Raw genomic sequence first — 72,089 nt, forward strand, 5'->3', positions numbered from 1 at the left:
AGGTTTATAATATCTTGAAATTGAAAGACAACTTAAAATACTTTTTATCCTCTCTATGTATTTAAGCCACCCTAAATGAAAATGAAATTCTCCCCCTTCTAAAAAGAGATTCCCAGAGTCCCTTGAAAACTAACTTCAATATTTTGCTAGTCTTCCCACTACATATGAAATCCCACTGCTATTAATCCTTCCCTAATTAAAAACTGATGCTATCTAAATTGCCACAATTTGGGTGATGCTTTGTATTGTATTCATATTTGCATTCCCATTATTTACCATTGTCCTTAGCATAAAGTGAAAGTGAAAATGAAAGTCGCTCAGTCGTATCCGACTTTTTGGGACTGCATGGACTATCCAGTCCATGGAATTCTCCAGGCCAGAATACTGGAGTGGGTAGCCTTTCCCTTCTCCAGGGGATCTTCCCAACCCAGGGATCAAACCCAGGTTTCCTGCATTGCAGGCAGATTCTTTGCCAGCTGAGCCACAAGGGAAGCCCCCCTTAGCATAAGCAACTATTCAATTACTGTTTATTGATTGAATGAATGAAAAAAACGCATGCATGAATGAATGAGATTCTTGCTTCTCATTTATTCCATTGGTGTGTCTCCTTTTCAGTCAGAAAAATTCTAGTCCTTTAATGTTTCACACAGAATCTGCCTTCTTTTGAACATCTGAACCTTTGATTGGCTCTTTAGTCAATTCTAAGTTTTTCATGTTTCCCTTTGGTTTGAAGCCCAGAATTGGAGATCAGTGAAGTTATCAGGTAAAAATGCTAAAACTCTTCCTCATTTATAGACTGGAGTAAAAAGCTTTAGTTTTAGGAAAAGGTGGCTATTAAAGACTAAGATCTAACTTGTGGGAAGTTTTGGGTCTTAAAATGTTAGAGTTGAAAGTGACTGCAGGAATTATTATCAAGTGTTTTTGGTTTTTTGTCTTTGGTTTGTTGGTTTGTTTGTTTTGATGTAATGATGATAATGCGATGTGCCTAAGGCAAAAATCTTTATCTCATAGAAATACTAATTTACAGATTAAATGTTATGATGTCTAGGGTTTGCTTTAAAAAGAAGTCAGCAGGAAAGGATGTGGGAGATATTAAGGCAGTGTAGATGAAGCAAGATATATGGATAAGTTTTGAAGCTGGGTTAATTGTACTATTCTCTCTACTTTAGTGAATGAGTTTTTCTTTTAATAATACAGAGTTAAGAAAAATGTATGTAGACAAACCTGCTTATTCTGGATGGGAAAAATTAAGACCCAGAGAGGTGAGGAGGCATGTATAACATCACAAAACTAGATACTACAGAACTTAGACCAGAAGGCAAGTCTTCTATCTCCTACTCACATGCTGTTTCCACACTACATATTATTACAGTTCAGTTTGTTGTGCACTCTCTGTAAAACTTATTCATGTCATCTTCATCCTGCTTATGATAATACTGACATGCAAAGACCATTTATAATTCTAGTCTACTTCAACCTAACTTGATTTACTTGATTTTTAATAAGCACAAAGATTTCCCCAGTCCAGGTAACAATCAAAAGAGAAAACAATGTTGATATAACGCTTTGTTTTATAGCATTTTTAGGGACTAAAAACAATGATGGAGAGTGAAACACACAAATATATGTGCATGGATGTCAAATGATGAACAGTCACTAAACATATTTAATGAGCTTTCCTGGTGGCTCAGACAGTAAAGAATCCACCTGCAATGCAGGAGACCTGGATATCTGGACTGGGAAGATCCTCCAGAGAAGGGAATGGCTACCCACTCCACTATTCTTGCCTGGAGAATTCCCATGGACAGAGGAGCCTGGCGGGCTACAGCTCATGGGGATGCAGAGTCAGACACGACTTAGTGACTGAAAAACAACAAACATATTTAAACTTTTAAACAAGAAATTGCACACAGCAACAGAACCTAAATAATGCCCCAGAAGTAACTGCTAATTTAAGTGTATAGCAAAGTGGTGACATGCTTTGATAGGGCTCAGGCCTGCAGAGTCTCTGTGATACATCCATCAGCTTGGCAGCCATCCAAAGCCCAGAGTGGCTTCAAGTCTGGAATATCTCTCCTCAGAATTCCTCTCCTGAGGAATTCACCTGTGCCCAGCAATTTCTGGGTTACATGTTTTTTTCCCATGTTTCTCTCTCTTTAAAAAAAAAAAAAAGACATCTCTTTCTTGGAGGAAAGGAATAGGGATTGGTGTAAAGAAGAGAGGAAATGGAGAATTGTGTGTGTGTAGGGATGGGAGGGAGGAAATTGTTGGGGAGTTAACTCATTTAGATGTAGTCCAAAGGTAAATACCATGAAATGGTTAGAAACAAAAAGCCAGAGTGGTGTGGCCCAGAATTTAAGTATGGCAGTAGAAAATCAAAGTCAGGTGACTTACTCCAGGTGTGGAGAAGTCTTTCAGGGACAGCCTGACCAGGAAGCTGTCCTGTTCTGAACCAAGGTAAACCATGTGGAAGATGTAAGATGGGAGATGTAAGTGCCAATAAGGTGCTGGAGGCACTAAGAAGGAATTTCTAAATTAATGCAAATAGCACTCAATCCCTTGTAAGACAGACTCAAAGATATATTGTACAGCACAGAGAATATAGCCAATATTTTGTCATGACTGTAAATGAAAAGTAACCTTTAAAATATATAAAAATTAAAAAATAAGTGAAAACAAAGGAAAAAACCTCTAAAACAGATGCTACTCACTCCTTAAATAGTTTTTGAAACATTTTTGGATTAGGTTTAAAACACTTTAAGTGATTTGTATATTTAGGCAACACACAGATATTTTGCGTATTTTTTCCCAATCAGAATTAATTCTCTTTCCTTATAAGATGTATGTCATCAGAATAAAATTCTTTTTTTTCTCATAACTTTTGATTGTATCCTCTAATTCCCAGGATGATATAAAAGCTTTTAAGAGGTTAATGTTAATTCTGAATTTCAATTTTAAACAAATTTCTCAGTAAGAACCAGACAGACATGAACGCATACTTTCAAGTGAATTGTATATTCATTTAAATTTAAAAACAAAAAAACCCACACCCTGCTCTGCCCCACCTAGTATGTGACTCCAGGTCACCCTTGGAAGGTTGTGTTTTTGAGCTTTTGAATGGATTTGCTTCTGAGGTTAAGAGAAGTGTGTGGCAGATGTTGGGAGGCAGTGGGGACAAGGGGTGGGGTGCAGGGATGAAGGGGCTGCCAGATGTTGAGCAGGAGGGTGGCATGTGAGGATAAAAGCCTGCCAGATGTCTGCAGTGCTGAGTATCAGGGACCTGCTTTCCATGATCTTCGGAAGATGATTTATATCCCTTCAGTAGGATCTCATAAAGGTCTTAGTTCTTCCCCATAAATACTGAGTCCAGGGCTCATATAACTATTTTCTGCATGGTTTCTTGCCTCAGATTATGTCTTTTTAAAAATCCAAGCTGAGGGCTATGTGAATGAAATAAACAATCAACCAATATACTCATTTATAAATAAAAGAGGGTGGGGGAGGGTTTGACATTTAAATCTTTTTCTGAATTATGAAGACAATCACCTTTTATTTTCTATTTATTTTATTTTTCCACTAAGGACTGATTTGCTTTACTCTCTTCCCCACAATGAATTTAATAGATTTATTCATCAAGTTTTCTAAATTTAGATACCAAACTGATGTTTTTCTCCCACTGCTTAATTTTATTCTTAGCAGCACTTACATAAAGCCAGGCAGTGAAAGATATGGCAAAATTACTAACTTGCTGTGACCTGGAATGCACTGATAGAATAAAATAACAATAATGAAGATTGATGTACAAGAGAGACTTAATACTGTGCGCCCCTAATGAAATCTGTTTTATGCTTAGAGTTTTCCCCACAGTGCTCTTGGCTACATGTTTCTCGTGGTCTTTAGGAGCCTATGTTTTCCTGGTGATGCCTGGGATAGGCTCAATTCTTAGGCTAATAGATGGGGCACACAAAAGAAAATATGTGGACCTTATAATTTCCTTGGATTTTGAAAACTTTACTGTTTTCTAGGACTAGATTTGATTATAGCAGGCAAAATTCGTCACTTTAGAAATAATAGTATTTGGGAAGCTGGAGCATGAACAAAAAGACTGGGAAGACTGAAAAGAGAAGCTATTTACATTTGTCCCAGTGGCTTCTCAAACCTCAGAAAGCCAAGGCTTGTCATTTACCATGGAGCACACTTAGCAGTGTTAATCGTTGTTCCTTTAGATTGCACTGACATTCATGCATTCAGTAGATAATTTTCAAGCACCTAGTAGGTGCCATTCTGCTAAGTTCTAGGAATATGTGGTGAAAGAAGTCCTGTGTACGGAGGAAGACAGACATTGACCAGATAATTGCTCACGTAATTATTCACAATGTGAGCAATGAGAGTATGTGATAGTGGGGACTTGGATAGCTGTCATCAGATAACCATGGAATGAATTGCTTCATGATCTGGCAATTTGGTCTCATCTAAGATCACCAGATAGACTATCCACTTGCTTGGGTGAGTCAGCTTCAAGGTGATGGTGGGTAAGCATGTTGTCAGGCTGTACTTTCTTAAGTACCTCCAGGAAAACAAGAAAACTCTTTTAGCCTGTATTCCAGGTTTTTCCAGGGTAATTCCAGAGTTGGAACTATCTTCACATCCAGTCCCTGTGTTTTTTAAAAATAAAATTTCAATTTTAGAATCGTTTTAGATTTATAGAAAAGTTGTGAGGATAGTACGGACAGTGCCCATATACTCCAGAGCCAATTTCTCCTATCATGAACATTTTTACATTAGTATGATACATTTGCCACATTTAGTGAACCAATATTGATACATTACTATTAACGTAAATTCATCTTTTTACTAAGATTTCCTTAGTTTTTATCTATTGTTCTTTCTGCTCTAGAATTGCATCAGGGATACGCATCACATTTATCCATTATGTCTCCTTGGCTTTTTGGTTATGATAGCTTTCCAGACTTCCCTTGTTTTTAATGACTTTGACATCAAAGTCTCTAAAACAGTTTTAGAGAGTACTGTTCAGGCATTCTGCAGGATGCTTCACTAGTGGAATTTGTCTGAAGTTTTTCTTATGATTAATTAGAGTTATGGGTCTTGGGGAGGAGGACTACAGACATAAAGTACCATTCTCATCACATCATACCAAGGGTACATATTATCATCATGACATCACTGTTGATGTTGACCTTGAACATCTGGCTGAGGTAGTGTTTGTTTCTCCATTGTAAGGTTACTCATTTCTCCTTTTTCCATACTGTACATTTTGGAAGAAAGTTACCATGTGGAATCTGAACTTAAGGACTGGGGATTTACACTCCACATTTTTGATGGTGGAGTATCCACATAAACTATTTGGCAGACTTCTGCATGGAAAATTTACCTGTTCTCCCCAACTTATCTCTTTATTAAGTCATTTATTTATATCAGTTATGGACACATGGATATTTATTTTATGCTTTGGTTTATAACCCAGTGCTACTTTATTTTGTTGATCCAGTTGCTCTAGCTCTTTCACTGGACTCTCCTTCAGTTGGCTCTTATGCCCCTTAGACATACACATGCCATAGTGTGTGCACGTGTTTTCTTCTTGTAAATTTTTGGAGTGCTTCATTACTTGTTGGCGCTACAAATGCTCTAGGCTCATCTTGTATGTTTCCAGCTACAGTTACAGACTCAGCCATTTCTCTAAGGAGCCCTGGTTTCTTTTATTGGAGGATGATATTAGAAACCAACATTTGTCTGTGCCTCAGGACTGTTTTTCACACCATAAGTAACTACTGTGGAGTAGTGATTGAACAAAAAATGAGGGGTGAAGAAGGAAGTCTGAGCTTCAGAGACAAGTTTCATATCCATTTCCTGTATTTCCCACTTATTAACAGCAGAGTCCTGGGCAAATAATTTAGCCTCTCAGGATCTCACTTTTCTCATCTATAAAATGGACATAATATTCAATATCATTGATCTTGTATGGTTGTTGTGAGAATTAGAAAAAGAAGTATTTATGATGGGTCTGGCACACAGCATCTGTTCAAAAAGCCATTTATATGGAGTGGTAGGTACATATGGGTGTCACCACCCTGGAGTTGGCTGAACACCAAGGAAAATAAATGTTTAATTGTTTAAATTGCATAAACAAAACCATATTATCCATGAAGGAAATAAAAAGAGGATGTTTTACTTATAATTTTATTACTCTAACATATGTTCCCTTTTAGTCCTTGTCATTATGTAGTTATTTCAAAAATATTTTCATCACATTGCATATAAGAGAAATAATGTTTCACCATAGCATATATAGTAATAATAATATAGCAGCACTGAGTGTCTTGTATGCAACCTTTTACATGAATTATTACAATTTCCATCTTATAGTTGAGGTAACTGAGGCACAGAGGGACTAAACACTTTCCTAAAGGGCACTCAGACAAGGAGAGGGGAAGACAGGGTTTTTTGAACTGAGGTCTATCTGATGCAGAGCTTGAAACCCTTAATTACTATATTTTCTCTTTAATGCAGACACTCATACACACACAGTCACATACACACACACATATGCACATATTCATTTCTTTATTCAACACATACCAAGTGTCTACTAAGCTAAAGGCATTGAATAATGTGGGTAATAAAAAAAGGAATTGTTCATAGTCCCTGTTTTTAAAGGTTCTCAGGATTTTATAGGTGATATTGCACACAATGACTGCAGTGCAATTCTATGTATAAAAACTACTATTTGAGCCACATAGATTTCAGTGTTTGGAAAAAGGAATGATTATATCTGCCCAGTGACACCAGGGACAGTTTGATGGAGGAGGTGACATTTGAACTGGGACTTGAAGGATGATGGACCAAATTTAAATAGGTAGGTTTGTGGAGAGTAAAGGTATTTCAGCCAAATGGGGTAGTAAAAACAAAGCTGCAGAGGCTTGTGATACATTAGATCACTGAACAGAAGTTATTCATTTCACTCCCCTAAACTGCTTGGGGTAAAGCATCCTCCCTAACCCTCAGTGTCTTTGGTCTTGACCTTGTGACTTTCTTAGGCCAATGGAAGTGACATCATGATTGTGAGTACAGGCCGTAAAGGAGGTGTGATAACGTTCCTGCCAGTCCTCCTGGAGCTCCTTCCTTTTGTCTTAAGAGGAGCATGTCTCAGATAACTGCTGCTCTTTCAGCCTGAGACCAAGCATGAAGACTCATGGAAGCAGACCTGAAAGTGACCTGGCCTGAATCCAACTTGGCCCAGATGAGCCCAGCTGAGACCACACAACCTTTGGCAGACATGCATACTCGTGCATGTAAAATAAATGTCAGTTAGGAATCCCTGAGATTTTGGGGGTTGTTTGTTATGCAGCATAATCTCAGCAGAAATGCGATTAGGACAGGCCAGAAAAGACAAATTAGAAGAGAAGGTAATTGTCCAGTTTGGCTGAAGAACATGCATGCATGCCTGTGAAAGAAGAATTTTCACTTACATTGAAAATAATAGTAAAATGACCCATACTGTGTTGGATTTTGGCTGCCAAAATGGCCAGGATGATTTTATAGGGATCTTATATAGGATTTATGAAAAATCTACAAAGTTATGGATTTGGAGTAACAGCACAGACTGCCTTCTGTATTTTTCCTTCCCTCTCCACCCCTTTTGTGCCCTTTGAGCACATATCAAATGAACACCTGGTACATGGGTCTTTTCTTCAATGACTTTATAATCAGTTTAATAAGCAAGATAGATATACAAATAGGGAATACAAGGAGAGTTTTTGTAAACAAGAAAGCAGCAGGATTTAAGATAAAGGACTCCAATACCATTTTAGCTTAGTAACATAAAGGATATATGCTAGCAAGAAGTTAATCATGACAGTGTGATGGATTTGATTCATTCATAAATATCCTCTCCTGCAGACAGGTGATTGCCATGGGTCCCCTACTCTTTCTACTTTTCCATCTTCCAAGAAACATAAGTGCAAATTGCTGATGATTGACAAGCCACCTGGATGCTTAGCCCAAGGTAGAACCTTAGTGAGAGGAAACATACTGTTAAAAAGCAAAAAAAAAAACAAAACAAAGTGTGGAAGATAAAGGATTGAGCGAGTGGGCAGCTCTGCGGGAAGGATCATGATGGGGTGGATTTCTGGGAAAGACCTAGAGTGTAGAACTAACACTAATTTTGGGGCAGAGGATGGGTATAATAGGCTAGAGAGGCCTTTCTTTAATCTCCATTCCTTGTGGACTCAGGTTGGAAAATGTTGTCCAACTTCATATTAAAGAATGTTTCCTCCTGGTTTTGTTGTGCTTTATGGTCAGGCCAACCCGGTAAGGCCACTGGATTATGAACTATGCCACCCCTACCTCTTATATGTAAGTCATCTGTATATCATCATGCCTAAGAGAGTGTCGCCTTTCAGACTTCAGGACATGCCCTTGTATTATGTGTCTCCTTTTATGAGATGAAATTTATCCTTACTTTTCAGCTGATGAATTCGATACCATGGAGTAAATTTACAACTATAATTTCCCTCTGACCTAGAGATGAGGGAAATTTTGTGTCTTTTGTACATCATTCTGAAATGTTTCTAGTACTGCCTCAGTCTTCAGTTAATCAACCCTTCCTCTTTCCAGGGTGGGCTGAACAAATGTAGGGTCCCTAGCTGAGTTCTGACTGAGCACTGCCCTGATCCCCACATTGTTGTGACCACAGGGATTGCAGCCATAAACAAACTCCATAGGAAGTCTTGCCACTAAAGAACTATAAAACATATTCCACCAACATTTGTTGAACACTTGCTATTTGACAGGCATTGTGGTAGGCATAGCAAAGAACACAAAATTAATAAGACATGGTTTTCTCTCCCATGGGGGTTTATAATCAAGTGGAGAAACAGATAGGCACAGAGGCAACACAGGATGAGGGAAGCTGAGTGGAAGAACAAGTTTGATCATGAGCTAAATCCAGAACCACCCCTGCTCTAGGTTCCAAATTGGAATGTAGTGTAAGGGAAATCCTATTCTAGTTACACGGAAAGTCAGAAGCAGACCCAATGGAAGAGACTGATTTAAAACATTATTCTAGCAGGGTGGTCAAAGCTGAGGAACTCTATACTGGTTTGGGGAGAGAAGAACAGGCCCAATTAGATAAAAGGTCGTCTTTTTAAAGCCCCATTTCAGTGTCTTTTCTTCCTAACTTACTAATTTTGTTTCACTTCCCAGAGGCACTGACTAGAAGACTCCTAGAACATTCTTTGCTGTGGGGTGAAGATGGTATGCGGAGAAGGCAATGGCAACCTACTCCACTACTCTTGCCTGGAAAATCCCATGGACGGAGGAGCCTGGTGGGCTGCAGTCCATGCGACTTAGCAGCAGCAGCAGCAGCAGATGGTATGATTTTAGTGGGCCTCAGATCAGAGTCAGGTGGACTTGTATTCTAAGCAACAAAACTCCTGCACTCACAATGAACTGGCTTCCTTTTGGATTGAACAGAAGTGTAGGTAGTCAGCTCTCTCCTCCTTTGTGTAGATACTAGATTCATTTCAGCTTCAGTGACTCTTATGGAGGATCATGGAGATCTGGTGGCAAAACACCTCTTGCTAATAGTTCACTCTTTTTTTTTTTTTTTTTTAAGTAGTACAGTCTTGGAAGACAGGCCTGGGAACTAGGCTTATAGGCTGGGAAAACAAACAGGGATTCAGGCAGCAGCTGTTTTTAATGTGCTTAGAGACTACATATGTTCTACGTAGAGAACACATTGCATTCAGGAAGACCATAAAATATGCATGTGAGCGTAGTAAGAACATGACAGTAAAAATGATGCTGCCAATACAATGGAAACACTTTGTTATGTTGCTAAACCATGTGGCTTCATGTCTCAGAACACAACAGCCAGGCTATACTTTCTAGAGTTGCGATTCATTGTGCTCTAATGCCACAACCTCTATTTTCTCCACATGATTAATATATAACACTAACAGTATTACTAATGGTACCCTCTAACCTCTGGGGGGAATGTCAAGCTCCCTCTACTCCAGATCTATGGAATAGTTTCAGAACAACATAGGTAAGGACAAAATCCTCAGATACAGGCAATTTACCATACTAGCAAGGGGTAAAGTTTTGAGAAAAGAGAGTAAACAGCATCATGATTAAAAACTAAATGAGGTAAGCAATCCTTCAAACTCTCATTCAATGCACCTAAAAATTACTTTTTATTTTAATAAACTTTTACTTTGAAATGGTTTTAATTTTATAGAGAAGCTGCAGAGATAGCAGGGAATTCCCTTATACCCCCTCAACCAGTTTCAGTTTTCCCTCATGTTATGATCTTACAGTATCATGTTACATTTGTCAAAAATAAAAGACTAAATTGGTAAATGACTATTAACTCTAGATTTCATCAGTTTTCCCATTAATGTCTTTTTCTGTTCCAGGATCCAATCTAGGATACTATGTTCCATTTATCTGTCGTGTTTCCTTAGTCTCCTCTGGTCTGTGACGGTTTCTCAGTCTTTCCTAGTTTTTCACCACTTTGAAAGTTTGAGGGGTATCGGCAAGGTATTTTGTAGAATGTAAAAAAAAAAAAATATGCTGTGTTTTAAAATGAGGTCTGATCCTCTCTTGCTTGGTAGAAACTGCTTTCTGTCTTGGAAGGCCAGAGAAGAACCATAGTTGATTCTAGGGGAGAAAAGGGGTGGAAAAGATATAGAGGAGGACACCAGGCCTCCTTCCATTCTGGTCTTCTGCTCGGGGGATGAAGAGCACCTGAGGACCATGGGTGGTCCAGCATACTTGAGGGCAACTCCTGGAGTCAATGGTCTAACCCATTACAAATCAAGAATCACTTGGGGAGTTTCCAAAAATATTCAGAACTCTACCCCAGACCAAATAAATCAGAATTTCTGGAGAGGTGGTCCAGGCCTTGTTTTTTTTTTTTTTTTTTTTTAATTTTTATTAGGATACAGTTGATTTACAATGCTGTGTTAGTTTCATATGTACAGAAAAGTGGATTTGTCATAATATACATATATCCTCTCTTCTCAAGATTCTTTTCCCATGTAGGCCATTACAGAGTATTGAGTAGAGTTCCCTGTGCTACACAGTAGGTCCTTATTAGTTATTATTTTATATATAGTAGTGTGTGCCAATTCCAGTCTTCTAATTGATCCCTCACTGCCTCTTACCCCCGATAATCATGTTTATTTTCTACATCTGTAACTCTATTTCTGTTTTGTAGATAAGTTCATTTGTAACCTTTTAAAAGATTCTACATATAAATGATATCATATATTTGTATTTCTCTGCCTGACTTACTTCACTCAGTATGACAATCTCTAGGTCCATCTGTGTTAACTGCAAATAGTATTATTTTGTCCTTTTTATAGTAGAGCAATATTCCATTGTATATATGTATCACATCTTTACCCATTCCTCTGTTGATGGACATTTATGTTGCTTCCATGTCCTGGCTATTATAAATAGTGCTGCAGTGAACGCTGGGATGCATGTATTTTTTCAGATTATCGTTTTCTTTGGATACATGCGCAGCAGTGGTGGATCATATGGTAGCTGGATCATATGGTAGCTCTATTATTTTTGTTTTTGTGTTTTAAAGGAAATTCCATATTGTTCTTTATAGGGGTTATATCAGTTTACATTCCTACCAACAGGGCAGAAGGGTTCCAGGCCTGGTTATTTTTCAACAGTACACCAGGTGATTCTAATGCACACCCAGGATGGAGAACAGCAGACTTAGCTAGTAATAAAGAACATAATTGCCTAAGTATCCTAGATATAGCCATGGAAATGAAATAAGCCACAGGCATGAAGCTGGTCAAAGATTTGGGATCCTGTAAAAGTGTCTTTATCACAGATTTAACTGACAGTATTATTCTATTTACTTACTTTTCTTAATTAGCTTGACAACTAAATGTCGAGCAGTGAGTTTGTTTCCATAATCATCAGTCTGATGTGAGGCTAAAACAAAAGAGGTTAGGAATCCTGTTCCTCATTGAATATGCTACTTTTAGTTGTCCAGTAACTAGAGCTGACCATTTGGAGATGCAATCTATTGCTCAGGTAAAAACACTGAATTGGGAAACTAGATTTTGGTCTTAGGGCTTTAAAAGTCATTTGACCACTGTCTAGTCAAGTCATTAAATTTCTCTAAAACTTAGAGCACTCACCAGAAAAATGAAAGACTTGAATTAGGTCACCACTTAGGTCTCATTTGGCTGTAAAATTCTAAGTTTCTTATATGTCCCAGTTTGTCACTGACTAAAAGTTCCTCATTAAGTGAGCCACTTAATCTTGCTAGGCTTCATTCCTACCTGTTAAGTGGGAATATGGATACCTCACTCCAGGGTTGTTGTGGGCACGAATTGAGATCGTTTTTTCTGAAGTACTGTACAATTCTAGCTGTAATGTTTTCTGAGAAGGTGGGTGATTCGTCCCTCTCTTGGGGATCCTTTTATCACCACTGTATATATTTCCCATACCACATAAGTGCCTCCCAAGTACTTAATATTTGTGGATTGAGTAAATGGCACAATTTGATCATAAAACTTTAGTCAACATAGCAGTAATATGGCTTCCAATTAAATTCACCTGAGAAGCTTTAAAAATCATGACTCTCCCTTTGCCCTCCAGAACTATCAAATGAGAATCCCTGGATGGGATCCAGTGTCAAGTTTGTTTGCTTGTTTGTTTTGGGGATCTCCAGGTGACACCAACCTGCAGCCAAAGTTGAGAACCACTGCTTGCAAGGGCTGGTTTTTCTTGCTCAGCAAGTTGAATAGATGATGGCTCAAATATTAAAGATTTTCCAATTCTTGAAGAACATGGGCTGTGCCTTTCTTTCTTTCTCTATTTACTGTAACAATTAGCACAGGTACATGGCCTGAACTCAACACAAACTTGTTGAATTTTCAGGATGTAATTTTGAAAAATTCCCAGGTCACCATTTCCTCCCTCAGCTGTTTCGCTCACTATGTGATATGATGTGAAAAGCAAGGGAATCTAAGATTATAATCCCCTTGATTGTATTCTTAGTACAACACAGATTCATTAAAAAAAAAAAAGATTCTTACAATTTAATGAACTTAGTTTGAAAAAGGGTTCCTCCCTCATTTCACTCCCACTTTGCATCTTCTTGTTAGGCTCCATAGTCCTGCAGCTGACTGAAGCCTGGGAATGGGGAGCAAGGTAAGCGTCAGCTGATGGTGGTGGCATTTTCAAGAGCTGGAGTTACTGGGATGGGCCCAGGGCATGTCACTGCTTCCATGCTTTTCATCAACTGACCGAAAGGTACCCGATTTGATCTCCTTAGGTTCCCAATACTTTATCTATTTTCATATGAAAAACATATATTTAGAAAGAGTCTGAGATGCTCCTCTTATTATTAATACAGGTGCTTACTTAGTTCCAGATAAATACAGACACCCTCCTTTTTTGAATGTGTTGTAGCTTTATATGAAGCTAATGGAGCAAGGCAATGCTCAAACGTCAAATTAAACTGCACAGCTCTGTAATCACTCAGACTGACATGGCATAAAAGGATAATTTGTAGTTCATTACATGGAACATTGTTTGTTCAGCTAAATTGATTTCTCAGCTGCCCATGTTTTCTGTTTACTTAGTAAGCGCTCCACTGCACATTTTTATTTGAGAGCTAGGAAATCCCTTTCCCCGAACTTTTTTTTTTTCCTCAATCAGTGAAGTTTTAAAATATAATTTGCTTGAGCTTGTGAACCTCTGAATGACATACAGGTGTACGGTAACAATCACGAGTGTGGATTGATGCACGGAACGTAAAACCGGCTGTGGTTAGAAATCTGGGAAACTCTTCCAAAGGCCGGGATATACCTCGTGGCTTTGTACTTGGAAATGCTTTTGTGGCTGTTTGCTTTTCAACTTAAGAGTGAACTCCCCTCTCAGAAAAGGAGGGAGTGAGAAAGAAATTGGAATAAACACCTAATCCCTTGCTGTTCAAAGTGGAAATTTTCCAACAAAGTTTTCTTAAACACTTCATGTTGTCTGTTAATGCCAAGATAAAGAAAACAGTGGCTGTTTTAGGATTTCCTGTATCTCTGCTCACCAACAGCAGGGTTTAGAAGAAAAGACCAGATGCTGACTTCAAAACTTTCTAAATTTTCTTTCTTTCTAAACTTTCTTATAATCATAACACGAATTTTCTAGGTTGGTGTACCATAGCTATCCGTAGAACGTTCCCTCAGCTGTTTCCACTTCTTTCTGGGGTGTGACCTAGCCACATAGATTTTATTGGTCAAATATAGGCATTCAGATATGGGGTCTTTGACCCCATCAGCATCTGCCTCGTAGTGTGTAGCTCACCCAGGGTTTTACCATTGGCTTGCTCAGCTCTGCTTGATCAATAGGTTAATGCATTGACCTAAATGGCACCTTGGTCTTGTGACAGTCACAAAGAAGAGAGACACCAGTTCTGCAGCAAGTTCAGCTTTGGGCACACGATGAAATATAAATCCGGGTAAGGTGTCAGGCTGGTAGTTCTGCCATAAAAATTCTCAACATAAATTATGTTTTGCTAGTCCTTGGAGGAAGTTAGAAATCTGCTGTTTGAAATTAAATATTTACATTGTCTGTATTAAGTGGAGAAGGTGGGTCCATGTGAAGAGAGGGGAAGTCTTTTGAGGTTGGGCAAAGAAAAGCTTAGTGGCTCAACCTGATTAAGAACTCTTTCAAAATACATGTGTGTAGCTTGGGTTCACACTAGTGGAACTAAAGACTGTATTAAATTCCACCCCAACAAATTCTGAGTTTCTTTCCTTGGCCCATTAGAAGGCTCCTATAACATAAACACAACATACTGGTCAGGCATTTCTCGGTTACTGATATTAACTTAGAAGAAATAGAACCTGCAGGAATGAAATCTGTAGATAATCCCAGAGGCTCACCAGTGCTTTTTGATTTAATCTTATCTAGCAACGTTATCTGATGCTAGACCCAGAGTTGAAGGTATACTCAGAAGAAGAGAATCCAGACTTTTGAATAGAGTATGGACATATACTGGGCAGGCCAATCTCCTATAGGATTTGAATGTGAAGACCAGCCAGAGAGATCTGTGATTACCTGTTTGTATTGGGACCTTGCTCAAGTTAAAACAATGATAGTTAATAAGTGTTCGTGTCATGAACTGAAGCCTACTGTGTGTCTGGCACTAGGCTGTGTGTTTTATGTCTGCAGTTGTGATCCCTTCCCTCCCAACTCTAATAGCAAGTTTCCTTCTCTTCTTTGGCTATTCCCAGTACTCTAGGTTAAAGCAACGGGGTGATTACCAACATAAGACTGTCCTTTATTCCAGAGCACTACCTGCCTCCTGCGTCTGCCTGGAGGCTTGCTCACCTGTACTATATTCTTTATGTGCTGCAACCCTCCTGGGTTCTCTTGGACAGGGCTTGGACCTTCTGGCTCCCTTTTGTCATCCCCTATCTAATTTCTCCTGTTATTGTCTTCCATGAATTTTGACAATTGGATCAAAATTGCTGGTACCCCATCCTCCAAAGCACATTGCTAATGTGGGAATGTGGGTTCAAACATAGCCCAATTCCTAAGCTGTTGCCTATAAAGGCAGAATGTAAGTAATCCTCCCCAACTTGCTCTTGCAGTGTTTTATCAAAGTTCTGCTGTCAAGACTAATTATGTGGAGGTCTTGTTACAACTCCTGGGTTCCTGCTTTCACTAACTCCCCTTGGCTGGCAAAGAGACCTGTAAACTGCTTCTCTAAGGGCGAATCTGGGTCCCATATACCTCTCTCCTCAATCACACACTCGCCTCAGCCCTTTTACATTGGCCCAGGATACAGGGTTAAGATTCTTCCCAGGTGGCCCTCCCTCTGTGCCCTGGAACAATGCCTACCATGTAACAGATGCTCAGTAAATACGTGTTGAATAAATAAAATTCAGCCACTTGTCTAGATTGCTGAAGGGTCCTAATTTTAATGCTTATTCTGCCTTTGTCTTGAGGCTGGGATTCTGCCTTACCTGATCAGGACCTCTGCCTGCTTTATAGTTCTTCATCTGCTATCACTTTTGGAGTTGCTTTCTCTAGCTTATTTTTCTGTGCCCTGTCTTGCTCTGTGTGGCTAAGAGAAGTATGATATCTCACTCTTCGGTTTACAAAGTTGAGTTACAACAGCTTCGCCCTCCAGTTTCTCATTTAAATGTTCTGCCTTTCATCTGTGCTCCAAACTGCTGATTATCTGAACATTTGCTCTTATCATTGCTTCTCACACATAGATAGGTTTTGTCAAGGTCTTGCTCTCACCCTGATGCTGGCCTGAGCCACTAGATCTTGCTTCATATTCCTCAGGAAGAAGCAGTTGAAAGCTAAACCTCAACAGAGCCTGAAGAAGGGAGGTTGATTTTTCATCTCAAGCACAGTTGCCATTGCGGTCATCTGTCAAGGATGTTTGCTGCCACTCTCTGAGGCATTAGTGAATTAGGAAGTATGTTGGTTCCCTTGACCCTTCCTGGTGAAGACCAATAGCTAAATGTATTGAGGTCTATTAAGCAACAAAAGGTAGCTTAAGGTAAAGGAGAAAAGGAAAGATATACCCATTTGAATTCACAGTTCCAAAGAATAGCAAGGGGGGTAAGAAAGCCTTTCTCAGTGATCAATGCAAAGAAATAGAGGAAACAATAGCATGGGAAAGAGTAGAGATCTCTTCAAGAAAATTAGAGATACCAAGGGAACATTTCATGCAAAGATGGGCACAATAAAGGACAGAAATGGCATGGACCTAACAAAAGCAGAAGATATTAAGAGGAGGTGGCAAGAATACACAGAAGAACTGTACAAAAAAGGTCTTCATGACTCAGATAACCATGATGGTGTGATCACTCACCTTAAGCCAGACAGCCTGGAATGTGAAGTCAAGTGGGCCTTAGGAAGCATCACTAAGAACAAAGCTAGTGGAGGTGATGGAATTCCAGTTGAGCTATTTCAAGTCCTAAAAGATGATGCTGTGAAAGGGATGCACCCAATATGCCAGCAAATTGGAAGACTCAGGAGAGGCCACAGGACTGGAAAGGGCAGTTTTCATTCCAATCCTAGAGAAAGGCAATGCCAAAGAATGTTCAATTTATCACACAATTGCACTCATCTCACACACTAGCAAAATAATGCTCAAAATTCTTCAAGCCAGGCTTCAACAGTATGTGAACTGTGAACTTCCAGATGTTCGGGCTAGATTTAGAAAAGGCAGAGGAACCAGAGAGCAAATGGCCAACACCTGTTGGATCATCGAAAAAGCAAGAGAGTTCCAGAAAAACATCTACTTTTGCTTTATTGATTATGCCAAAGCCTTGACTATGTGGATCACAACAAACTGTGGAAAATACTTAAAGAGATGGGAATACCAGACCACTTTACCTGCCTCTTGAGAAATCTGTAGGCAGGTCAAGAGGCAACACTTAGAACTGGACATGGAACAACAGACTGGTTCCAAATTGGGAAAGGAGTATGTCAAGGCTGTATATTGTCATCCTGATTATTTAACTTATATGCAAAGTACATCATGTGAAATGCTGGGCTGGAGGAAGCACAAGCTGGAATCAAGATTGCTGGGAGAAATATCAATAACCTCAGATATGCAGATGACACCACCCTTATGGCAGAAAGTGAAGAAGAACCAAAGAGCCTCTTGATGAAAGTGAAAGAGGAGAGTGAAAAAGCTGACTTAAAGCTCAACATTCAGAAAACTAAGCTCATGGCATCTGGTCCCATCACTTCATGGCATATAGATGGGGGAACAATAGAAACAGTGAAAGACTTTATTTTTTTGGGCTCCAAAACACTGCAGATGGTGACTGCAGCCATGAAATTAAAAGACACTTGGTTCTTGGGAGAAAAACTATGACCAACTTAGACAGCATATTAAAAAGCAGAGATATTACTTTGCCAACAAAGGTTTGTCTAGTCAAAGCTATGGTTTTTCCAGTAGTCATGTATGGATGTGAGAGTTGGACTCTAAAGAAAGCTGAGAATTGATGCTTTTGAACTGTGGTGTTGGAGAAGACTCTTGAGTCCCTTGGACTGCAAGGAAATCTAACCAGTTGATCCTAAAGGAAATCAATCCTGAATATTCATTGGAATGACTGATGCTGAAACTGAAGCTCCAATACTTTGGCCATCTGTTGCAAAGACCCGACTCAATGGAAAAGACCCTGATGCTGGGAAAGATTGAAGGAGGGAGAAGAGGATGACAGATGATGAGATGGTTGGATGGCACCACTGAGTCAATGGACATGAGTTTGAGCAAGCTCCAGGGCTTGGTGATGGGCAGGGAAGCCTGGCGTGCTGCAGTCCATGGGGTTGCAAAGAGGCAGACACAACTGAGCGACTGAACTGAACTGAAGCTAGAAAATCTGATTGTGATGCAAACCAAGGAAAGCAAAATTTACAAGATTCCCAGCCTGAGACAGTCTAGAACTGATATAGGAAAAGAAGTGTCATAGAAGACTCCTAATTAAAAAGGAAATGCCACTCTGATGTCCTAACTATTGTTTGGTTTTTTGATAGTAGGTGTGAGTGCAATAGTGTGAATAATTTGTATATAAATATACTTCAATTACTGGTTTATAGATGATGTATATGAAATGTAGGTGATATTTATATTTTATTTTAATGAAAAGTTATAAAATGAGTAATATTCATTCCAGAACCTAGAATAACTCCTTTGGATTTACTTGGATGATTAGACCAGGAACATATTTTATTTATATATATAAAAATGTCTCTCATCTCTCTGAAAGAACAAAGTGCTAGTTCTGTAGCATTTCAATCTGTCAAGCAAATATATATGAGCATGTTTTTCTTTTGAAAGGCATATTATTATGTAACCAAAAAATCAAAATGAGCTCTTCTAAGTGACTTACATCTGTCAAATAAATAAAATTTGATCCTGTATATATATATCACGTGTTAAACAAATCCATCGTGGGGACAAACTAACTCAGTTATGTAATGCTTTTAAGGACAGAGAATTAGAATAGGTGTTTATATCATAGAACTTGTTTGAAAAGAAATATATTCCATAAGACAGGTAATTCGTACTTAATTTACTCTTTCTGCTATTGATGGGCATATAAGATTATGTGATTATAAACAATGTTTATATTTGTATCCATGTGGAAATATCCTTATAAATTTAATCATTATTCTATTTTCTAGTCTCCTATTTAAATGGAATTAAATAGTTTTCTTTTTAGTCTGGTGGTTTCTACTCTGTATATTACTGTAAGATTCATCCATGTTGTTGTTTGTATCAACACTTCAAGCCCTTTTATTGCTGAGTATATATATCAATATTATAGGATATATCACAATTTATTTTCCATTCATCTGTTCCTGGATATTTAAGCTGTTTCCAAATGACTTGGTTATTAAAATTGTGTGTCTACATGCTTTTACTTCTATTGGATACCTAAGCATGAAAGGGCCAGATTATATACTAGGTTTATGTTGAACTTTTAAAGAAAAAAGTCAAATGGTTTTCCAAAGTGGTTGTAACATTTTACATTCCCACAGTGATAGTTCCTTTTGAACCACATGCTCTCTAGCACTCTGCCAAGTCTCAATTATTTTGGTGGATATGTACTGGTATCACATTGTCATTTTAACTTGCATTTCTCTAATGACTAATGATGTTGAACATCCTCTCAGGTGCTTGTTTTCCATATACATATCTTTTTTGGTGATGTGTCTGTTTGAATCTTTTGCCCATTGTTTTATTCAGTGGTTTGTATTGAGTTATAAGAATTTTTTTTTTTTATATATTCTAGGTACAAGTCTTCTATCAGATATATGTTCCGCAAATATTTCTTCTATTCTGTTGGCTTGTTTTCGCTTCCTCCTCCTTCTTTAATTGTATTTTATGAAGAGCAAAAATTTTAAATTTTGATTAAATCCATTTTACTGATTTTTTTTTTTTTAATGATTTGTGCTTTTGTGTTATAGTTAAGAAGTCTTTGCCAAATCCAAGGTTACTTGCTTTGAAGGTAGAGGAAGAGGGTTTTGATTAAGAATCGAGTATTCTCTACAAGTTGAAGTCCAGAAAATAAATTCACCCCTAGTGCTTCTAAAAAGGAAAACAGCCTTGCCAAACCTTGATTTTTATCCCAGTGAGACACACCTCAGACTTGTAATCTATAGAACTTTAAGATAATAAATTTGTGTGGTTTTAAGCACAAAATTTGTGGCGGTTTGTTACAATGACAACAGAAAACTAAAACAGCATAGTTATTCTAATTTTAGTTTCTGTTTCTGATTTTCCTTACTAGTATGCAGAAATAAAATTAGTTTTATTTATTGGCCTTGTAGCCTTCAACAGTGCTAAGTCTTTTTCACCTTCCATGGAATTTTCTAAATAGATGATCAGGTGATTTTGTATGAATAAAAACATTTTTTTTTTTTTTTTACTTCTTTCCAGTCTGTATGCTTTTTATTTATTTTTCTTGCTTTATTGTACTGGTTAAAACCTCTAGTACAATGCTTACTGGAAGTAGTAATAGTGAACATCTTTATTTTGTTCCTGACCTGAGAAGGAAAGCATTCAGTCTCTCACTATTAAATATGATGTTAGTTGTAGATTTTTCATAGATGCCAAGGACCTACTATATAACACATGGAACTCTGCTCAATGTTATATGGCAGCCTGGAGGGGAGGGCAGTTTGGAAGAGAATGGATACGTGTATATGTAGGGCTGAGTTTGCTGTTCACCTGAAAGCTCCGTGGTAGAGAATCTGCCTGCCAACATAGGAGACATGGGCCCCTGGAGAAGGAAATGGCAACCCACCCCAGTACTCTTGCCTGAAAAATGCCATGGACAGAGGAGCCTCTGTCCATGGGCTACAGTTCATGGGCTTGCAAAAGAGTCAGACATGACTTAGTGACTAAACAACAATTGGCTATATCCCAATACAAAATGAAAAGCTTAAAAAAAAATCAATTTGAGAAATTTCCTTCTATTTTACATTTATTGAGTTTTTATTAGAAATGGATTTTGGATCTTGTCTTTTTTTTTTTTTTTTACCTTTTTGAGATGATCATGTGTTCTTTTATAGACTTGGTGACTGAACAATAAAATGATGAAGTACACTGACATGAAATGGTAAACTAATCTTATATTTCTGGAATAAACCACATTTGGCCATAATATGTTATACCTTTTATTTATCATTGGGTTCAATGTGTTAAGTTTTATAAAGAATTATTGCATTTTATTACTGAGGGGGCTTCCCTGATGACTCAGAGGATGCTGGTTTTTGTCAGGTTTTGATAACAAGGCAAGGCTAACCTCATAGACTGAGTTGGGAAGTATTATCCCCTTCTAAATTTTCTGAAAAAGTTTGTGTAGAATTGATATTACTTCTTATTTAAATGTTTAGTAGAATTCACCAGTGGAGACTTCTGTGCTTGGAGTTTTCTTTGTAAGAAGGCTTTAAACAAGTTTAATTATTTAATAAATTTAAGCCTACTCAAATTGTGTTGCAGTCCTTGGGGTCACAAAGAGTTGGACACAACTGAGCAACTGAACTGAACTAATATTGTCTATTTCTTCTTGAGTGGACTCTGATAGTTTATGTTTTTTAAGCAATTTTCCCATTTCATCAAAGTTGTAGAATTTGTTGACATAAAATATTTATAGCATTTCCTTCTATTACTTTATCATCTATAAGATCTATAGTTATATCATATCTCACATTCTTCTTATTAGAAATTTGTGTCTTTTTCTCTTTCTCTCTTGATCAGTCTGACTAGACTGTTATCAGTTTCATTGCTATTTCAAAATAATCACCTTTTTGCTTCATTGATTTTTTTTTCTGTTTTTAATTTATTTATGCTCTTTTAAAACTATTTCTTTTCTTTTGTCCACTTTGGGTTTAATTTGCTCTTTTTCTCATCTTGTAACATGGAAACTGAAATCACTGTTTTGAAACCTTTCTACTTTTCTAATATGTGTTTTAATGCTATAACATTTCTTCTAAGTACTGCTTTGAGCAAGCAACATGCAACATGAGTCTGAGCAAGCTCTGGGAGTTGGTGATGGACAGGAAGCCTGGCGTGCTGCCTGACGTGTCCATGAGGTCGCAAAGAGGTGGACACGACTGAGCGACTGATCTGACTGACTGAAGTACTGCTTTTGTAGGGCTTCCCTGGTGGTTCAGATGGTAAAGAATCCGCCTGTAATGCAGGAGACCCAGATTCGATTCCTGGGTCAGGAGAGGAGAATGGCTACTCACTCCAGTGTTCTTGCCTGGAGAGAATGAACAGAGGAGCCTGGTGAGCTACAGTCATTGGAGTTGCCAAGAGTCAGATAGGACTGAACAACTAAGCATGCATGCACTGCTTTAGCAGCATCACCCAAATTTTGATATGGCATGTTTTATTTTATTTCAGTTTAAGGTACTTTCTAATTTCCCCTTTGATTTATTTTCAGATCCACTGATTACTCAGAAGTATACTATTCAGGTTTCAAATTTTTGATTTTCTACTTATGTTGTTGATTTTTAATTAAACACCATTTTAGAGAACATACTTATATGTTTTGAACCTTTTAAAATCTATTGATACCTGCTTTGTAGCTCAGAATATGATCCATCTTGGTAAATGTTCTACATGCCCTTGAAAAAAAATATAGTCCATTGTCACTGGTGGGAGTATTCTGCAAATATTAATTAGGTCAAGTTGGTTGATACTGTTTTATTTTATTTTTTAAATTTATTTATTTTAATTGGAGGCTAATTACTTTACAATATTGTTGTGGGTTTTGCAAACATTGACATGAATCAGCAATGGGTATACATGTGTTCCCCATCCTGAACCCCCCTCCCACCTCCCTCCCCATCCCATCCCTCAGGGTCATCCCAGTGCATCAGCCCTGAGCACCTTGTGTCATGCATCGAACCTGGACTGGTGATCTCTTTCACATATGATAATATACACGTTTCAATGCGATTGTCTCAGATCATCCCACCCTCGCCTTCTCCCACAGAGCCCCAAAGACTGTTCTATACGTCTGTGTCTCTTTTGCTGTCTTGCATATAGGGTCATTGTTACCATCTTTCTAAATTCCATATATATGCATTAGTATACTCATTGGAAAAGACTCTGATGCTGGGAGGGATTGGGGGCAGGAGGAGAAGGGGATGACAGAGGATGAGATGGCTGGATGGCATCACTGACTTGATGGGCGTGAGTCTGAGTGAACTCCGGGAGTTGGTGATGGACAGGGAGGCCTGGCTGCTGCGATTCATGGGGTCGCAAAGAGTTGGACACGACTGAGTGACTGAACTGAACTGAGCGGACTGATACTGTATTGGTGTTTTTCATTCTGACTTACTTCACTCTGTATAATAGGCTCCAGTTTCATCCACCTCATTAGAACTGATTCAAATGTATTTTTTTAATGGCTGAGTAATATTCCATTGTGTATATGTACCACAACTTTCTTGTCTATTCATCTGCTGATGGACATCTAGGTTGCTTCCATGTCCTTCCTGGCTATTATAAACAGTGCTACGATGAACACTGGGGTACACGTGTCTCTTTCAATTCTGGTTTCCTTGTGTGTATGCCCAGCAGTGGGATTGCTGGGTCGTATGGCAGTTTTATTTCCAGTTTTTTAAGGAATCTCCACACTGTTCTCCATAGCGGCTGTACTAGTTTGCATTCCCACCAACAGTGTAAGAGGGTTCCCTTTTCTCCACACTCTCTCCAGCATTTATTGCTTGTACACTTTTGGATAGCAGCCATTCTGACTGGAGTGAAATGGTACCTCATTGTGGTTTTGATTTACATTTCTCTGATAATGAGTGATGTTGAGCATCTTTTCATGTGCTTGTTAGCCATCTGTATGTCTTCTTTGGAGAAATGTTTGTTTAGTTCTTTGGCCCATATTTTTATTGGGTCATTTATCTTTTTGGAATTGAACTGCAGGAGTTTCTTGTATATTTTTGAGATTAATTCTTTGTCAGTTGCTTCGTTTGTTATTATTTTCTCCCATTCTGAAGGCTGTCTTTTCACCTTGTTTATAGTTTCCTTTGTTGTGCAAAAGCTATTAAGTTCAATTAGGTCCCATTTGTTTATTTTTGCTTTTATTTCCAATATTCTTGGAGGTGGGTCATAGAGGATCCTGCTGTGATTTATGTCAGAGACTGTTTTGCCTACATTTTCCTCTAGGAGTTTTATAGTTTCTGGTCTTACATTTAGATCTGTAATCCATTTTGAGTTTATTTTTGTGTATGGTGTTAGAAAGTGTTCTAGTTTCATTCTTTTACAAGTGGTTGACCAGTTTTCCCAGCACCACTTGTTAAAGAGATTGTCTTTTCTCCATTGTATATTCTTGCCTCCTTTGTCAAAGATAAGGCGTCCATAGGTGCATGGATTTATCTCTGAGCTTTCTATTTTGTTCCATTGATCTATATTTCTGTCTTTGTACCAGTAGTGTCTTGATGACTGTAGCTTTGTAGTAGAGCCTGAAGTCAGGCAGGTTGATTCCTCCAGTTCCATTCTTCTTTCTCAAGATTGCTTTGGCAATTTGAGATTTTTTATATTTGCATACAAATTGTGAAATTATTTGTTCTAGTTCTGTGAAAATTACCATTGGTAGCTTGATAGGGATTGCATTGAATCTATGGATTGCTTTAGGTAGTATACTCATTTTCACTATATTGATTCTTCCAATCTATGAACATGGTATATTTCTTCATCTATTTGTGTCTTCTTTGATTTCTTTCATCAGTGTTTTATAGTTTTCTATATATAGGTCTTTTTATTTTAGGTATATTTATTCCTAAGTATTTTATTCTTTTCATTGCAATGGTGAATGGGATTGTTTCCTTAATTTCTCTTTCTGTTTTCTCATTGTTAGTGTATAGGAATGCAAGGGATTTCTGTGTGTTAATTTTATATCCTGCAATGTTACTATATTCATTGATTAGTTCTAGTAATTTTCTAGTTGAGTCTTTAGGGTTTTCTGTGTAGAGGATCATGTCATCTGCAAACAGTGAGAGTTTTACTTCTTTTCCAATTTGCATTCCTTTTATTTCTTTTTCTTCTCTGATTGCTGTGGCCAAAACTTCCAAAACTATGTTGAATAGTAGTGGCAAGAGTGGACACTCTTGTCTTGTTCCTGACTTTAGGGGAAATGCTTTCAATTTTTCACCATTGAGGATAATGTTTACTGTGGGTTTGTCATATATAGCTTTTATTATGTTGAGATATGTTCCTTCTATTCCTGCTTTCTGGAGGGTTTTTTTTTTTATCATAAATGGATATTGAATTTTGTCAAAGGCTTTCTCTGCATCTATTGAGATAATCATATGGTTTTTATCTTTCAATTTGTTAATGTGGTGTATTACATTGATTGACTTGCGGATATTAAAGAATCCTTGCATCCCTGGGATAAAGCCCACTTGGTCATGATGTATGATCTTTTTAATATGTTGTTGGATTCTGTTTGCTAGGATTTTTACATCTATGTTCATCAGTGATATTGGCCTGTAGTTTTCTTTTTTTGTGGCATCTTTGTCTGGTTTTGGTATTAGGGTGATGGTGACCTCGTAGAATGAATTTGGAAGTTTACCTTCCTCTGCAATTTTCTGAAAGAGTTTAAGTAGGATAGGTGTTAGCTCTATCTAATATTTTGGTAGAATTCGGTTGTGAAGCCGTCTGGTCCCAGGCTTTTGTTTGCTGGAAGATTTCTGATTACAGTTTCAATTTCCGTGCTTGTGATGGGTCTGTTAAGATTTTCTATTTCTTCCTGGTTCAGTTTTGGAAAGTTATACTTTTCTAAGAATTTGTCCATTTCTTCCAACATGTCCATTTTATTGGCATGTAGTTGCTGATGTAGTCTCTTATGAGCCTTTGTATTTCTGTGTTGTCTGTTGTGATTTCTCCATTTTCATTTCTAATTTTGTTGATTTGATTCTTCTCCTTTTGTTTCTTGATGAGTCTGGCTAATGGTTTGTCAATTTTATTTATCTTCTCAAAGAACCAGCTTTTAGCTTTGTTGAATTTTGCTATGGTCTCTCTTTTTTGCATTTATTTCTGCCCTAGTTTTTATAATTTCTTTCCTTCTACTAGCCCTGGGGTTCTTCATTTCTTCCTTTTCTAGTTGCTCTAGGTGTAGAGTTAGGTTATTTATTTGACTTTTTTTCTTGTTTCTTGAGGTAAGCCTGTATTGCTATGAACCTTCCCCTTAGCACTGGTTTTACAGTGCCCTGTAGGTTTTGGGTTGTGTGTTCATTTTCATTCATTTCTATGCAGATTTTGATTTCTTTTGTGATTCTTCTGTGATTTTTTGGTTATTCAGAAGTGTATTGTTTAGCCTCCATATGTTGGAATTTTTAATAGTTTTTTTTCTCCCTGTAATTGAGATCTAATCTTACTGCATTGTGAATCAGAAAAGATGCTTGGAATGATTTCAATGTTTTTGAATTTACCAAGGCTAGATTTATGGCCTAGGATGTGATCTATCCTGAAGAAAGTTCCGTGTGCACTTGAGAAAAAGTTGAAATTCATTGTTTTGGGGTGAAATGTCCTATAGATATCAATTAGGTCTAACTGGTCCATTGTATCATTTAAAGTTTGTGTTTTCTTTCTAATTTTCTGTTTAGTTGATCTATCCATAGGTGTGTGGGGGGTATTAAAGTCTCCCACTATTATTGTGTTATTGTTAATTTCCCCTTTCATACTTGTGAGCATTTGCCTTACATATTGCGGTGCTCCTATGTTGGGTGCATATATATTTATAATTGTTATATCTTCTTCTTGGAGTGATCCTTTGATCATTATGTAGTGTCCTTCTTTGTCTCTTTTCACAGCCTTTATTTCAAAGTCTATTTTATCTGATATGAGTATTGCTACTCCTGCTTTCTTTTGGTCTTCATTTGTGTGAAATATCTTTTTCCAGCCCTTCAGTTTGTCTGTATGTGTCCCTTGTTTTGAGGTGGGTCTGTTGTAGACAGCATATATAGGGGTTTTATTTTTGTATTCATTCAGTCAGTCTTTGTCTTTTGGTTGGGGCATTCAACTCATTTACATTTAAGGTAGTTATTGATAAGTATGATCCTGTTGCCATTTACTTTGTTGTTTTGGGTTCAAGTTTATACACCTTTTCTATGTTTCCTGTCTAGAGAAGATCCTTTAACATTTGTTGAAGAGCTGGTTTGATGGTGCTGAATTCTCTCAGCTTTTGCTTATCTGTAAGGCTTTTGATTTCTCCTTCATATTTGAATGAGATCCTTGCTGGGTACAGTAATCTAGGTTGTAGGATTTTCCTCTTTCATCACTTTAAGTATTTCCTGCCAATCCCTTCTGGCCTGAAGAGTTTCTATTGAAAGATTAGCTGTTATCCTTATGGGAATCCCCTTGTGTGTTATTTGTTGTTTTTCCCTTGCTGCTTTTAATATTTGTTCTTTGTGTTTGACCCTTGTTAATTTGATTAATATGTGTCTTGGGATGTTTTGCCTTGGGTTTATCTTCTTTGGAACTCTCTGGGTTTCTTGGACTTGGGTGACTATTTCCTTCCCCATTTTAGGGACGTTTTCAACTGTTATCTCCTCAAGTATTTTCTCATGGCCTTTCTTTTTGTCTTCTTCTTCTGGGACTCCTATGATTCGAATGTTGGGGTGTTTCACATTGTCCCAGAGGTCCCTGAGGTTGTCCTCATTTCTTTTAATTCTTTTGTCTTCTCTGCTTCATTTATTTCTACCATTCTATCTTCTCCCTCACTTATCCTATCTTCTGCCTCCATTATTCTACTGTTGGTTCCCTCCAGAGTGGTTTTGATCTCATTTATTGCATTATTAATTATTGGTTGACTCCTTTTTATATCTTCTAGATCCTTGTTGTATCTTGTTATATGTATTTCTTGCATCTTCTCAATCCTTGTCTCCAGACTATTTATCTGTAACTCCATTTTGTTTTCAAGATTTTGTATCACTTTTACTATCATTATTCTGAATTCTTTTTCAGGTAGACTCCCTATCTCTTCCTCTTTTGTTTGGTTTGGTGGGCATTTATCCTGCTGAGTATTTCTCTGCCTTTTCATCTTGTTTAGATTGCTGTGTTTGGGGTGGCCTTTCTGTATTCTGGCAGTTTGTGGTTCCTCTTTATTGTGGAGGTTCCTCTCTGTGGGTGGAGTTGGACGAGTAGCTTGTCAAGGTTTCCTGGTTAGGGAGGCTTGCGTTGGTGTTCTGGTGGTTGGAGCTGGCTTTCTTCTCTCTGGAGTGCAATGAAGTGTCCAGTAGTGAGTTTTGAGATGTCTATGGGTTGGTGTGACTTTAGGCAGCCTGTATATTAAAGTTCAGGGCTATGTTCCTGTGTTGCTGGAGAATTTGTGTGGTATGTCTGGCTCTGGAACTTGTTGGATCTTGGATGGAACTTGGTTTCAGTGTAGGTATGTAGGCTTTTGGATGAGCTCTCATCAATTAATGTTCCCTGGAGTCAGGAGTTCTCTGGTGTTCTCAGGTTTTGAACTTAAGCCTCCTGCCTCTGGTTTTCAGTCTTATTCTTACAGTAGCCTCAAGACTTCTCCATCCATACAGCACCAATGGTAAAACATCTAGGTTAATGGAGAAAAGATTCTCCACAATGAGGGACACCCAGAAAGTTTAGTGGGTTACATGGGGAAGAGAAGAGGGAGGAGGGAGATAGAGGTGACCAGGAGGAGAAGAGGGGGAATCAAAAGGGGAGAGAGCAAGCTAGCCAGTAATCACTTTCCTATGTGCTCTCCACAGCCTGGAACACTCAGAGAGGTTCATGGAGTTACATATAGAAGAGAAGAGGGAGGAAGGGGATAGAGGTGACCAGGAGGAGAAGAGGGGGAGTCAAAAGGAGAGAGACAGATCTAGCCAATAATCAGTTCCCTGAGTGTTCTCCACAGCCTGGAATCCCAAAATAGATTCACAGAGTTTGGTAGAGAAGAGAGAAGGGGGAGGGAGGAGATAGAGGTGACCTAGGGGAGAAAAAGGAGAGTCAAAAGGGGGAGAGGGCAATCAAGCCAGTAATCACAATCCTAAGTAAAAATGGATACTGAAGATTGGATTCTTAAAGGTACAAAATTGATAACAAATACCAAAAAGCAAAGATTAAAAATCTAGAGTAGATGTTAGACTCTAAAAAAATACAATATTAAAAAAAAAAATCACAAAGATTACAAAAACTATATATGAAGTTTGCTTTAAAAATAGGGTCTTTTTTTTTGTAAGGTAATAGTAGGTTATAAAAATGAAAATTAAAGGAGTAATAGAGGACTTAAAAAATTTAAAAAATGATAATAGTAAAAATATATCTAGGATTTCTCTGGAGTTGTTGTGGGCAGTGTGGGGTCAGATAGTTTCTTGTTGCAGCTTATACTTCTGAAGATCTATAGGCCCCTTCCAATGTGGTCGGTGCTAACTACAGGGTTTTAATCTGTTGCACCTGTCACTTCCAAAGTGGTTCCCTCTGTTTATTTTCGCTTCTTCTGTTTGCAAGTCTCTTTGGTGTCTAATTTCCGCCCTGACACAAGGGGGCGAAGGTGGTCACTTATTTAGGCTCACTTGTTCAGTTGTGCCGTGGGGAGGGAGGAATCCTGCCAACAAATATCAGTGGTGTGTGTGGGGAGTGCTTGCAGTGTCTCTACCACACTGGGTTTGCCCCCGCTCACGGTGTGTGTGCTTTCCCAGTTTACATTGCTTAGGCTCCAGGTTGCTCTGTAGGGGAACTGTCTAAAGTGGGCGCTGGGTTGCATGCACTTCCCAGGTCTAAGCTGCTCAGGTTCAGGTTCTTGGGTACTCCACAAAGGAGCAGACTTGGTTGGGCCTGCGTTTTGTGCCCTTCCCAGGTCTGAGCAGCTCAGGTGCCCAGATGCTTGGTGAGCACACTCTCCTTTGGTGTGGTGCATCTTATCACCTCCCCGTCCAAGCCACTTGGTTTCCTGGGTGCACTGTCTCAGATGTGCCATGTGTGTCTTCTCGGGAGCTGATCTCTGGCTGCAACCCTCCCAGCAAATGTCATCTTTTCAGGATCCCAGGAAGGCTTGGTTGGCAACTGGGAGCCTGCTTGCAGTTTGGTATAGGATGCCGTCTCTGGGGCTGAGTTTGCCCCCTTTTGGGCTCTGGCTGCCGCCTGCCTGCCTCCCTGCCTCCGGTGGGGGATGGGCCAGTCCGCTGCTGGCTAGCTCTCTTCTGGTATTCACTCAGTCCTTTGTCCTGTGAGTGCCCGGCAGTGCCTTAGGTTAGGGCTTTTCACGGGAAAGTTCTCTCTCTCTCTCTGGCTATCCCACAGTTTGGGTTGCTATCTCAGGTTAGCTCCCTCAGATTGCCCTCAGGGCTTTCAGTCCTGGTCCTTACCCTAAGCAATGCGGCCTGCGGCTCCCTGTTCAGCCCCGGCTTGCTGGTGGCGGATCTGAGCATCTGGGCTACTTCTCTGCTGGGAATTGCTGTTAGGCACATAATCTGTGGATTTTATTTATTTATTTATTTATTTTTCCTCCCAGTTATGTTGCCCTCTGAGATTCCAAACCTCCCCACAGACCCACCAGTGAGAGGGTTTCCTGGTGTTTGGAAACTTCTCCTCTATAAATTTATGTCTCCCTCCCTGGGATGGATCTCTGTCCCTACCTCTTTTGTCTCACTTTTTATCTTCTGTATTTTGTCCTACCTCCTTTTGAAGACAATGGGCTGATTTTCTGGGTGCCTGGTGTCCTCTGCCAGCATTCAGAAGTTGTTTTGTGGAATTTGCTCAGCATTCAAATGTTCTTTCAATGAATTTGTGGGAGAGAAATTGGTCTCCCCATCCTATTCCTCTGCCATCTTAGGACTGCCTCCCTTGATACTGTTTTAAATCCTTCTAGAATTTCTGTCTACTTCTTTTAATAATCCCAGAGAAAAGTTTTTTTTTCCTTTAATGTCAATGATATATTGTGGATTTATTTATTTATTTCTACATTTTAAACTAAAATATTTAAATAAATTAATTACAAATAATTTATTTTCATTTCTAGTTCAACCAGTTTTTGCTTTATGTATTTTGAAGCTATGTTAGGTGCATAAACATTTGGCACTGGTATGTCCCGCATAGCATATTTACCTCTTTATACTGGTATAGTGACTGACTGCAAATTTCTCAATTAGTATTAGCATGACATATAATTTTCCATTATTTTCTTTCCTTTAATCTATTTGTGCCTTTCTATTTAATGTGAGTTTACTTCAGGCAGGACATAGTTAGATTTTGTTTTTTTATCCAATCTGATGAATGGGAATATAAAACAGTACCCTTGTGAGTTCATAGTCTTATTCTTTTTAATACTTTGGGTGGTTATTTTGCTGGCCCCAGATTTTCTCAAGCATATGCTGATCTGAAGACTCAAGCTGGGGGCAGGGTTGTCTCTGCAGGTTTTCAGTTTTCTTCATGTAGCTTTCTCCTTTCTAGTTCTCTGCCCTGAAAACTCTAGTCAGTTTAGCCTCCTGGACTTTCAACTCCATTTCCTCAACCTTTAAATGCAGGAAGATTGCCAGGCAACAACTTGGCTTCTTCCTGGATTGTGATCTGGAATCCTTTTCTCAAGGCAGTAAGCTGGGACCATTGTTGGTCTTGCCTTTTTAATTTTCCCTCTTTCAGATAATTATTTCTTATACTATCTCATTCCAATGTCCAAAAGTTTTTGTTCCAAATACATTTATTTTTTCAAGCTTTTAGTTATTCTGGGAAGAGGGAAAAATTGGTCCTTATTATTCCATTTTTGCTGAAAGTAGAAGTTTCAAGTGGAACTTGGATATGATTTAAATTTAAAATTTCCTTATTTCTAGTGATATCAAGCACATTTTTGCAGGTTTATTAGATATTTAGTTTTTAATATGATAGACATTTATATATTTTCCAGTTTTATCTATATATTTTTATATTGTAGGAGTTAAGAATATATATTCTGGATATAAAAATCTTAGTCTGTTTTATATTTTTCTTATTTTTTAAATTATGAAAGTATGATAATGCATTTACAGGAGACTTGGAAAATACAGAACAAAGTTACATAAAGTTCCACTATAAATTACAATGTTTTAAAGTAGATAAATTTAAGATTTTTAGTTGGAGTTTCAATATAAAACTCAAAAATTAATAGAATGAACATATAGAAAAGTAGAAGGATATAGTAGACCTGAAAAGCACCATGAACCAATCCAACATAATTAAGATTTATTCAATTTTCACACAACAGTAGGATACAAATTTTCTTCAAGTTCCCATAGACTATAAACTAGGAGAAACTGGAACATATCCAGGGACATAAAACAAGGTGCAAAAATTTCATGATCTAAAGGTGTTGAAATCACACAGAGTCTGTTTTCTTGTCAATGTGGAATTATATTAGAAATCAATATCAACAGATATTTGAAAATAACTCACATATTTTCAAGTGAAATGTGACCTTTACCAAGAAAAATCTTTGATTTAGCCATTGCAAGTCTCAATAAAGTTAGAAGACTGAAAAAACACAGAGGGTGCTTATAGAGAAGAAAGCATTTACATGAGAAATTAATATCAAAGACACTTTAAAAACCTCATGCCCACTTTTAAATGATGGGTGTATCTAAGAAGCCATGAAAGAAAGTGAAAAGTGAAAGTGGCTCCGTCAGGTCTGACTTTTTGTGACCGCATGGACTATACAGTTCATAGAATTCTCCAGGCCAGAATATTGAGTGGGTAGCCTTTCCCTTCTCCAGGGGATCTTCCCAACCCAGGGTTCGAACCAGGTCTCTAGCATTGCAGGCGGATTCTTTACCAGCTAAGCCACAAGGGAAGCCCAAGAATACTGGAGTGGGTAGCCTATGCCTTCTCCAGGGGATCTTCCTGATGCAGGAATTGAACCAGGGTCTCCTGCATTGCAGGTGGATTCTTTACAAACTGAACTATCAGGGAAGTCCTCTAAGAAGTCATGGCAAGGAAAATTAGAAAATATTTGTAACGGAATAAAAATGAAATGAAAATTTACCGGAATTTGTTGCATGCAGCTGAAGCTGCTCAATGCAACTAAATCTTAGTCTGTTTCATATGATGAAATATTTTTTTCCCAGTCTATTATTTGTTTATGATATGGTGATTTAGATGTAAATGTACTGTATATCCTGATATGGAAAGAGCTTCAGGAGTATTTTCAAAAAAAAAAAAAAAGCAAGACGTAAGAAAATCTATATAGTATGGTTGCATTTTGGTAGAAAACTATTATGCATAATATATGTAGTATGTATACTGAACAGAATGTCCACTAGAATGTACGTTCCTTGAGGTCAGGGGAATTCTTTTATTCATTGTTGTATCTCATTGCCTATAACAGTACGTAGAATATAGTTAGCAGTGGGGGTCAATATAACTTGCTAAATGACTGAATTAATAATCTATGATAAGCCACTTTTATGTAAAAGAACTATATAGGGACAAGTTAAATGGAGGAGGTTGCATGCATAGCTATGTATATTCATTTACATATTTAACTGCATAAAACAATGTTTGGGAGAATATATACTAAACTGTTAAAGTGGTTGTCTATAGGGAAGGAACAGAATTGGGTGGAAGGTAAGTGAAAATAGACACTGTTACTTCTGAAATTGGATATTTGTATTATCATGTATTATTAATAAAAATATATCATAAAGAAAATAATTATTATCTCAATTCCGATAAGAGATCTTTAAATTTGAAGATTCTTAGAGATACTAAGGGAACATTTCATGCAGAGATGGGCACAATAAAGGACAAACAGTATGGACCTAACAGAAGCAGAAGATATCAAGAAGAGGTGGCAAGAATACACAGACGAATTTTACGTAAAAGATCTTAATGATCCAGATAACCACAATGGTGTGATCACTCACCTAGAGCCAGATATCCTGGAGTGTGAAGTCACGTGGGCCTTAGGAAGCATCACTATGAACAAAGCTAGTGGAGGTGATGGAATTCCTGAGTTATTTCAAATCCTAAAAGATAAAGCTGTAAAAGTGCTGCACTCAATATGCCAGCAAATTTGGAAGACTCAGCAGTGGCCACAGGACTGGAAAGGGCAGTTTTCATTCCAATCCCAAAGAAAGGCAACGCCAAAGAATGTTCAAACTACAGCACAATTGCAGTCATCTCACACACTAGCAAAATAATGCTCAAAATTCTCCAAGCCAGGCTTCAACAGTATGTGAACCGTGAACTTCCAGATGTTCAAGCTGGATTTAGAAAAGGCAGAGAAAAGGCAAAGCGATGGAACTGAACTGAACTGAGATCAAATTGACAGCATATGTTGGATCATAGAAAAAGCAAGAGAATTCCAGAGAAACATCTACTTTTGCTTCACTGACTATGCTAAAGCCTTTGACTGTGTGGATCACAACAAACTGTGGAAAATTCTTAAACAGATGGGAATTCCAGCCTACTTTACCTGCCTCCTGAGAAATCTGTATGCAGGTCAAGAAGCAACAGTTGTACGTCAAGGCTCTATATTGTCACCCTGCTTATCTAACTTATATGCAGAGTACACCATGTGAAATACTGGGTTCGATGAAGCACAGGCTGGAATAAAGATTGCCAGGAGAAATATCAATAACTTTAGTTATGCAGATGACACCACCCTTATGGCAGAAAGTGAAGAGGAAGTTTGCTCTGGGAGTTGGTGATGGACAGGGAGGCCTGGCATGCTGCAGTCCATGGGGTCGCAAAGAGTCGGACATGACTAAGCAATGGAACTGAACTGAACTGAACACAGTCAAAGGCTTTGGTGTAATCAATAAAGCAGAAGTAGATGTTTTTCTGGAATTCTCTTCCTTTTTCTGTGATCCAACGTATGTTGGCAATTTGGTCTCTAGTTCCTCTGCCTTTTCATGCTAGGGAAGCCAAGCGTGCTGCATTTTGGGGGTCACAAAAAGCATTGGACATTAATGAGCGATAGAAAAACAAATGTCCTATGTCATTAAGCACTATTTTTGCCCAAGAGATTTTAAATGGACACTTATAAAAGAGTCCTTTAAAATTAAAGAAGAAGCAATTCTTAACAAGAAGTGTAAGCCAGACTTGCTATATGACAGAAATAAAATACCAGTGCATGGTGAATAGGAACGCAAATATTTTTTCCTATCATCAGGCTATGGACAAGATTCAGATGGTAGTGTCATAGTGGGTAGATCAATGGGCTCATAGCAAGAATTGTTGAGGAGACATTTAAAGTTACTTAGTAAGGGAACCAACAATCTGATATCCAGGGATGAAACTGAATCAGGAACCAAACAAGAGAAAGATGCAACGAAATGATTTATGGGTCATGAGGCAACTTTAATGATTTTTGTTCACTGGATTTTATTGCCCTGTAGTACCTGTGGCAGTTGTCATATTTGGGATTATTATGAAGGTTACAAGTGTCTCCAATTAGGCAAAACCTACGCTTTTGAGGTAGCTTCACAATCGATATTGTCAAAGAGGAATGTATTATGTTAAGATTTAATTTCATTCAGCAAGAATTTATAGAATGCTTACAGCACACAACGATCTGGAGTAGGCTCTGTCAGGAATACAGAGGCAAATTAAGCATGTACCCTTTTCTCTAATAACAAAATCTTGGAGGTGAATGCCATGAAAGGATTAAAGTGATGAAGATACAGCTAAAATAAAGATACAGATAAAATTACTAAGTAGAGAAGTAACACAATATCAGTGGGAAAGAAAGAGAATGAATGTGAGAGGAACTGAAGAGAGAGAACGGAAAGAGCACAGCAACTGAGTGAATGTAGTGACTGTAAGACAGCTGCCAAGAATCTATTGGATTCACTGAACATCCCAGGTCACTCTCTTGAGAGAGTGACTTTATCAGGACTTGCCTAGTTCCCAGGATTTCTTGGACTACAGAGGGTAAATATAAGACTGTCTACAGCCTCTATGGGCAGTGAAGGAGCCATTTAAGACTACCATGTGAGGATAACTTATATTTTATTTGTTTGTCTCACTGACTAGTCTGTAAGTTTCTCTGCGAAAGGATTCAATAATTATTCCTACATTCTTAGTGTCTTACACAGTGCCTGGTATATAGTAGCCACTCAATTGTTTCTTGAACATAAAAGCAAGAGTTGTTCATTACAAAGAGATAACATGAACAGTAGATGCTTAAGAGATCAAGAAGAGATGGAAAGAATACATGGAAGAACTGTATTATAAAAAAAATCTTAATAACTGTATTATAAAAAAATCTTAATAACCAGATTACTACAATGGTGTGGTTAGTCACCCAGAACCAGTTATTCTGGAGTGTGAAGTCAAGTGGGTCTTAAGAAGCACTGCTGTTAATAATGCTAATGGATGCGATCAAATTCCAGCAGAACTGTTCAAATTCCTAAAGGACGATGGCATCAAAGTTTTGCATTTATTATGTCAGCAAATCTGGAAGACCCAACAGTGGGCACAGGACTGGAAAAATCAATCACTATCCTAATTCCCAAGAAGGGTAGTACCACAGAATGTGCTAACCATCGGACAATTGCACTCATCTCCCATGCTAGTAAGGTCATGCTTAAAATCTTGCATGCTAGGCTTCAGCATTATGTGAACCAAGAATTTCCAGATGTCCAAGCTGGGTTTAGGAAAGGAAGAGGAACTAGAGATCAAATTGCCAACATTTGCTGAATTATAGAAAAAGCAAGGGAATTTCAGAAAAAACATCTCTCTTTCATTGACTTCACTAAAGCCTGTGACTGTGTGGATCATGACAAGCTGTGGAAATCTCTTAGAATGATGGGAATACCAGACCATCTTACCTGTCTTCTGAGAAACCTGTATGTGGGTGAAGAAGCAACAGTTAGAACAACATATGGGACAACCAATTAGTTCAAGATTGAGAAAGGAGTACGACAGGGCGGTTTGCTGTCGCCCTGTTTAACCTATATGTTGAGCACATCATGAGAAATGCTGGGCTGGATCAGTTACAAGTTTGAATCAAGATAGATAGGAGAAACATCAACAACCTCAGATATGTGAATGATAATACTCTAATGGCAGAAAGTGAAGAGGAACTAAAGAACCTCTTAATGAGGGTGATAGAGGAGAGTGAAAAGAGTCGACTTAAGACTAAATATTAAAAAAATGAAGATGATGGCATCTAGCCCCATTACTGTATGAAAAATAGAAGGGGAAAAGGTGAAAGTAATGGCAGATTTCCTCTTCTTGGGCTCCAAAATCACTGCGGATGGAGACTACAGGCATGAAATCAGAATATGATTGTTTCTTGGCAGGAAAGTGATGACAAACCTAGACAGCGTGTTGAAAAGCAGAGACATTACACTGCCAACAAAAGTCTGTGTAGTCAAAACTATGGTCTTCCCAATGGTCATGTACAGTTTTGAGAACTGGACTGTAAAGAAGGCAGAACCCCAAAGAATTGATGCCTTTGAACTGTGGTGCTGGAGAAGACTCCTGAAAACCCTTTGGGCAGCTAGGAAATCAAACCAGTCAATCTTATGGGAAATCAACCCTGAATCAACTGGAAGGAACTATGCTGAAGCTGAAGCTCCAGTATTTTGGTTATCTGATGTGAACAGCCAACTCATTGGAAAAGTCCCTGATGCAGGGAAAAATTGAGGACAGAAGAGGGCATCAGAGGATGAGATGATTGGATGGCATCACCGATGCAATGAACATGAATTTGGGCAAACTTCAGGAGATGGTGAGGGACAGGGAGGCCTGGCATGCTATAGTCCACGGGGTCACAAAGACCTGGACATGAATGGGCAACTGAACAACAATAACAATGTGAACAGAAAGTAAGGACTCAAGCTTCTTTCATTTGTCTAGTAGGACTGAGTCTCTGACTATTGTGATATTCATTATACAGAAGGCAGATACATAAATTCAGCCCCAATACTTGTGTTACTTAGATCCATTGTATTTGTTGATTTATGTAAAATGACTGCCTCTGTGTAACCAGAAAAGGAGATCTTTCCAATGTCAAAACTTATGCTAATTTTTCTGGGGATATAGACATGGTACCTCCTCTCAGACAGTCTGGTGAGAGTTCATCAGGTGTACTAGAAGGGCGCAGAAGAAAATTACAACTCAAGAAGGGCAAGTAGTTTTGCTACCAGCATACTCATGTGTATTATTTAGGATGGTCTAGTAATGTGGCAACAACAACCTCCTCACCTCAGTGGTTCCCAAGGACAGTTTTTTGCTCACACCACATGTCCATTTTGGACTGCCTTGTAGCTTGGCTGCACATTGTCTTCACTCAGGGACCCAAGCTAAATAGATCACCTTTTTTATACCTAGAGCATTGCTGGTCATTGTGGCAGAGGCATACACTGGCTCTTAACTTCTTCCTGGAAGTAACATTCCTCACTTCACACATTTCATCAGCCAAAGCAGGTCACATGGGCATGCCTGAGTTCAATAGGCTAAGTAAGTATAATCATCACACAGGGAAGGGAAGTCTTGATGAACAGAAATACCTTCAACCACATTATTTTTCTGTCCTCAATTTTCTAAACTGTAAGACTCCATGTATTAGAGGAGAATCTTGAGATTTTAAAACATCTCAGGATAACAAGGAATAGGGTATAGGAATAAAGAAGCTGTTCTTAGAGAAAGTGGGACTGTGGGAGAAACTTCAAATAAATATGAGAGGGGATTTTTAATTTAGCCATATACCCAATAAAGTAGTTGGTAAGAATGGTTGTGAAATCACAGAATTTTATTTGTCTGTGCAGATGATATTATCATATGCTTGTCACGACTAGGCTATTACAGTAAAATTTTTAAAAGAAGAAAAATGAAAAGATTTTGATCTAATGTCATCGTTATTTCAGAAAAAAGATAAGAACACATTGTTAAGACTGACAAAGAATTAATTTCTAGTTGCATTGAGAGGAAAAAAATTAGCAGACTAACAAAATTATAACCTTAACATGATTAAACTCATTACACTTGAAATGTCGAGCAGATACTTTGTGTTGGTTTTTTAGTTTGTTTATAGAACTGGAAATGACTTTAGGATGTTAATATTTCATCAAATCAAAATTAATATCATTAGGTTTTGAGAATAAAAATGTAAATGTAATATAAGGGCCACTATATACATGTTAGAATATATGCTTTTTTTTTTTATAAAAAATACAAGTTTATCAAACTTTAAAGTAGTAAAGAGAAGTACAAATGAAGAAAAAATTACTTAATTTAACTTAAATGTTCTAACCTAGTAGAACATTTGGTGAACATTACCTTAGTCAACCCTATATGCATACATAGAGATGGACAGATTAGCAGATAGGCAGGATAATAGATAAACAGACATAGAAATAATTTTATAAGAATGAAATCATACTATATCAACTATTAAAAATGCATTTAATTTCACCTTAACTTACTAGATTTTGAAATGCAGGAATTTTGAAGTTTTGATAAATGATTTTCTCAAGAGATATTATTCTCTTAAGATGCTAAGTTTGAAGATTTTGAAAACCATCAAAACATTAGCAACATTACTTTTAAAGACTGAAATGTACAGCCTATTATACAGAGTGAAGTAAGTCAGAAAGAGAAAAACATATATTGTATATTAAAGCATATATGGAATCTAGAAAAACAGTACTGATGAACCTATTTGCAGGGCAGGAAGAGAGACACAGACAAGGAGAATGGACTGTGGACAGAGCAGGAGAAGGAGAAGGTGGGACAAATTGAGAGAGTAGCATTGAAATATATATGCTGCAAAGTCACTTCAGTCGTGTCCGACTCTGTGCGACCCTATAGACGGCAGCCCATTAGGCTCCTCTGTCCCTGGGATTCTCCAAGCAAGAATACTGGAGTGGGTTGCCATTTCCTTCTCCAATGCCTGAAAGTGAAAAGTGAAAGTGAAGTTGCTCAGTCGCGACCGACTCCTAGCGACCCCATGGACTGCAGCCTACCAGGCTCCTCCTTCCATGGGATTTTCCAGGCAAGAGTACTGGAGTGGGGTGCCATTGCCTTCTCCTGAAATATATATAGTACCATATATAAAACAGATAGCTAGTGCAATGTTGCTCCATAACACAGGGAGCTCAACCCAGTGATCTGTGACAACCTAGAGGGGTGAGATGGGAAGGATAGAAGGGAGGCCTAAGAGGAAGGGGATATATGTATACTTAGGCTGATTCATGTTGTATGGCAGAAACCAACACAACATTGTAAATCAATTATCTTCCCATTAAAAATATTTTATAAAAAGACTGAAATGTTTCCAGCATTTTACAGTACTGATTTCCTGCTATGAAGGATGAAGTCTTTAATAGTCTTGCTCTCCCTTCTACCTCTGTTTTGTTCTGATTTCATTTAATTTTATTCTAATTTCAAACTAAAATTCCAATGTTGTAAGAATAGTACAAGGCATTCCTGCACACTCTTTACCCAGATTTATCATTTTTCAAATGTATTTCCCCATGTTTATTAGTCTTTCTATTTTACCCATAGGCATATTATTTTTTCTAAGCTACACTTAATACATAGCTAAGTATATATTTCTGAAGAGCAAGGAAATTCTCCTATATAATCACAGTGCAATTTTCAAAATTTTAACATTGACATAAAACTGCCTAGTTAGCAGCTCATAATCAAATTTTGTCGGCTGTCTCAATATGATTCTTATAGATCTTTTTGTTTTTAAAAAATATTTATTTATTTGATTGCACCAAACCTTAGTTGTGGCACACAGGATCTTTGGTATTTGTTGATGCACACGGGATCTTCAGTGAACTCTTAGTTGCGGCATGTGGGATCTAGCACAAGATTCAACATAGGATGATGCATTACTTAACTATCATGTCTCTTTATCTCCTTTAATAAGAAGCAATTGTTCAGCCTTTCACTTTTCTTGATCTTGACATTTTTTGGAGTTTAGGCTATTTCATAGAATGTCCCTCAATTTGGATTTGTCTAATGTTTCTTCATGATTCAATTCAGGTCATGTATTTTTGGCAAGAATATCACCGAGGTGATATATCTTTCTCAGGGAAGGCATAAAATATCTATTCCAACACTGGTGATGTTAATTTTGATCATGTAATTAAAGTGGTGTTCACCAGGTTTTTCTTCTCTAAGGTAATGTTTTCCCCTTTTTAATTAACATGTATATAGAGAAGAGATATTCTGTTTAATAGCTTAAGACTCATCAAAATTTTGCCCACCAGTTTTAACACATTAATAATTTTCTATTTCTATCATTCCTTCTGTATTTGTTAATTGTCTTTCTATTACAAAAAAGAATTTTACTTTAGCCATTGTTTACTTATTTTTTCATTGCAGTATGCATTTATGAATTGAATTGTCTCCTCCCAAAGACACAAAATATACACAAAAGATATGCTAAAGTTATGCTAAAGATATGCTAAAGTCATACTCCCAGCACTTGCAAATATGCAGATGAATTTATAAGCTTGGGCCTTAATCCAATATGATGGGTGTCCTTATAAAAAGGGTACATTTGAATACAGATATATGCAGAAGGAAGATAATATGAAGACACATATGGAGAATGCCATGTGAAGATGGAGGATCAGAGCAATGCCTCAACAAACCAAGAAATGACAAAGATATGCTGGAAAAACCATCTGAGGATGTCCTGCTGCTGCTGCTGCTACTAAGCTGCTTCAGTCGTGTCCGACTCTGTGCAACCCCATAGACAGCAGCCCACCAGGCTCTGCCATCTCTGGGATTCTCCAGGCAAGAACACTGGAGTGGGTTGCCATTTCCTTCTCCATTGCATGAAAGTGAAAAGTGAAAGTGAAGTCGTTCAGTCGTGACCGACTCGTAGCGTCCCCATGCAGCCCACCAGGCTCCTCCATCCATGGGATTTTCTAGGCAAGAGTACTGGAGTGGCTTGCCATTGCCTTCTCCGGAGGATGTCCTAGAAAGAGGCAAAGAAAGAGTTCCCTACAGATTTTAGAGGAAGCATAGCCCTGCCTACACCTTGATTTTGGACTTCAAACCTCCAAACCTGTGAAACAACAAATTTCTGTTGTTTTAAGTCACCTAGTTCAAGAAACTTTGTTACAGCAGCCCCAGGAAACTAATATAACATGTGTGGATTTTTCTTTTATTCAAAAGTTATAATCAATTACCATTATTATTTATTTTGATGTACAAATTGCCCCAGATTTTGCCAGAGGGAGCCACTTCAAGCTGGCTCATGAAGCCTCTATATTTCCTTAGTTTTTGGCATAAGAAGGTATTCATGGCTCATTTTATAATTCCCCTGTCCTAGCCCTCCCACCTCCTCCCAGTTCTACAGCTAGGAGATATTTCTTTCTCTTTCTTTTTTCTTTCTCTTTCTTTTTGTCTGTCTCACTCCCTATCTTGGTCTCTCTTATCTCTGTCTATCTGTTTGTCTATTTCTTATCTATCATCTCCATAAGATCAGTTTCAACCCAGTACCTCAGGGTATATTCTTGTTTTCCTGCTTTCATATTTGTAATCCTACAAGGAGAAATCTGGCTCTCATATTTCGAGTAATATATTTACTCATTTGTTCAAGCCTAAAATATGTTTATCTACTTGTATAAACTCACACAAATTAATCTTAGAATTGTTAAGTCATACTACTGAAAAAAGGAATATTGGACTTCAGTATTTGTTTATAGTTTTAATTTTTCTTTTTTTTGTGTGTAAAACTTAAATACATTGAAATACACAAATCCTAAGTATACAATATATTGTTTTGACCAATTCATACACTTATGTACTCCACACCTCTATTAATATACAAAATCTTTCTATCACCTCCAGAAAGTTTCTTTATGTCCATTACCAGTTAATCCCTTTCCTCAAAGCAATATCTTTCCCCATTTTTTTCACCTTTGTATAGTCTTGCCTGTTCCAGAATTTTATATAAATGGGATCATATATCATGTAGTTTTTTGTGTCTGGTTTCTTTCACATAATGTGAATAATGTCTGAGACTTGTGCATGTTGTTATATGTGTTCATGACTTTGCTAAATTGGCTTTAAGCTTTAGTAGTTGCTTGGTAGATTCTTTTTTTTTTTTAATTTAATTTTATTTTAAAACTTTACAATATTGTATTGGTTTTGCCAAATATCGAAATGAATCCGCCACAGGTATACATGTGTTACCCATCCTGAACCCTCCTCCCTCCTTCCTCCCCATACCATCCCTCTGGGTCGTCCCAGTGCACCAGCCCCAAGCTTCCAGTATTGTGCATCGAACCTGGACTGGCGACTCGTTCCATATATGATATACGTATTTCAGTGCCATTCTCCCAAATCATCCCACCCTCTTCCTCTCCCACAGAGTCCAAAAGACTGTTCTATACATCAGTATCTCTTTTGCTGTCTCGTATACAGGGTTATTGTTACCATCTTTCTAAATTCCATATATATGCATTAGTATACTGTATTGGTGTTTTTCTTTCTGGCTTACTTCACTCTGTATAATAGGCTCCAGTTTCATCCACCTCATTAGAACTGATTCAAATGTATTCTTTTTAATGGCTGAGTAATACTCCATTGTGTATATGTACCACAGCTTTCTTATCCATTCATCTGCTGATGGACATCTAGGTTGCTTCCATGTCCTGGCTATTATAAACAGTGCTGCGATGAACATTGGGGTACACGTGTCTCTTTCAATTCTGGTTTCCTCAGTGTGTATGCCCAGCAGTGGGATTGCTGGATCATAAGGCAGTTCTATTTCCAGTTTTTTAAGGAATCTCCACACTGTTCTCCATAGTGGCTGTACTAGTTTGCATTCCCACCAACAGTGTAAGAGGGTTCCCTTTTCTCCACACCCTCTCCAGCATTTATTGCTTGTAGACTTTTGGATCACAGCCATTCTGACTGGTGTGAAATGGTATCTCATGGTAGATTCTTTAGAGTTTTTAACATACAAAACCATGTCATATGTGATTAGAGACAGTTTTACTTTTTCCTTTCCAATCCACATTACTATTATCTATTTTTTCTTGCTTTGTTGCACTAGCTAGAAACTCCACTACAATATTGTATAAAAGTGATGGAACCCTTTCCTTGTTCCCAATTTTAGGGGAAAATAATTTAATATTTAATCATTAGATATGATGTTAGCTGTAGGTTTTTTGTAGACACCCTTTGTCAGATTTAGGAAGTTGCTTTGTTTTCCTAGTTTGCTAGGAACTTTTATCATGAATAGGTATTGAATTTTACCAGGTATTTTCTGTATTCATTGAAATTATAAATTTTCTCATTTATTCTGATATTATGGTCTTTGCTGCTGCTGCTGCTAAGTCACCTCAGTCGTGTCCGACTGTGCGACCCCACAGATGGCAGCCCACCAGGCTCCTCTGTCCCTGGGATTCTCCAGGCAAGAACACTGGAGTGGTCTTTACAGTGATTGATTTCCAATTTTTAAACCAACTTTTCATTCCTAGATAAACCTCACTTGATCATCCTGTATTATCTTTGTTATATGTTGCTGTGTTTGTTTGATCAATATTTTTTTCCACAGTATTAATTAGATACATATATATTTATTTGATTGTATTAGTGTGTAATTTTTGTTTCTTGTAATATTTTTGTCATGTTTTGGCATGAGGGTTTTGGTGGTCTCACAAAATGATATGAGAATTCTCTAAAATAATTTGTCTAAGATTGGTGTCATATCTTCCTTAAATGTTTAAGAAAATTCATTGGTATACTCACCTAGGATTGGGGTTTCCTTTGTAGCATGTTTTTTTGATCGTGAATTCAACCTCTGTCACAGGTACAAGGTTATTTGGATTTTCTACATCATATGTCTCATTTTAAGTTGTGTATTTTATAAGAAATGTATGCAGTTCATCTATGTTGTGAAATTAACTGGCACAAAATTACCATTTAATGTCTGTGTGACTTGTAATTTCTCTCTTGTAACTGATATTAATAATTTTAATTTCCTTCCTTCCTTTTTTCCATTTTCTAGCTAGGGATTTATCAATTTGGTTGATGTTTTTTCAAAGACCAACTTTGGCTTTTGTCAAATTTGTGAAGTGTCTGTTTCACATTTCATTGATTTTGGCTCTTTATTTTCTTCTTTCTTGCATTTACGATTTATTTTTTAAAACCTTAAAATTCAAGCTTGAACATTGGCTGTAAACTTTTTCTCTTATTTAAAATATGTACTTGACCCTATAAATTTCCATCTAAGCACTGTACTATAAATTTGGTAAAATGTAATTATCATTCTATTAAAAATAATTTATACTTTCTCTGTGTTTTCTTTAACCTATGGATTATTTAGAATTGTGTTAATTTCCAATATTTGGTGGCTTTTCTTCATATCTTGTTACAATTGATTTCTAACTAATTTCTTTATAGGGACTTCCCTGGTGGCTCAGATGGTAAAAGCATCTGTCTACAATGTGGGAGACCAGGGTTCCATCCCTAGGTCGGGAAGGTCCCCTGAAGAATAAAATGGCAACCCACTCCAGTACTCTTGCCTCGAAAATACCATGGATGGAGGAGCCTGGTAGGCTACAGTCCATGGAGTCTCAAAGAGTTGGACACGACTGAGCAATTTCACTTTCACTTTCACTTCACTTTAATTTCTTAATGGTTAGAGACCATTGAGGGCAGGAGAATGGGGCAACAGAGAATGAGATGGTTGGATGGCATCTCTGAATCAATGAGTGTGATTCTGAGCAAACGCCAGGAAATAATGAAGGAGAGGGAAGCCTGGTGTGCTGCAGCCCATGGGGTCACAAAGTTTGGACACAACTTAGCAACTGAACAACATGGTTAGAGAATATACCCTGTAAGATTCCAATCTTTTAAAATTTATTGAGACTGAATTTATGGCTCAGCATATAGGTATTATTCTAGTAAATATTCCATGTATACTTGAAAAAAAATTCTGAAATTTTTGAGTGTTCTGTAAATGTCATTAGGTTAAAGTGGCTAATAGTGTTCTTAAGCATTTTTTATATCATTTTAAAGCAGTTTTTCTATCAATAACTAAGAAAGGATGTTAAAATTTCCAAGTGGTTTTTTTTTCTTCATGTATTTTGCCTGTCTGTTAATAAAGTGCATACACATATATGATTACATTTTCTCCATAATAAATTGACTTGTTTAACATTATGAGATTTATCTCTGGTAATAATCCTTATATTTCTTAGAGTTAATTTTTTGTGATGTTAATAGAGCCACTCTAGTTTTCTGTTGAAAACAAACAAAAAATATATATATATTTTCATACTTTTCCTTTTAATCCATCTGTCACTTTACCTCTAAAGGCATCTATTAGGTGCAGCATACAATTGAGTCTTGCTTTGTTGTATGATCTATTAATTCCATGCTTTAATTACATATTTAATCTATTTATATGCAGTGTGATAATTGATATGGTTGCATTTCTGTCTACCATTTTGTGCTTTTTTTCTGTTCAATCCATTTGTTTTTATATTCTTGTTAAATATATATACATATTTGCACATATTAATATCTCTATCACACAGTATTAAAATTTTTGCTTTAAAAAGTCTTATGTTGTTTAAAAAAAATTAAGAGAGAACAAACAGGGGGTTTTTATATTTATCATTTCTAATGCTTGATAGTCCTTACTGTAAATCTGTGTTTTCATCTGGTGCTATTTCTCTTTAGGCTAAAGAGCTTTCTTTAATATTTCTTGTAGTGTAGATCAACTGGCAACAAAATTTTCAACCATTGATTTGAAAATGTGTTAAGCTCATCTTTATATTTAATGGATAATTTTCCTGGATATAGAAACCTGGATTGAATGTGTTTTATTTTTCTTTCATCATTTAAATGATGTTGTTCTGGTTAACTATTGCTGCATGAAGAATACCCCCCAAACCTAATGTTTTAAAACAACACCAATTTGTTAAATTACATATAATGATTTTGTTGTTTAGAAATTTGGGCAGGGCTTGGTTGAGTGATTCTTTTTCTCCATATGTCATTGGTGGTAGTTATTTTATGGTATTCAGCTATGGCTGGTTAGCACTGTCCAAGATGATTTCATTCAAACACATGTAATCTTGGTAAAATGTATGGAAGCTAGGGCTCAGCTGCACATTTCTCCATTTTCATGTAGTCTCAGAGGCTATCCATGTTCTTTTGGGCAGGGTATTTGGACTTTTATCTGTCATCTCAGGACTTCAGGAATAAGTGTTTCAAAAGATGAAAAGAAGTCATCACTCTCTTAAGGCGCATGAATAGATACAATATTATTTCTACCATATTCTTTTGGTTATGCTATCACATAGCTCACTCACATTCAAAGGAAGGGAATCTCTCAGTTGGAGGAGTACCAAAGAAATTTCAGCCATCTTTTATCTATCACAGCCCTCCACAGTTTTCTCTTGGCTTTCACTATTTCTGCTGAGAAGTATCGGCCATCATTGCTATCATCATTTCTCTATTATGTAGTATGTTGTTTTCTCTCTCATTTTTGAGACTTTACTTCTAGTTTTCAGTTGTATGACTACAGTGTATCTAACTGTGATTTTATTTATATTTATCTTGCTTGAAGTTTATTGAACTATTTGGATCTGTAAGTTTATGTTTTCCAGTAAATTTGGGAAATTTTTGTTGCTCTTTTCTTTTTCCTTTTGTTCCCCCTCCATTCTGTCTACTCCACAGAAAACAGAATAGCTGCTCACATTTTCCTTTTTTCCCCCTTCTTTTCTGATTGGGTAATTCTATTAATCTATCTTCAAGATTTTAGAGACTAGCTTCTTTTTCCTTCACTAGTTCATGTGGTGAATTTAATGTAAAATATTGTACTTTACCATTTTAGAATGTCCACTTGGTTCCCTTTGTTTCCTTAATAGACTTATTTTTTTAAACTTTTTATTTTGTATTGGAGTTTACCCGATTAACAGTGTTGTGATAGTTTCAGGTGAATAGTGAAGGGACTCAGTCATAAATATACACATATCCATTCTCTTCCAAACTCCTGTCCCATTCAGACTGCTAAATAACACTGAATACAGCTCCATGTGCTATACAGTAGGTCCTTGTTGGTTATCCATTTTAAATATAGCTGCACTTGGTTTGTTTTTATAGTTTCATATCTTTGAGATTCTTCTCCATTTGTTCATTTATTTTGATGAATCATTTTTTCAAAAATTTTTATTTAGTTATTTTTGGCTGTGCTGGATCTTCATTGCTTTTCTCTAGTTGTGGTGTTCAGGCTTCTCATTGTGATGCTTCTTTTGTTGTGGAACATGGGTTCTAAAGCATGCGGGCTTCAGTAGTTGTGGCACATGGGCTCAGTAGTTGTGGCTGCCAGACTCTAGAGCAGAGGCTCAGAAGCTGTGGCTCATGGGCTTAGTTGCTCTATGGCATGCAGGATTTTCCAGGACCAGGGATCGAACTCACGTCTCCTGCTTTGGCAAGTGGATTCCTATCCACTGAGCCACCAAGGAAGCCTATGATGAATCATGTTTTAAAGTTCTTGAACATATTCTTAATAGCTGCTTTAAGTTTTTGCCTGCTAATTTCAGTGCCTAGATCAAACCAGAGTTAATTTCTGTTGACTACTTTTTGACTATGGGACATATTTTTCTGTTTCTTTGCATTTTTAGTGATTTTTTGACTCTATGCTAGACATTGTGGCTAATACATCGTAAAGATTCTGAATTCGGCTACCCACTTCTGAAACGTGCTGATTTCTGTTCTAGCAGTCTATAACTCAAATTCCACAATCTGTATCCACTGTGGTATGCTCCAGTTACATTTTCTGGTTAGTTCTTTTAGCCTTTCAACTGTCACCTCTCAGGGTCCTAGTCAGACATTTTAATTTTGTCCTTGTAGTTTCCTTCATTTATGCGCAGTTCAGGGTTAGCCAAAGATTTGGACAGAATTTACATGCAGATTTTCTTTTATATACATTTCTATGATTCTCCATTTTCAAAGATTTGTCCCCTCACTTCCTCACTTTTTAGCTGCTTTGGCAGCCCTAAACTCCATTCTCTGACTTAAGTCAGGAAGAATGCAGCTTCCTGCTTAGAAAGTTGTGATGTGCTGTATAAAACAGAAAGTAACTATATGTGAAAAGCTGTACAAATGCAAATGTTGCCCAGGAGAGTTCCCTTTTATCAAGTCAACTCCTTTCCAGTATGCCTACCTTTCTTCATTGTTCAATGTGTTAAACTAATTAAATAATATTTTGTCTCAATTTTATAACTGTTATATGTGGGAGGGTTAGTATGATACAAACTATTGTTATTACTAAAAACAGAAACCAGACATTAATTTTTCCTATGTCATGGTTGTAATATTTTCATTTTTTTCTATAGCCAAATTTCCCCAGTGGAAGTGAGAAATAGATTTAAGGGACTAGAACTGATAGGCAGAGTGCCTGATGAACTATGGACAGAAGTTTGTGACATTGTAGGGGAGACAGGAATCAAGAGCATCCCCAAGAAAAAGAAATGCAAAAAAGCAAAATGGCTGTCTGGGGAGGGCTTACAAATAGCTGTGAAAAGAAGAGAAGTGAAAAGCAAAGGAGAAAGGGAAAGATATACCCATTTTAATACAGAGTTCCAAAGAACAGCAAGAAGAGATAAGAAAGCCTTCCTCAGCAATCAGTGCAAAGAAATAGAGGAAAACAACAGAATGGGAAAGACTAGAGATCTCTTCAAGAAAATTAGAGATACCAAGGGAACATTTCATGCAAACATGGGCTCAATAAAGGACAGAAATGGTATGGACCTAACAGAAGCAGAAGATATTAAGAAGAGGTGGCAAGAATACACAGAAGAACTGTAAAAAAAAGATCTCCACAACCCAGATAATCATGATGGTGTGATCACTCACACTCACCTAGAGCCAGACATCCTGGAATGTGAAGTCAAGTGGGCCTTAGGAAGCATCACTACAAACAAAACTAGTGTAGGTGATGGAATTCCAGTTGAGCTATTTCAAATCCTGAAAGATGATGCTGTGAAAGTGCTGCACTCAATATGCCAGCAAATATGGAAAACTCAGCAGTGGCCACAGGACTGGAAAAGATCAGTTTTCATTCCAATCCCAAAGAAAGGCAATGTCAAAGAATGCTCAAACTACTGCACAATTGTACTCATCTCACACACTAGTAAAGTAATGCTCAAAATTCTCCAAGCCAGGCTTCAGCAATATGTGAACCGTGAACTTCCAGATGTTCAAGCTGGTTTTAGAAAAGGCAGAGGAACCAGAGATCAGATTGCCAACATCTTCTGGATCATCGAAAAAGCAAGAGAGTTCCAGAAAAACATCTATTTCTGCTTCATTGACTATGCCAAAGCCTTTGACTGTGGATCACAATAAACTGTGGAAAATTCTTCAAGAGATGGGAATAACAGACCACCTGACCTGCCTCTTAAGAAACCTGTTTGCAGGTCAGGAAGCAACACTTATAACTGGAGATGGAACAATAGAATGGTTCCAAATAGGAAAAGGTGTACGTCAAGGCTGTATATTGTCACCCTGCTTATTTAACTCATATGCAGAGTACATCATGAGAAACGCTGGGCTGGAGGAAGCACAAGCAGGAATCAAGATTGCTGGGAGAAATAGCAATAACCTCAGACATGCAGATGACATCACTGGGATTCTCCAGGCAAGAACACTGGAGTGGAGTGGGTTGCCATTTCCGTCTCCAATGCATGAAAGTGAAAAGTGAAAGTGAAGTCACTCAGTCGTGTCTGACTCGTAGTGACCCCATGGACTGAAGCCTACCAGGCTCCTCTGTCTATGGGATTTTCCAGGCAAGAGTACTGGAGTGGGATGCCATTGCCTTCTCCTCATCTTTCCCTAGATGTTTCCAATAAGCTTTTATAAAGGTGTTTGTTCCCATTGATGTATGCAAGTATTCACTTAAATCATAATTATAATCATAAGAGAAACAGGAAAGACACAGCTTTTTCCACTACTGTAAATGTAATACCTGTCTTGTAAGATCTCAAATGCCAACACACCACTATATAAATGTTTCATGAAATTTAGCTTTAGTTGATTAAATTATTTTTTTTCTCTCCATATTAAATGTCACTAAGAACAAGGCACATTTTAATGAATTTTCTTGATATTATTTTAGATGAATGAAGCTCCTGGTGGGCAAAGGCCTAGCTGTGTTGAGGGTGCTAGTATGGGGTGATAGGAAGGTGTGGCTATAGAGTCAAATTAACCAACATTCAAACCAATAAACATTCACAGGAAATGCAGTCGAAAGATTATGTCCATCTTGTCTAGAAATATGTAGGCTTCCCTGGTATTCTGAACAGTTACATAGCTACTGATGATTAGGAAGAGGAGCATTTCTTATAATCTCGCTTTGAATTACTCTGGAAAAGTACAGTGAAACGTTCATAATCTCTATCAAAGTTTAAATCTCATTCAGTTCAGTTCAGTTCAGTCACACAGTTGTGTCTGATTCTTTGTGACCTCATGGACTGCAGCACGCCAGGCCTCCCTGTCCATCATCAATTCCCGGAGTCCACCCAAACCCATGTCCATTGAGTTGGTGATGCCATCCAACCATCTCATCCTCTGTTGTCCCCTTCTCCTCCCGCCTTCGATTTTTCCCAGCATCAGGGTCTTTTCCAAGGAGTCAGTTCTTCGCATCAGGTGGCCAAAGTACTGGAGTTTCAGCTTCAATATCAGTCCTTCCAATGAATATTCAGGACTGATTTCCTTTAGGATGGATTAGTTGGATCTCCTTGCAGCCCAGGGACTCTTAAGAGTCTTCTCCAACACCACAGTTCAAAAGCATCAATTCTTCGGTGCTCAGCTTTCTTTATAGTCCAACCCTCACATCCATACATGACTACTGGAAAAACCATAGCCCTGACTAGACAGACCTTTGTTGGCAAAGTAATGCCTCTGCTTTTTAATATGCTGTCTAGGTTGGTCATAACTTTTCTTCCAAGGAGCAAGCGTCTTTTAATTTCATCTGCAGTCACCATCTGCAGTGATTTTGGAGCCCCCCAAAATAAAGTCTGTCACTGTTTCCACTGTTTCACCATCTATTTGCCATGAAGTGATGGGACAAGATGCCATGATCTTAGTTTTCTGAATGTTGAGCTTTAAGCCAACTTTTTCACTCTCTTTCACTTTCATCAAGAGGCTCTTTAGTTCTTCACTTTCTGCCATAAGGGTGATGTCATCTGCATATCTGAGGTTATTGAATGATAAATCCCATTAATAATAATAATAAAGTTACCATATGGTGATGGAAAATATTTCTTATTCTCTACTTCATTTAATTAATTTCAAAGTGCTAAAGAATTTGCATTCTTTGGTGGTGAGCCTTGAGGCTGAATGGGTACACATGAAAAAAGGCAAATAAATAAAGGAAATATAGCCAGTGGCAACCCATCAACCTTCAGTAATTACTATTATTCAGAAAATTTTGGAATAACACATAATTTTGTATGCTACATAAAGAAAGGATTTGCTGAGATTAGCTATTTAAAGCAATCAAGAAAAGAAACTACTTTAAGACAATTTAGAAGCATTTAGTTACTATAAACAACAAAGATAATAAAATCTCAGTTATCTTTTGTGGAATCATTAATTAATGAACTAATTTTTTAGTGAAAATGAATAAATAGCAGGTTCTCTACCTGAGGCTTTCATAATATGGAAAGGATATTAGATTAAGAATATTAGATTAAATAAGGTATGGGTGAAGTGTAGTGAATTTGAAGAGAGCAAAACTACATTTTTTGGAGACTAATCTTAGTAATGAGAATGAACATTTATGGACTGCCAACTAAGTAACCAATCCTGGAAAACCTGGCCTTAGAAGGTTTATCACCAAAGCTGATGGGAACTTGCCCTGCCTGCCTTCTGGGTAAAGGTTGTTCAACACTGTAGTTTCCATTAAGATTTAGATCCCAGTTAGTGGAACAAGGAGTTTTCCTGAATATTTATTCAAAATGGAGGTCTTCACCTTCATGTTTTTGAAAGAAAGATGAAAGAGAAACTGAGACTACAAACTCTGCTTCTCTCATTTGTATACTCAAAGGGTCAATGTAGTCATATACTTTTCTTGGAAATGGGTAGGAGTAAACTATCAGATGAGGAATAGTATAGGAACGAGACTGTTGAAACTTCAGATATGTGAAGAACTTGTAGGTGATCATTTTAGCTGCAACAAGTGAGCACTGGTTTCCTGTTCTGGGCTACCTACCCCAGGGCACTGAGCAAAGCCCTAGATGAGCTTAGTCCATAGGGATCTGTGAAGAATGGAAAAAGGACCAGAAGAGGGACATGTGACTTACTGGTATTACAGTGACCAGTCTTGGTAACCCACACATCAATCCCAGAAAACAGTATGATTTGTGAACAAACAGGAAAGGAAGCAATGGGTTCAACTAACTCATGTCAAATAAGTTAAATTTTCTTTTCTGACAAGAATACTAGCATGGTAGGTTAGGAGACAGCACTAAACACAGCACATCTTGTTTCAGGATTGCATTTGGAGGTCTAGAATTTTTTTCAAACAAAATGGAGAAAGGATGTCAAGTAGGATGTCAGTATCAGGAGATGTATTCATAAATGGTTGAGGAGATAACTGAACCCTAAAGAGGACTAATTTATGTATCATTGATAATTTTGATGTACAGTTCTAGAGTCCTACCACATAGACCCTTGGACCCTTGTCCCTGTCAATAACCGACAAAAGTTAGTTTACAGTCTACTATGGACTAGGCACGGTGCTGAGTGTTAGAATTAACAGTGGATTACACATGCCAGGAACTGTACTCAATACTTTATAATCTTATTTGATCTTCACAATAACCTTTCTTAGATAGGTATTATTATTTCTATTTCATAGAAAGATGGGAAACTTAATCAGCCTGACCAAGGTTAGCCACACAACTACTAAGTGGCAGTGCCGAGATACAAACCTTGGTCAGTTGACTCCACTGCCTATCTTTTTTTTTTAATTAATGATTAGTACAAGAAAATGAATCAATAGGCATATAAAATGAATTGCAAAAGAGAGACTGATGTGGGAACATGCTTAATGACAGAATTAGTATCCAAAAGAATTTTAATAGGCTAGAGCAAATGTAATCAGAGAACATTTAACAGAGATGCATATGAGATCCTGAGCTTGGTTCCAAATATCCAGCTGCACAGGGCAATGTGGCTTAGCAGCTGCATAAGCTCAACATGATTTAATTGTGTGACATAGTGGCCCTAAAAGTGAACGAAAATGCCACATTTGTATAATCTAGTATTCCAAACAAGTAGACAGATTATTCTGTTTTATTAGGGAACCTAATAGTTCTAGACAGCACACCTTTGAAGGGACACAGAGTTAGTCAGGCTTGTGAAAGGACTCAGTACCATTTTTCTTTCACTCTTTTGACAAGTTCTTTTCTTCTTTATTGCAATATAGTTGATGTACAACATTAATAGTTTCAACTAATATAATTCAGGTGTACTATATAGTGATTTGACATGTGCATATATTATGAAAAGATCACTATGATAAGTGTAGAAATGATCTGTTCACATACACAGTCATTAAATATTATTGTCCATATTCCTTGTGCTGTAATTACATCCTTGTGGCTAATTTATTTCATAACTGGAGGTTTGTACCTCTTAATACCCTTCACCTATTTTGAACATTGGGGTGCATATATCTTTTTGAATTTTTGTTTTCTTTGGATAAATACCCAGAAGTGATATGGCAGTTCTAGGCTTCACAGGTGGCACTTGTGGTAAAGAACCTGCCTGCCAATGCAGGAGACAAGGGATGTGGGTTTGATCCCTGGGTTGGGAAGATCCCCCGGAGGAGGGCATGGCAACCCACTCCAGTATTCTTGCCTGGAAAATCTCATGGACAGAGGAACCTGGCAGGCTATGGTCCATAGGGTTACAAAGTCATGACTGAAATGGCTTAGCACACGCATGCATGGCAGTTCTATATTAATTGTTTGAGAGACCTTTGTACTGTTTTCCATAGTGGTTGCACCATTTTAATATCTCATCCATAGTGCGTGAATTTCCTGAAAAGTATTTTTTTTTTTTTAGTTCTTACTATGTGCCAGACACTGTGTTAGGCACTGAGGAAATCGAAGTTTATAAGACAGTCCTCTTGTAGTTTACATTCTTACTGGAGAGGAAAACAAAAGCAAATGAATAAATGTTTTTCCCCCACAGCTGTGTGGTGAGCTCAACAATACTGCATATGCTCCGCAGCCGATCTTCTGTTACACATACAGGAAATGTTATGGCCAGAGAAAAGAAATCTACCACACTTATTGTGTGACACAAAATTTGGAGCATCTCAACAGCATCAGACTGCAATAAATCCTGTAAGGAAACAATGCAGTATAAAGGGATAGAGAATATGGTGGAGGCTATTTCAGGTAATTTGGTAAGGGAAGTATCTTTGAGGTACTGTGATTTAATCAGAGACCTGGAATAACTAAGGGAGGGCATCATAAAGTAAAGAAATAAATTCCACAAAACCTTGAGATGGGAGTTTGTTTCTTATGTTCTAGAAGGAACTCAATGAAGCCATGGTGCTATATTAGGAGACATAATGTAGGAGGAAAAGCAGGATGCTGGGCTGTCACAAAGGTCAGATGAATAAAGGATTGCAAGAAGGACAGAGGAAGAGGAATAAAGATGAGAAAAGAGAACTGATCATTGGATTTGGGCACTTGAGTTTGTTGTTCCACATGAGAATTCATTGAAAGCACCTGAAGACATCTAGTCATGGAAAGAAAAGTCTTAGAGCAGAGTAACTGTGGACCATCTAAAGATCTCCTGAAATCAGATCTCTTGGGACATGGAAGCCTGACTCTGCATTTTAGTATTAGGAGTTTCTTCTTCACCCTAAAGTTTGAAAAGTAGTAGACTTGGAATATTTACAAGGTTGTTCTGCATCTCCACCATGGGACTGATGAACAATGGGTAAAAGTAGACAAATTTTGCTATACATTGTGCTGTACAAATGCTGGCCATCTTAAAGGTTGAGTTTATGACAGAAATAAGTTCTCTCCCACTGAAGCAGGGACTGGATAACTACTTTGGGGAGGGGGGTTATTTGGAGAGAATTTAAACGTTGCATGGAATGGAAGAAGATTATACTAAGTAAAGTTCTAACCCCAAGTTTCCATTATTCTGAAATGCAAACAGCAAAACTGCTCCAAAGAGCCAGAGGAACACTGGCTCCAACTAGCCTTTTCTATGACTTATTTGACACTCAAAATGTAGGGTAAGACCTTTCTCTTTTGCTGATTCCTAGGATTAGGGTTGTCAAATGACCATAAAACAACACCTACTAATTAATCAAAAGAAGGGAATTAATATCTTACTGAATAATGGCAAAAGAAAAGACATCTTAATAATTGAGAAAGCATTGTATCAACATTAGCATATTCCCTTTATAACATATGAGGAAAATCCTGAAAGTCAGTTCCCTTACTTTTATTGGATTTATTATTATTATTGAATTAGGGCAAAAGCACAAAGTCCAGATACCTTGATATATTGAATTTATGAAGAGAATGAGATGCTCCAAATTTTGTGCCACACAATAAGTATGGTAGATTTCTTTTCTCTGGCCATAACATTTCCTGTGTGTGCAGCAGAGGATCGGCTGTGGACCTCCTCGTTTGTTGGAGCATATGCAGTATTGTTGAGCTCACCACACAGCTGTGGGGGGAAAACGTTGCTCACCCTAAGGTTATAACCCCCTTTCTCTAAATTACTGTTTACTGATGTGGGAGAAAAGGACTCCTGGCATTGCCCAATAATTACTCTTGGCACAGTTCAATAATTAATGAAGTGTTAAAAAGACACTGCTAAAGTTTGTGCATCTGCTATGGTGGGTGCGAAAGTACAAGAAATTCGCCTGCCTCGCCAAGTCAAAGACACACATGGCCTGGCCCAGCCTCCCAGGAGGGGACTCAGTTGGGAGTGAGCACAAGCAAATGAATTAGTGAAGGAGAGAAAGGGACTTACTATCAAGCTGTTTCTACCTTATTGAGAATAGAGAAGCCCAAGGTGGTAGAGATGTAATTTCTCAGACTTTCTTCCGCTGTGATTTATAGGTCGGTCCTTTAACTTGTGAAAAGAAATTTGTATGCAGAAACAACCACTCTCCTCTGTATTGGTTATAATATAATAGTTTTTAAATCAGCAATTTAGAATAATTTGATGATGATAATGCAACAAGGACAATTACTGCCACTAGTGTGGTATTGTGTGGTATTTATCTCCCAAAGTTTTCAGAAGTTGCAGACTGGCTTTAGTCTAATGAATAAGATATCAAGAGTGCTTTTTTGGCTGCAAAATTAACAAAAGAAGGAATAAATATTATTTTTCCCTCAAAGGACCTAGTTTGGAAAAAGCCCAAGGATTAACTCTCTGTGCCTCAGTCTGATTTCACAGTGTGTCAGCTCTTACACTTGTCCTCATCAATCACTGACATAGGGCCAGGCCTCAGACAGGCCTCCGGGCTTTCCCAGGAATCCCTGCTGCTTGGCTGGAAAGTCAGGTCCAGGCCAAGGATTTCTGAAACACAGCTCAGGTACAAGCTGACTCTAGCTTCAGGATGATTTCTTTAAGTAGAACATCTTTGCTAATAGTATATGGAACAGAAAAGAATGTTGCTGCTGCTGCTGCTGCTAAGTCGCTTCAGTCGTGTCTGACTCTGTGCGACCCCATAGGAGAATGAATTAGTGTCTTTTTATTCTCCCTCTTCTCTGTTCTCTCCCATTCCCAAGTTATTTAAATTCTAGTTCAGACTAAAAGGAATACATTTGACGAGTTCTGTTTTACTGAGTCTAGTTTTGTTGATGATATGTTGACTATTCTTTTCTCTTTTCCTTTTTTTTTCAGTGTTGTGTATATGCATTTCTTAATGGTCATAGTTTCTCTATGTGTCAGCTAAGGGGGAGTATAGGGCAAGCAGTAAACCTTAAGGAACTAAGGTACAGGCTGTCCTATTTTTTCCCCTCCTCTTTAATATGAAACTGGTTACAGGCACATTTTTTAAAACCTCTCAGCAGGAATTGCAAAGTTTTCCCGGTCATCACCTAGCAACAAAACCCAGCAAAACATTCGCAAAGCAGTTTTTGCAATGCAGCCATCACTGACTGGCAGAACTGACTCGTGGAAGGCTGAATTTGTAATGGAGGGGAATTGAATGCTTTCCTCTTTATTCAAGTAGAATGCTGAGATGTGCAGTCTGGATTCTGTTTGAACCAAATTAATGTACATTAAAGAATAAACCATAATGCCCATTGTGAATAGGAGATCGGAAGGATTCAACAGAATTTGATGATGAGCCAGTTCTTATTGAAACTACTTAAATTGAACTTTTAAAATAGTTGTTTTAAATAAAGCAATCTGAGATTGATATAACTATTCCTTTATTAGATAAAATAGTCTGAGGACCTTTGGGTAGTATAAGAAACCTTAAGTCTATTGGATAATAAGTTCAGAACTCAACTGAAGATTTCTTAGCCTTGTCTCTGAAAATAATGATAAAAATCCCCCTTCAGAAGGAGAGGAAATCTTCTTTGTCTGGCTTTGACTTCTACTCAGAGTTAGCAGCCAGACATAATACCTATTATCATTAAGAAAATATGCTACTCTGGAACTTGGCTATAATACCCATTTGAAGGTCCATGCTGTGGGTCTTTTTCATTAGAAGTATAAGAACCTTACAACAAGATCCCTTTGCTTTGTCATGTACTTTAGAACCAAAATATTGGAAGCAAACACATTTTATTTCAATTGTTATTTTCTGTAGTAGCTATATGCATAAATTCAAATGTATCAAGTCAACGATTTGATTTTTACTACTCAGATAGGGCTTTCTGAGGGCTTTCCTGGTAGCTCAGCTGGTAAAAGAATCTGCTTTCAATGCAGGAAACCCTGGTTCGACTCCTGGGTCTGGAAGATCTCCTGGAGATGGGATAGGCTACCCACTTCAATACTCTTGGGCTTCCCTAGTGGCTCAGTTGGTAAAGAATCTGCCTGCAATAAGGGAGACCTGGGTTCAATCCCTGGGTTGGGAAGATCCCTTGGAGGAGAGGGCATGGCAACCCACTCCAGTATTATTGCCTGGAGAAACCCCATGGACAAAGGAGCCTGGTGGGCTACACTTCATGCAGTCGCAAAGAGTCAGACACAACTGAGCAACTAAACACACACACACACACACACACACACACACACACACGGCCTTCTAAATGCATATCTCTATTGATAACAGAGGAGGATTTTTAGCTCAATATTTCAGGCAGACAGCAAAAGGATTTGTTGAATGTGACAGAATCCTCACTTTACAATGAGAATTCTACAAAGTTTATTCCACATACATACAGTATGTGATGGAGGATACAGAGTATATTCTCATATCAGGCTTCAGCTTTTTATTACTGAGGAACTAGTGAGATTAGTAATTTGTGGGGAAACTGATCCCATTTAGATTCTATTCTTTGTATCCACTAGTCTGGTTATTGTCCAAGGTACCAACTCAGCTTTCTGCCCACTATTGCTAATGACAGAATTGTTACTAATATATACGTTTGCCCATATCCTTGCACAAAATGGAGTTGTTAAGTACTAAGTTCTTTCCAGTTGATTTGTGTAAAAGACTTTGCTTTCCTCCACTATGCTCTGTGAAATATTGGCTGTCTGCTTTATTTGTCCATCTCTCTTTAGGCTGAACTCTCTTTGACAATTTTCTCTCTTGTCACAATCAGCCCTTCTGTGGCTGTGGGAGCAATCCTTGTTACACAAAGTAAAGTATGGTCTGAAGACTAGAGCATCAATACCTGGGGACTTCTTTTATATACACAGAATCTCAGGCTCTATCTAAGAACTACTGAGTTAGAATCTGCATTTTAAGAAGTTGCCCAGGTGATTCACACACACACTGAAGTTTGAGGAATATTGTAATCTTTTTGATTCAATGATTTGCTTCCTGTCAGGAGTACTAGCTGAAAATAGATCTTCCTTTCGATACTGCCTCTAAAACAGCATTAAACACTCCATATTCTCAATAGTACTGAGGTAAAATTAGAGGCTGAGCCATACGAGGAGTAACAAAGAGATGTGAACAAAGATGTAGAGACTGCCCACATGCTAACTGGCATATATAGCACAAACCAATGGTTCCACATGACCCAGAAGACAATCAGATAGTTTTCTCTACTCTGTATGTCTTGCTGTTACCCATTCTAGGGAAAATTCTACATTTTGTCTTACACTGTAGTTATTTTTCATGGTAGTTATATGACAATTCTCCTTCCAGATGAAAAATTTCTTGAGGCAGTGTATGTTTATATGCTTAAACATAATTACACATACTTACCCCCTTCACATCCCTCGCCCAAGAGCTCAACAAATGATGGCTGCATTAAACTGGTAACATTTCCAGTAGATACAGTATGTTTAAATGGGTTACAACACTGCTCTTTCTAGGGAAAATGCATAGGAACTCAATAATGGCCTAACATGAAGCACTGAGAAAAAAGTGTGCCTTAGTGACTCTAGGCATTTGGATCACATTACAAGTGGTACAGTCTGGTTGAAATTAATCCAGTCAAGTACCAAAAAGGCCAGGTCTTCAAGTCAGTTATGAAAGATAGCATAATTTAGAGGCATCATTTTGATTTGGGGCCTACATGTTCGTCCAAAATGATTGCAAAGAATGAAGAACCTCTAAGAGTGGAGGAAATATTATCTTAAGGGTTTTATGGATTTATTAATCCTTCTGTTAAGAGGTGAGAAAAACCAGAATTGTAGTCCAGGAGTATGAGGGGAAGAGGTCTGCCACACATGGATAAGACTGCTGCTGCTGCTAAGTCGCTTCAGTCGTGTCCGACTCTGTGCTTTGCCATTTCCTTCTCCAATGCATGAAAGTGAAAAGTGAAAATGAAGTCGCTCAGTTGTGTCCGACTCCTAGCGACCCCATGGATAAGACTAACACTTGTAAAATAATTTTATTTGCATTGAACATTGAAGAATGTATTATGCTTCTTTCAATATTAGTTACCACAAATGTGTAGATCTTTCAGTAGACTTGTTGAGTGTAGAAAACTTCTAAAATTTAATCCAATTCATTTTACAATTCCTGATTTATCCAATAGATTATACAGATGAAGTGCTAACATTTTAGGAGTATAGAATGGCCTATTTATATTTCTACAAGGTTTTACAGTCTGTGAGGGGTAATACAACTCAGTCACAGTGCTCTCACATCTAAGTTTATATGATATATTAGCAATTTGAATTGGTAGTGGAAAAATTAGAAATGAAAATTTTGTCATGTACATGTTAGGAACCCATACTGGAAGAAAGAAACTAAGCATAAACAAGCAGATTGGCCTCACTTCAAGGTAAAAAGCAAGAGGTAAGATAACAATTAGAGGCTTCTATGAATGATTGCATACATCACCCTAAAAACTGAGATGACCAGATGAGAATTTTTATCCTGGTTTCATGAAGTATAAGTTTCTTTTAAAGGAAGAGTTGTAGTTACAAAAAGGAGTAGTTAATTACATGTAAAAAAGCTGCACTAGTTTCAGCAGCACAAAATTTCACTTATAGCTAAAGGCAAATTTGTTCCTTAATTAGTAATTCTGACACAGGTAAAGGGAAAGACAGCTGCTTTTCTAGGCATTTTATGCCTCACTGGTCCCCGGTAACCAGATGGTCTGTTGTTGTTGATGGATGAACCAGAGAAGTTGTGGGAGAGGATCCACCCCCTATCCTAACTCCTTGAAATAACAAACTTGGATTAGGAATTTCACAAGGAGTAGGTTTTCTTTTGTGGTCACCCCGCCAGGGTGCAATGGGAAAAAGTGCTGGAGCTGAACCAATAACTGTGCCTTCCACCTTCCTCACAGCTTGTCTGGGGAGATCCTGAAGTTTGTAGGTAAATTAGCTGCTGAACATACTAGCTTTATTCTATTTAGAAAAGAGTCCCAATTACAGAACTATTCAATATTACACATATTTTTTAAAATTAAAAGAAATCCCATCATTTGTCTAGCATTTTGGAGTTTTCCACTTGCTTTTTCATCTATTATTTACCATAAATATTAAATATATTTACCATATTATTTAATATGACCAAACCGTCATATTAACTTTGTGGAGAAAGACAGGACTGGGATTGTTATTTCTATCTGTCAGATTAAGAAACTGAGGTTCAGAAAGTTGGATTTAGTTCATCAAAGTCTTAAAAGCTAATTACAAACCTAGAACTGAAATCTAGTCTTTAGATTCCCATAATTACTGCTTCTTCTAATTAATGCAAACATAAATGGGTAACAAATAGGTGAAATGATGATCAATCTCACTAGTAATCAGGGAAATACAAATTAATGTATCAAATTTTTATCATCAATTTGGTAAAAATTAAGAATATTAATATTCATTGTTGGCAAATATATACTGGTATTAATGTAAATAGATGCAGCTTAGAAATATTCATACTCTCTAATGTAACAATTATACTTCTAGTAATCTATCCTATAGAAAAACACATTTGTACATAAAGATGTATGTACAGTGATGCTGGTTATTTACATTATTAAAAAACTGCAAACAACTTTTTTTTTTTTCAAACAACTTTAAAACCCCTAATTTGGAAAAACCCCTTCAAGGAAAATAGATGGGGAAACAATGGAAACAGTGAGAGACCTTATTTTCTTGGAATCCAAAATCATTGCAGATGGTGACTACAGCCATGAAATTAAAAGACGCTTGCTCCTTGGAAGAAAAACTATGACAAACCTACACAGCATGTTAAAACACAGAGACATTACTTTGCCAATAAAGTTCCATATAATCAAAGCTATGTTTTTTTTTAGTAGTCATGTAATGTATATATGTTAATCCCAGAATCCTAATTTATCTCTCCTAATTTATATATGGTACTAATATATACACTATTATATATCCTGGAGGAGGAAATGGCAACCCACTCCAGTATTCTTCCCTGCAAAATCCAATGGACAGAGGAGTCTGGTGGGCTATAGTTCATGGGGTCACAAAGAGTTGAACATGATTGAGGACAAATGCATGCACTACATATAAAGCAGATAAACAACAAAGACTCATATAAATATATATATGCATATATATATGTCTAAATCACTTTGCTGTACATCTGAAAATTAACTTAAAAAATTGGCTGAAGAAGAATAAATGCATCAACTATCAAACTGAAAAATGAATGTATTGGACAACATGGGGAATACAGTCAATGTTTTATGATAACTATAAATGAAGTGTAACCTTTAAAATTGTGAACTGCTATATTATTAACTTGTATTAATAACATATAATATTGCATAGCAACTATTTGTTGTTGCTCAGTTGCTCAGTCATGTCCAACTCTTTGCAGCCCCATGGACTGCAGCACGCCAGGCTTCCCTGTCCTTCATCATCTCCCAGAGCTTGCTCAAACTCTTGTCCATTGAGTAGGTGATGCCATCCAACCATCTCATCCTCTGTCATCCCCTTCTCCTGTTGCCTTCAATCTATCTAAACATCAGAGTCTTTTTGAATGAGTTGGCTTTTCGTATCAGGTGCCCAAAGTATTGGAGCTTCAGCTTCAGCATCAGTCCTTCCAATGAATATTCAAGGTTGATTTCCTTTAGGATGACTGGTTTGATTTCCTTGCCATCCAAGGGACTATCAAGCACCATCTCCAACACTGAGGTTCAATAGCATCATTTCTTTGGTGTTCAGCCTTCTTTATGGTCCAATTCTCACATCCATACATAACTACTAGTAAAACCATAGCTTTGACTATACGTACCTTTGTTGGCAAAGTAATGTCGCTGCTTTTTAATATGCTGTCTAGGTTGGTCATAGCTTTTCTTCCAAGGAGCAAGCATCTTTTAATTTCATGGCTGCAGTCACCATCTGCAGTGATTTTTGGAGCCCAAGAAAATAAAGTCATAGTGACTATACTTCAGTTAAAAATATATATAAAGAATACATTATTTTCCAAGGACTCATCTTTATGAGATCTTTTTTCTATTTTGATTATCCTATGTAACCCATGGGATGGTAAATTTTATAAATGTTTTATAATACTTTAAAAATAGACTAATCTAGAAAAATTTTCTGATCAAGAAAATTAAAAGGTTGAGGTACAAACTGAAATAATACTGAGGTCAAAAGAAATACAATTACAGAGATTTTAAAAAAAAATTTGTCCTAATACAAATAGCTTTAAATCAATAATTGAAATTTTAAATGAAGTGAATGAGTTTTTAGAAAAACGTTAATTATCAGAATTGATTCAAGTATAAATGGAAAACTAAGTAATTCACTAACTCTTAAAGCTTTAAATAGATAATAATCTCCAGTGCCCAACATTCCCATGTGCACTTAATCCAAAATTCACTAGGCTCTGATAATTTTCCTAAAGCTTCATCATTCAAAGAGAAGATCTGATTAGCCATTATATCACCCCAGAGATTTCTGTGTTATGATGGGTGAACAATGTACATTAAAAAAATATATGACTGGAGGTGAAAATTTAGGAGCTCCTATACTTTCAACACCAAATTCCCAGGCCTCCTGAATTTTCTAGTTCCATGCTTTCTACCCCAATTCTTTGCCAAAATCTTCTGTAAAATCCTCTAAAACACACTCACTGTAAATGGTTGTTATTAATAGTAACCACTGAGTAGCTGGGATGATCCTTAAATGACAAAATGTTAAGCATCAACTTAAAGGGGAATAGAGGGATTTCTCCAGATGCCAGTAATCAGTATTGATTTCCTCTTCAATGTGAGAATCAGTTGGTTAACAAAAAATATAATCAGAGGTTAAAAACATTGACCATGTGTCCATTTATTAGGCATTTTTTTTCTAATCACTGAAAAAATGATTAGCACATTAATTTCCAGAATTAAGCATTAGGCTTTAAAGTACCTGGAAATATGCAGGAAAATCCATTTTGGAATCAATATGCCAATCTCCACTTTTCTTCTAAGTAGTCACATCATTAAATGTGGATACTAAAGAAGCAACAGTTAGAACCGGACATGGAACAACAGACGGGTTCCAAATTGGGAAAGGAGTACGCCAGGTTGTATATTGTCACCCTGCTTATTTAAGTTATATGCAGAGCACATCATGCAAAATACCAGGCTGGATGAAGCACAAGCTGGAATCAAGATTGCCAGGAGAAATATCAATAACCTCAGATACACAGATGACATCACCTTTATGGCAGAAAGCGAAGAACTGAAGAGCCTCTTGATGAAAGTGAAAGAGGAGAGTGAAAAAGTTGGCTTAAAACTCAACATTCAGAAAATTAAGATCACGACATCCAGTCCCACCACTTCATGGCAAATAGATGGGGAAACAATGGAAACTGACAGACTTTATTTTTTTGGGCTCCAAAATCATGGCAGATAGTGACTGCAGGCATGAAACTAAAAGATGCTTGCTCCTTAGAAGAAAAGTTATGACCAACCTAGACAGTATATTAAGAAGCAGAGACATTACTTTGCCAGCAAAGGTCTGTCTAGTCAAAGCTATGGTTTTACCAGTAGTCGTGTATGGATGTGAGAGTTGGACTATAAAGAAAGTTAAGTGCTGAAGAATTGATGCTTTTGAATTGTTGTGTTGGAGAAAACTCCTGAGAGTCCCTTGGACTGCAAGGAGATCCAACCAGTCCATGCTAAAGGAGATCAGTCATGGGTGTTCATTGGAAGGACTGATGTTGAAGCTGAAACTCCAATACTTTGGTCACCTCATGCGAAGAACTGACTCCTTGGAAAAGACCCTGATGCTAGAAAAGATTGAAGGCAGGAGGAGAAGGGGACAACAGGGAATGAGATGGTTGAATGACATCACTGACTCAATGGACATGAGTTTGAGCAAGCTCTGGGAGTTGGTTTTGGACAGGGAAGCCTGGCGTGCTTCAGTACACGGGGTTGCAAAGAGTCAGACACGACTGAGTGACTGAACTGAAAAATTACTCTAGCAGCATGGATAGAGCATGTCTCCTGATTGCTTCATCCAATACTTTGGGTACATTATACAATGAAGTAGTGTCATAGTGGTTTGATATCATGGTAAAATGGGATTAAGAAAAACCACCATGAATATAATAGAGTTCTTAGGGATTATAAAAAAGAAAGGAGATGCCCTCCTTCCCACATTTTCCTTAGTGAAAAACATTGATAACCTTCTGATTTCCAGTTCTACAAAAATGGGAAACGTGGCATTGGAAAGCATAAAATTCATAATTTCTAGAGGTATACTCTTGATTGTGTGTAGTCTGAATGAAAGAGTGTGTATTGAATCATTTAAAAGAAACTTGAAATTACATACTTCAAGCACATCTTTCAGTGGTCTACTTCTGTCATTACAGTATTAACAAAGGGCTCTATGGATGCTGATGGTTGTATCTACCTACTTTCTTGGGAAGAAAAATCTAAAATGAAAAGAGCCAACAAAAGACTATAAGATGGAAGGTGATTGTTGTGAAGGAAATGTCCTGGATTTTTTTCTTTAACCTGTTGCCAAGGGGCCCAGAACCTAGCTTACACAAAATCTTTTCCTGAATATATCATTGCTAATTACCCTAATCACAAATAGGGAAGACATGCAAATCTTTTTTAGACATTATGTACAATCAGGAAGTATATAAGATCAAATTGAAAATGAAATACTGTTGACTGAATAAAATAAATAAAGCATATATTTCCTGAAAATGGATATGCATGATGAAGGTAAAAATAAAATGAATAGGTCACCTAAAGTGGAATAGATGAAAGAATACTGAGAGTTCATAAGAAGTTTTCCTTGCAAAAAGATCAAACAATAGTTGAAAGTATATTTAAAAGCTGCATTGTGGTAAAACTTCTATTCTAAAGTTCTTTGGCTATTTCATTTAAAAACACACATTAGCTGTTAGGTTAGCATCAAATATGGAAATGTCAAAACGACCACGGTCTCAGTAAGGATGAAAGGAAAAACAGGGACTTGTTGTAAAAGCACATCGTTAACTGTACTTGCACCTCTGCTTCATTGGCCTTGAGAATATAGGTCTTTTTCCTTTACCTTCACAGTCAGTTTTACCCTCTGGGAAAAGGAACCCTTAATGTTTGACTAGGTGTGTCTGGGAGATTTTCTTTTGAAGATATTATGTTCCATAGTAATGAGGTCTTAATTGGATCTATCTCACTCATTCTCAGATCATCCTGAACATCTTTCAAAAAATAGATTTCCTTTTAAACAATGGTATCATAAAGTAACCACAACAAAAACAAACCTATAAAACAAGATTAATTTTGCAAATTTTAATAACTATGGTTTAATTTTTCAGAAATCATCTAATTTTTCTTTACTTCAAGGAGGCAAAGTAGGAACATCAACCAACTTACACTGATTTGAATACACCAATAATTTGTTTCTCTCTGCTGCTTTATATAGATCTAAAAGGACAAGAAGTAAATACATATCTTGGATAAACTATGTTGGATTATATGTCATGCTCAAAAGACTTCTAGGTTTATTATGACAATATATTCAGGTTTGAAATTTTCTTCTCTTTGGGCTCCTCTCTCAACTCTGACTGTATGTTTGGTATCTGGGGTGGGAAATTAACCTATGCTTCTCCTCTGAATACATCTTTAATATTTTCATTAATTTATTTGGCACAAGCTTCTTGATGGGAAGTTCTGCATTTATCTAAAATTGTGTATTTTCAGTGATTTAAAAAAATGAACTATAGATACCGATACCTTGATGTATAATATGCATCTCTCATTCCTTCTTGTACTTTCTTACCCCTTCTGTGTTGATTTTGCTCTGCAGCAACAGATGAAACAAGGTCATAACACCATCAAATCAATTTCTTCCCAGTTACCCTGCCACTTGCCTAGTATTTTTATTCATTGGAAGTGGGATAACAAATGCAAGATTTTAAAAAAGGCATTTTAAAGTAGCAGTAATTTATTCACAATTCAGACTCTGGGTTCTTTTAAAATGTAAAGCTCACCATCTGATACACAGAGTGCATGACAGATATGTCACTTTCCTAAGTTGTGTTCTAAGAAAACCTACACTTGTGTTAATTGGCCCTCCCTCTTTGACTGATTTGAAGGTTGCTACACATACCCATGATGAAATGACATGACAAGAGCTTTCTAGGAACGCTGGTGCTGCAAGTGTATGTAACAGATTATTTTAGGGCAATTTTTAAAGATAATGAGTGAAAATAAGAAAAAGAAATGAAACAATTTAGGAATAAAAACAATTTATTGAGCACCTACTTTGTAAACATTTTCCATTTAAATGACCTTATAAAGTATGTATTATTACCTTTTTTCATAGCTCAAGAGTCAGAGGCACAGAGAGGTTGAATAACACATGCAATAGTCTCCAACCTCTTTGGTACCAGGGACTCACTTTGTGGAAGACAGTTTTTCCACAGGCCAGGAATGGTGGGGATGGTTTCAGGATGATTCAAGCACATTATATTTATTGCGCACTCTATGTCTAATCTAATGCTGCTGCCAATCTGACAGGAGTATCGGTTCATGGCCCAGAGGGTGGGGACCCCTAGCATGAAAGACAGCAAAGGTTGGGTTAAAATCCAGGTATATCTGACTCTGGAGCTCAGACTTATTCCATATAACAGATAGGAAAGCAGTGACACATTTTGTTTTTATCAATAGAAAAGTCATGTGCATCAGCCCATTCTCTGTCATTGGCTCCTGCTGCTTCCAAATAAGTCAGCAAGGATAGGAATAATAATTTGAGTAGATCAGCCTGATTTTGAAGAATGGATTGCTGTGCCAGCACTCACTATATGGTTTTTCTGGTAGTCATGTATAGATGTGAGAGCTGGACCACAAAGAAGGCTGAACACCAAAGAACTGATTGTTTTGAACTGTGGTGTTGGAGAAGACTCCTGAGAGTCCCTTGGAGGGCAAGGAGATCAAACCAGTCAATCCTGAAGGAAATCAACCTTGAATATTCATTGGAAGGACTGATGCTGGAGCTAAAGCTACAATACTTTGGCTACTTGGTGTGAAAAATCGACTCATTGGAAAAGGCCCTGATGCTGGGAAAGATAGAAGGCAGGAGGACAAGGGGATGGTGGAAGATGAGATGGTTGGATGGCATCACTGACTCAATGGACATGAGTTTGAGCAAGTTTCAGGAGATGGTGAAGGACAGGGAAGCCTGGTGTGCTGCAGTCCATGGGGTTGCAAAGAGTCAGACGTGACTGAGTGACTGAACAACAAAAACAATAATGATGTTAAAGAATGTTCTAGCTTCATTTTTCAAAGTGTCTGTCCAGTTTTCCCAGGACCATTTATTGAAGAGACTGTCCTTTTCATTGTTTTAGTCTTGCCTCCCTTTACATAGATTAATTGACCATAAGTGCATGGGTTTATCTCTGGGCTTTCTATAGAGTTTGACTGATCTATATTTCTACTTTTGTGCCAGCACCATACTGTTTTTTCCCTACACTACATGGCATGCAAAATCTTAGTTTCCCAACTAGGGACTGAAGCAGTGCCCCCTGCAGGGCAGCAGTGAAGTCTTACTCACTGGACCACCACGGGAGTCTCATACTGTTTTGATGTAGCTTTGGAGTATAGTTTGAAGTCAGGGAAACTGATTCCTGCAGCTCCATTTTTCTTTCTCAAGATTGCTTTGGTTATTTGGGGTCTTTTGTATCTCCATATAAATTTTAAGATTTTTGAATCTAGTTCTGTGAAATATGCCATTGGTAACTTGATAGAGATTGCATTAAATGTGTAGATGTCTCACATAGTATAGTCATTTTAACAATATTGATTCTCCCAATACAAGAACGTGGTATATGTTTCCATCTGTTTGTGTCATCTTTGATTTCCTTTATCAGTATCTTATAGTTTTAAAAGTACAGGTCTTTTGTCTCCTTGAAAGTGAAGTGAAGTAATAGTGAAGTTGCTCAGTCATGTCCAACTCTTTGCGACACTGTGGACTGTAGCCCACCAGGCTCCTCTGTCCATGGGATTTTCCAGGCAAGAATACTGGAGTGGGTTGCCATTTCCTTCTCCAGGGGATCTTCCCGACCCAGGGATCGAACCCAGGTCTCCTGCATTGCAGGCAGATGCTTTAACCTCTGAGCCACCAGTTAGGATTATTTCTGGGTATTCTTTTTGATGAGATGGTAAATGGGATTATTTCTTTACTTTCTTTTTCTCATCTTTTGCTGTTAGTGCATAGAAATGCAAGAGATTTCTATGTATTAATTTTGTATCCTGCTACTTTACCAAATCCATTGATGATATCCAATAATTTTCTGGTAACATCTTTAGGATTTTCTGTGTATAGTATCACATCATCTGCAAACAGTGAGTTTTACTTTTTCTTTTCCAATTTTGATTCCATTCCTTTTTCTTCTCTGACTGCCATGCCCAGGACTTCCAAAACTATGTTGAATAAAAGTGATGAGTTGACACTGTTGTCTTGTTCTTGATCTTAGAGGAAATCCTTTCAGTTTTTCACCATTGAGTATGATGTTAGCTGCAGGTCTGCTATGGTGGTGATGATGATTTAGCCACTAAGTCATGTCTGACTCTTTGTGACCCCATGGACTGTAGCCCTAAAGGCTCCTTCTGTCTATGGGTTTTTCAAGGCAAGAATACTGGAGTGGGTTGCTATTTCCTTCTCCAGGGGATCTTCCCCACCCAGGGATTGAACCTGGGTCTCCTGCATTGCAGGTGGACTCTTTACCAACTGAGCCACCAGGGAGGCAAGGTCTGCCATGTATGGACTTTATTATGTTTATGCTCCCTCTATGTTCACTGTCTGGAGAGTTTTTTTTTTTTTAATCATAAATGGGTGTTGACTGTTGTCAAAAGCTTTTGCACCTATTGAAATGGTCATATGTTTTTTATTCTCCAATTTGTTGAGGTAGCATATCACAGTGATTGATTTGTGGATATTGAAGAATCCTTACATCCCTGGGATAAATCCCACTTGACCATGGTCCTTTTAATGTATTGTTTGATATGGATTGCTAGTATTTCATTGAGGATTTTTGCATCTATGTTCATCAGTGATATTTGCCTGTAATTATCTTTTTTTTTGGTGGTATAGTTGTCTGGTTTTGGTATTGAAGTGATGATTGCCTCATAGAAAGAATTTTGAAGTATTCCTTCCTCTGCAATTTTTTCAAGTAGTTTTAGAAGGATAGGTGTTAATTCTTCTGTAAATGAATGATAGAAGTTACCTGTGAAGCCATCTATACTTTTGCTTGCTGCGAGTTTTTAGTCACAGTTTTTGTTTCAGTACTTATGATTGGTCTGTTCATATTTTCTATTTCTTCCTGATTCAGTTTTGGGATACTGTACTTTTCTAAGAAATTTTCCATTTGTTCCAGGTTGTACATTGTATTGGAATATAGTTGCTTGAGGTAATTTCTTGTATTTCCATTGTGTCTGTTGTAACTTGTGCTTTTTCATTTATAATTTTATTGATTTGAGCCTTCTCCATTTTTTCTTGATGAGTCTTGCTAATGGATTATTAATTTTGCTTATCTTTTCAAAGAACAAACTTCTACTTACATTGATCTTTTCTATTGTCTTCTTGGTTTCTATGCCATTTATTTCTGCTCTGATCTTTATGTTTTCTTTCCTTCTGCTAACTTACGGTTTTGTTTGTTCTTCTTTAGTTGCTTTAGATGTAAGTTTCCATTGTGTATTAGTGATTAATATTTTTGTTTGTTTTCTGAGTTAAGACTGCTAAAGTTTGCTATGAACTTTATCCTTAGAACTGCTTGTGCTACATTTCATAGGTTTTGGATCATTGTGCTTTCATTTTGTTTCTAGTTTTTTTTAAAATTTCCTCTTTGATTTCTTTAGTGATCCATTGGTTATTTAATAGCATATTGTTTTGCCTCCAAGTGTTTGTGTTTTTTAGGTTTTTTTGTAATTGATTTCTAATCTCATAGTGTTGTGATCAGAAAAATGCTTAACATGATTTCAATATTCTTAAATTTACTGAAGCTTGCTTTATGGCCCAGCATGTAATCAATCCTGGAGAACATTCCATGTGCACCTGA

General features: G+C 37.5%; 1 long non-coding RNA gene across 1 annotated transcript; it reads left to right on the forward strand.

Annotated features, from left to right (window-relative positions):
* The first annotated feature begins 11,935 nt into the window (after positions 1-11,935).
* Positions 11,936-46,373, forward strand: LOC129644908 (uncharacterized). The gene is made up of 3 exons (XR_008711043.1): positions 11,936-12,081; positions 13,161-13,206; positions 45,371-46,373. It is a non-coding gene; the product is annotated as an uncharacterized LOC129644908 (long non-coding RNA).
* The last annotated feature ends 25,716 nt before the right edge of the window (positions 46,374-72,089 follow it).

This window comes from Bubalus kerabau, chromosome 2 (genome assembly GCF_029407905.1).
Source record: "Bubalus kerabau isolate K-KA32 ecotype Philippines breed swamp buffalo chromosome 2, PCC_UOA_SB_1v2, whole genome shotgun sequence".
Taxonomy (NCBI): domain Eukaryota; kingdom Metazoa; phylum Chordata; class Mammalia; order Artiodactyla; family Bovidae; genus Bubalus; species Bubalus kerabau.